At 42.4% G+C, this 72,089-nt stretch overlaps 2 protein-coding genes across 2 annotated transcripts; one reads left to right on the plus strand and one right to left on the minus strand.

Annotated features, from left to right (window-relative positions):
• Positions 1-29,891: 29,891 nt before the first annotated feature.
• Positions 29,892-32,678, minus strand: LOC311042686 (nardilysin-like; the record flags this gene model as incomplete). Its single annotated transcript, XM_084053580.1, has 1 exon — positions 29,892-32,678. The coding sequence occupies exon 1, from the start codon at positions 32,661-32,663 to the stop codon at positions 29,892-29,894; it is 2,772 nt and encodes a 923-aa protein (XP_083909706.1). The 5' UTR covers positions 32,664-32,678.
• A 19,624-nt stretch (positions 32,679-52,302) lies between these two features.
• Positions 52,303-52,632, plus strand: LOC311042692 (E3 ubiquitin-protein ligase PPP1R11-like; the record flags this gene model as incomplete). The annotated part of the gene is made up of 1 exon (XM_084053593.1): positions 52,303-52,632. The coding sequence occupies one exon, from the start codon at positions 52,303-52,305 to the stop codon at positions 52,630-52,632; it is 330 nt and encodes a 109-aa protein (XP_083909719.1).
• Positions 52,633-72,089: the final 19,457 nt, after the last annotated feature.

Genomic DNA, 72,089 nt, shown 5'->3' on the forward strand with positions numbered 1-72,089 from the left:
TTAATGCCAATACTTTTGTACATTTTTAATTCCGGACTTTTAAAATAGTTCTATATTGCAGTATTGATACTTGTACTTAAAGGGTAAGACCACTTTAGTATAGAGGTTTGGGTTGTGTAGTTACCTTGCCATGATGTAACTCCAAAGGTGGGCAAGAAATTAAAAAAAATTGCTCCATTGATTAGAAATTGATAATTCAAAATGTGCTCCTCATTGACTTACATTGTATGGTAAAACAGCTCTCAAAGTCACTCTTTTAGCACATAAATGAACCCAAACGTGGCTGATTCAGACAATATAGACTAGACTCTAGTCTATATTGTCTGAATCAACAGGAAGTCAACAGGAAGTTGACATTTTTATTAAAAAAAAAAACAGTACTGGGTTTGGTGATGCTCTAGTCACTAGAGCATCACCAAACCCAGTACTGTTTTTTTTTTTAATAAAAATGTCAACTTCCTGTTGATTTTACAATTTGAAGATCTGGATCCGGATCCGCCGATCCAGTCCGGGTTTTCTACTACTAAAAATGGCAAAATCAACAGGAAGTTGACATTTATATTAAAAAAAAAACAGTACTGGGTTTAGTGATGTTCTATATTGTCTGAATCAACTTTGTTTGCGTTCGTTTTTGTGCTAAAAGAGTGACTTTGAGAGCAGTTTTACCGTACAATGTAAGTCAATGAGGAGCATATTTTGAATTATCAATTTCTAATCAATGGAGCAATTATTTTTTTATTTCTTGCCCACCTTTGGAGTTACATTATGGCAAGGTAACTACACAACCCAAACCTCTACCAAAGTGGTCTTGCCCTTTAAGTAAAAAAAAAATGTAACTCATCATCACTGCCAGCACTGCTGTCTTCCTCACTACCTCTAAACATGACAAACCACAGCACTAACAAAGTAGTTAAAAACACTCAGAACATATGGATACTATTCAATAGACATTTCATCTACTGTTCACTCAACCTCCATCTACAACTAAACAGACAGACACTCCAACTTCCAGTGATGGAAAAAGTACTTGCATGTTTTAAGTAAAAGTATCAATACCACAATGTAGAAATACAAGTAAAAGCACTGTAGGCTATTAAAAACATACTTTAAAAAAGTACAAAAGTATTGGCATCAAAAATATACTCAAAGTGCCAAAGTAAGGGTACTCATTATGCAGAAATGTCTCTTTTAAAGTTTCCAAAATGTATACAAATATTGTGACAATAGCTCAGACCGTGCTCACGTTGTGAGCTTGTAGATCTGCTATTTTTGATATATATATATATATATATATATATATATATATATATATATATATATATATATATATATATATATAAAGTTTTCATATGATTGTAGTGGAGTAGAAGTAAAAGCATTGAAAATTGGAACTCCAGTTAAGTAAAAGTTCCTCAAACTTGTACTCAAGTACAGTACTTGAGTACATGTACTTAGTTACTTTACACCACTGACTAGGCCTACATGGACTGTCAGCATCACGACCGTCATGGAGTAACTTCAACCTGGTGTTTGCACTTTCTCTATTTACAACCCGTACATCTACATAAACGTTCATATTTATAATATAAAGTGATGACCTCATGGCCACGGATGTTATAATAATGTACGGGTCCTTATAAGTACCCGTATCTTCCGTGTGGTTCAATAAAAAGCATTTTAATCTGATCGGTGGCCATTTTCCTCATAGAGTTATATTGTAGCAGAGTGCAATACACCTCCCAACCGATAGGTTAGCGAGGTTTGAAGCACATGGCAAAAAGACGGAGAAAATGGCCACCGATCGGATTAAAATGCTTTTTATTGAACAATACGGAAGATACAGGTACTTCTGAGAACCCGTACATAATTATAACATCCGTGATCATGAGGTAAGCACTTTCTATTTGAAATCTGAACGGTTATGTAGATGTATAGACCGTAATAAAGAACGTGCAAACACCAGGTTGAAGTTCATCCATGACTGGTCATGATATGACGGTCATGTTTCAGGGCTAAAACAAACAGCTCATATTCACATCACACAACAATGCTTCATCCTGACCAGTTGCTGCTTTTTACCAAGTCAAATAAAAGTGAAATTACACGCAATTTCATCAATTCCTTAATACTGAGCAGTTAATTAGCTAAGTAGCTACAGTAACGCACAGTAGAAAACTCACCTGTCTGGTCTGGATGGGTGGAAATGTTTCCGCAGTGTGTTTTAGTAGCAGCTTGTTTCACCAGCCTGCTAAAACACTGAGAACTTAACGCCCATGTAGAGTAATGTTACATTATAAGTTGTTTATTTCACTATAAGACTGTTTATTTTTACACACAAACACACTGTCTGGACCACAAACATTTGTGTTTGCTGGTAGGGGTGTGAGAGAGGGGGAGGGGCGACAACTAGAGGACATAAATAGCCCCGCCCCTCCCTGCTTCCTAGGGCAGTGGTTCTCAACCTGTGGGTCGGGACCCCGAGGGGGGTCCCCACATGATTATTTATTTTTTAGGCGGGGGGGTCCCAGATGTCAGTGAAGTGACAATTTAAGGACTTTAAAGACCTTGTTAATACCAAACAAAGTAAGAAAGAAAATAAAAACACCATTATTACATCAAAAGTAATCAACAAACTATATAAACTAGTCAAACATATTATTGGCCAAATTGTCAAAGAATATAGAATAAAGACAGAGGCAAACTTTTTCAAAATAGCCGATCTACAAGCTCACAACGCCTCGCTTTGTGAGGTGTTGTGAGCTTGTAGATCTGCTATTTTCACAATATTTATCTGTGGAACCGAGTCAAACTAAATGTAATGCCTCAACTCCTACAATTCCAAGTGCTTGTCAGGGTGGGGGTCCCCAGTTTAAATATGATTATTGTGGGGGGTCCCCAGTCCAAATATGATTATTTCAGGGGGTCCCCAGTCCAAATATGATTATTTCCGGGGGTCGCGGCCTGAAAATGTTGAGAACCACTGTCCTAGGGAGTATGGAGCAATTCCAGAGCAGGGTTCCTTAAAGTAGTCGTCCCCCCCCCCCCTCCCCGTTGCACCCTAGGGTGCCGGGCCAAGGGTGCTGCAGAATACTTTGATAATACTTGGAATTCATCAATATCACTTCAGTTTCACCACTTCACCTCACTGCGTTCTTTTTCCATCTACTGTACAACAAATCTCTTTGACAAAAATAGCCGATCTACAAGCTCACAACGCGTCGCCTTGCGACGCGTTGTGAGCTTGTAGATTGTACATTTTTTGGCTAATGTTCCCCCCAGAAAATGCTGGGGTCTAAGTGGTTAAACGACGTTTAGAGTATGTTTAGTATAGAGTATATGATATGACATAAATGTAAGGTGCTTTAAAGTAACACTGTCATTCAGCTGGTACCTTATTTACAGCCTGGATGAAAACAGTACCTTCTTCTAGGGACCGTCTGACACGTTAAGCAAGCACACCTGTTGAGTAATAAATAACGACCGAGAGAAATACTTTTTGTTTTAATTGAACAAAGTTTAGTTCAGTTCTAGCAAACAAAGACAATTCAGTAAGTAAAATAAGACAAAATAAGCCACCGCACTATTATAGGCAAGTCAAAGTTAGATAGCTGTGACTTTGTTTCAACTGGATATTGTGTGCTGTACACAATAAAATAAAATAGAATAAGAATTAATGAATAAATAAATGAATGAATAATAGTTTCTTTCTTTGCTCCAATAAAGCTTCTTGGGTTCTGGAGCGCACGAGACAACAAGGTAACAGACCGGCTTTACCTTCTATACCAGGGGTCTTCAACGGGGGGTCCGGGACCCCTAGTGGGTCCTCATCAGAGTTACTAGAGGGGGGCCTCCAAATATTTGTGTGATAGGGAACTCTTTTATTTTGCATTAACTATTTGAACCCTAGCATCTCTATTCGGAGGGGGACATTAGCCAAAATAGCAGATCTACAAGCACACAACGCCTCGCGTTGCGTTGCGAGGCGTTGTGTGTTGGACCTATGGGGTGGGTGCTCCACAAGTGTGGAGAGGACATTGCTTTCTTTTAAAGTCTCTTTTACATTTTTAGAACTTTTTATCTTTTATTATAGAATTGAAGTACTTTGCTAGGTGTTTTAATTGTGGTGTTTATTTATGTATTGTCTTGTTGAATGTATGCATTGACCTGAGCAAAACAATTTTCCCTTGTGGACAATAAAGACATCTAATCTAATCTATGCTACTAGTCTTCTACTCCTGTTCCCAACACATTACATATCCACAGACCAATATGTAACAGACACACATTTACCATGAACTGTAGCAATATTATTCTCTCTCTCTGACGTTTCTCTTAAACATGACTCAGGAGGGTGAGACTAGCCGGCCACTGCCACCGGCTCGCCTGAGGACGACGTAGAGAGAGAGAGACCTCTCTGTGTCAACTCTGCTTGCTTCTGACTGTGATTGACAGCTTCACTCTGACCATGTGACTCTTTGCCCAATTACTGTAAATCCTCTCAGCAATGGGCACAGCATTTTTTGTAATATATAAACCTTTTAACATTATGTATTTTTTAATGCTATTTATTCAATAATTAAATTAACCATTTTAACCCAGAATGTACATGAGTTTCTACGTAAACAAAAAAAAAACATATATTTATGTATATATATATATTTATGTATATATATATATATATATATATATATATATATATATATATATATATATATATATATATATATATATATATATATATATATATATATATATATATATATATATATATATATATATATATGAACTAAATAAGACTCGTGCGAATCTTTGTAAGACCTCGACTGGAGGTGCAGGTCAGTGCAAGAGATGTATATAACTAAAAGGAAAAACCTTCAAAAGAAGGGACCGCACAACTCCAGGACTGAGTTTGCTTTCTTTATTTGCACAACGCGTTTCGCTTGTTTGCTTCTTCAGGGTGAAGAAGCAAACCCTGAAGAAGCAAACAAGCGAAACGCGTTGTGCAAATAAAGAAAGCAAAATCAGTCCTGGAGTTGTGCGGTCCCTTCTTTTGAAGGTTTTTCCTTTTAGTTATATATATACAGTACTACCAATCAACTCTAAATTGCCTGAAACGTACTCCTAACAGGTTTTTGGGGGGACGATTTTGGCCTCCACTCTTAGTGATTTTTTCGGATTTAACTTTCGTTTCGGTAGTGACAAACTTTCGTTTCGGTAGTGACACAATGGTGAAAAAACAAAAGTCACTACAAAGTACTACCAATCAACTCTAAATTGCCTGAAACGTACTCCTAACAGGTTTTTGGGGGGACGATTTTGGCCTCCACACTTAGTGATTTTTTCGGATTTAACTTTTGTTTCGGTAAAATACATTTTACCGAAACGAAAATTACCAATCAACTCTAAATTGCCTGAAACGTACTCCTAACAGGTTTTTGGGGGGACAATTTTGGCCTCCACACTTAGTGATTTTTTCGGATTTAACTTTCGTTTCGGTAGTGACAAACTTTCGTTTCGGTAGTGACACAATGGTGAAAAAAAAAAGTCACTACAAAGTACTACCAATCAACTCTAAATTGCCTGAAACGTACTCCTAACAGGTTTTTGGGGGGACGATTTTGGCCGATTTTGGCTAACAATCAACTCTAAATTGCCTGAAACGTACTCCTAACGGTTTTTGGGGGGACGATTTTGGCCTCCACACTTAGTGATTTTTTCGGATTTAACTTTCGTTTCGGTAGTGACAAACTTTCGTTTCGGTAGTGACACAATGGTGAAAAAAAAAGTCACTACAAAGTACTACCAATCAACTGTAAATTGCCTGAAACGTACTCCTAACAGGTTTTGGGGGGGAAGATTTTGGCCTCCACACTTTGTGATTTTTTCGGATTTAACTTTCGTTTCGGTAAAATAAATTTTACCGAAACGAAAATTACCAATCAACTCTAAATTGCCTGAAACGTACTCCTAACAGGTTTTTGGGGGGACAATTTTGGCCTCCACACTTAGTGATTTTTTCGGATTTAACTTTCGTTTCGGTAGTGACAAACTTTCGTTTCGGTAGTGACACAATGGTGAAAAAAAAAGTCACTACAAAGTACTACCAATCAACTCTAAATTGCCTGAAACATACTCCTAACAGGTTTTTGGGGGGACGATTTTGGCCTCCACACTTTGTGATTTTTTCGGATTTAACTTTCGTTTCGGTAAAATACATTTTACCGAAACGAAAATTACCAATCAACTCTAAATTGCCTGAAACGTACTCCTAACAGGTTTTTGGGGGGACAATTTTGGCCTCCACACTTAGTGATTTTTTCGGATTTAACTTTCGTTTCGGTAGTGACAAACTTTCGTTTCGGTAGTGACACAATGGTGAAAAAAAAAAGTCACTACAAAGTACTACCAATCAACTCTAAATTGCCTGAAACGTACTCCTAACAGGTTTTTGGGGGGACGATTTTGGCCTCCACAATTTGTGATTTTTTCGGATTTAACTTTCGTTTCGGTAAAATAAATTTTACCGTAACGAAAATTACCAATCAACTCTAAATTGCCTGAAACGTACTCCAAACAGGTTTTTGGGGGGACAATTTTGGCCTCCACACTTAGTGATTTTTTCGGATTTAACTTTCGTTTCGGTAAAATACATTTTACCGAAACGAAAATTACCAATCAACTCTAAATTGCCTGAAACGTACTCCTAACAGGTTTTTGGGGGGAAGATTTTGGCCTCCACACTTAGTGATTTTTTCGGATTTAACTTTCGTTTCGGTAGTGACAAACTTTCGTTTCGGTAGTGACACAATGGTGAAAAAAAAAGTCACTACAAAGTACAGTATATGCATCCACTATTTGAAAATAGCAGATTGTGACACGTTGTGAGTTTGTGATCTGCTTCTTTTTTTGGGTGTAGACAGAAAAAAAGAGTGTACGAATTACAGTTGAAACTGAAGTCCATTTTGTATAGAGGTTTTATTTCAAATATTTCACTCGATGTCTCGCTATGGGAGAGCGCCCTCCGGCGTGATCACACAGAAGTACACCTTCATAAACTTCCAGACAATTCTATTGGCTGGACTGACCTTCCTCTGACTGGAGGTCCCGCCCTCATCCTATATCAGTCAGTGGAGGGTCATTTTCCCTAATTCAGTTTCTCTTCTCGTTCGCGATCGAGGAAGCACCTTCTCAGTCCACCTTATGAAGTCAGTACGGCGAAAGTCTCAACAGGACAGGATAATATCCCGGACCGCGAGACGCTACTGATGGTAGGTGTTGACTTTCTTTACAAAACCTGCTAGGAACTTAATACGTTCCATAGCCAAGCTTAATAAGCTAAAAAGAAAGCATTGTCTGCTTACATAGTAATCGTGATTCGAAGGCCGAGATTAATACACTCTCCCTAGTCTCACCCTGATTACTAGCCACAGCTAGCCCTGAGCTAGCTGTAAAGAACAACACGCCAGTATAATACTCGGCCCCAGTGTTTGTTTCTTTCAAGCCTAGCAGCAGGTTGCCAGAGGGAGAGCCCTGAGCTCTCCTCAGCCCCACAGACTGCTAGCCACAGTTAGCCACGAGCTAGCTAGGGAAAAACAAACATGTGAGCATAGTCCGCTCAACCCCTGTGTTTTCGGTTTTTCCCTCCTCCCTGTTCTGTTCCCTAAAGCTTAAAACGCTTAACGTGAACGTGGCCTCCACAACTCTGAGGAGCAGGACCGGGTCCAAGAGCCCCGGTCCCGCAGAAAAGAGTGCGGGACGCCACCGGGTAGTATCATAATACTACCGGCTAGCGTAGCTTGCCGTCACCGAGAGCTTAACAAGCTCCCACTAGCGACACTTCTTGCAGGCTACCATGCTAACACAGGGTAAACACGACATCTTAACATCGTGTTTTTCTCCAGGGTGACTTCTCACCCACAAGCTGACACCGAGTAAACACACCAGCGTCGTCCGCTCTTAGTGTGCTTTCTCCGGGTCAGCTCTGCACGCCACCAGCTAGCGCCATAAGATACCAGCTAGTTTTTAGCATGTTGTCACCAGTGAGCTTAATAAACTCCCACTAACAACACGTTTGGCAAGCTATAGCAAACACGACAGCGTCCCTGCTTTACATTGTGGTTTTTCTCCAAGGTGGTTCTTAGCCAAGAGCTAAAACACTGAACAAACACACCAGCGTTTACACTCTTAAATGTGTCTTTTCTCTGACCAGCTTAATACGCTACCAGCTAGCTTAGTGCGTTGCCATCGGTGAAGCTTAACAAGCTCCTACCAGCAACACGTTACACACTGCGTGCTGACACAGAGTAAACACAACAGCATAACCTGCTTCACATCGTGTTTTCTCCCAGAGGTGGTTTTAGCCACGAGCTAAACACCGGGCAAACACCAGCGTAGTACGCTCCTACTGTATTCCTTCAGAGACAGCCCTGTACGCCGCCAGCTAGCATAATATGCTACCGGCTTGCTTAGCACGTTGCCATCGGTAAGCTTAGAGCTCCCACTAGCAACACGCTTTGCACACGACGTGCTATCACTGAGTAAAAACATGACAGCATCACTGCTCCACATCGTGTTTTCGTCTCTAAAGTGGCCTCGTAGCCACGAGCTAAAACCGAGCAAACACACTAGCGTTAAACGCTCCTAGTGTTTCTCTTTCAGCTCTGCAAGCCACCAGCTAGCATCATAAACTACCAGCTGGGCAGGCTACAGTTAGCTACACGCTAACACCGACATTGTGTTGTTTCTCTGGGACAATAAAAGCTTAGAAAGTTTTTTCTCCCATACACGACTCCCCTGTTTACAGACCTTGCCACAAACAGGCTCCACGCGTGTTGTGAACAATGACCGCTGCAGTCCAGCAACGAAGGGACCCCTGTCCCTCGAAAGAGTGCGGGGTCTGCGGGAATAGAATGTCGGGTCACGACGAACACAACTCATGTGTTATTTGCCTGGGACCAACCCACGCAGCCCGAGGGCCGTGTGAGGATGGTTCCTTCCGCATAAGCATGCGGACTAACCGAACCTAGGTTCGTCAGAAAAGCGGGCCAAACATTTCCAGTCCCTTCTACACCAAGTTAGGAAGAGGACACGGACAAGGCCCAAAAGTTACTCCGGGGTACAGAATATGTCCCCTATAACCAGGTCATTGAGCAGGCGACTGGCCAGTAAAACGAGCCTCTCCCCACGACTCATACTCGACCTCGAGTTGCCAGCGGCGTAGCCTATAGCCACAAGCCGCAGCCAGTATGAGAGAACGGTTTTAATGCCTACTCCTGTTGGCAACCAGCACTGGGGCAACAGTTGACGTGTCCTGGGCTGAGCCCTACTCTTCCGCTACCCGTGGAAGAAGGGGTTGCCACACACCTCACGTCAGAAGCCACGGCTCTGACACGAGAGCCCAAATCCATTGCGAAGCACGCGTCGCCTAAATGGCAGGCGTTCTTGCTTGCAGTTTACAGGCCAGGAGGAGCACCCTAGCCAGCCAGAGGCAGGCCTCGGGTAGCTACTCTACAAGAGTGAAATACAGAAAGGAGAGGGACATGGCTGGGACTATGTCAGGAGGAGACGGTGGACACCGCCTCCCCCTCTCTCTCTGGTGGTCCTGGAGTTCTGGTGACCGGGCGGGGCGAACACGCTCCACCGCCCGATGGAAAGGAGAATGACTTTACACACTATACATTATGTGGATAATGTTGTGTAAGTATAAACATGAGTTACGACTGTAACCCAGGTTCGCTGATACTATGACCAAGATGTCTCCTTGGCAAGACATCGGAGTGGTTATTAGAAATTGAACCCTCTCTACCTGTTTCTCCAATAAAATTCAAACCGTTACAGCCTGAATTAGTCAGGGGCACGGCAAAAAGAAATGAAACAGGACAAAACCAGAACATAAGGGACACACGCTCGCTACCACAGAGGTCTCACAGACACTTCAGGGTAGCGGGGCGAATACTCGCCATGAAGAGAGGACGATTACGCCCTGTCCCCAAGGGAACGGCTCACGGTCGACTCTGTTCAACCACTATATGGCGCCACGGCACCACAATCGAGCCTAACCAGTGTTGTAGGAACCCCACTGTATGATATCGGAATGGATAAGGTGCAACACACCACAGTAGGTGCTGCACTCTATATCCAGGGATGTATACTACAGTTCGCCTCGAGACCTCCCCAGGCTAGTGGAAGCGATCTTCTCTTAAGCAGGGGACAGGCGGGCGATTTTCTACAGGAAGATAATTCTCCCCGTTAAGAAAACGGACTGTACAGGAAATACCCAGAGACCAAGCTAACAGCGGCTCTACTCGTGCTATTCCTGGTCAAAAAGAAGGGGGGGGGGGCTGCGTCCGATACTGGACCTAAGAGCCCTCAATCAGTATCTAATGGCGTTCAAATTCAGGATGTTATCAAATCCGTCTCTCCGCATGGTGCGTCAGAGAGACTGGTTCACATCGATAGACGCTGAAAGACGCCTATTTTTATGCTCTTTTTTACCCACCACACAGAAATCTCTGTTGTTAGGGTTCTGAGGTTAGAATTACGAATACACGGTGCTACCGTTTGTAACATCCTCAGCCCAGAGTATTTGTCGAATTCACGCAGGTTGCGATTGGCCCTCTGAGGAGAGAAGGCACTCGCATAGCGTCTTACATAAGATGATGGGCTGCTACAAGCCGACTCAAGGATCAGCGGCAAGGCAGCATACTCAGAAAGTGGTGTCTCACCTACTGAAATCAAGTTTTCAGGATCAACTGCGTGTTGGTGCCTGCACAAACAGCGAATTTCACAGGCAGGACTCTGAACTCACTATTGTTCAAAGCCAGCCCGCCACTGAAAAGGATCAGTCCTTTTTGTCCTGCCTGGCACAATTTTGCACGGGCCGGAGGGTCTCCTTCAAAATGTGCATGAGAATGACAGGTATGATGGCCTCAGCCGTATCGCTAAGACGGCTGGGCAGTTGCGGTCGTGTGTTGGTCACAAAGGAATGTGTGACAGCGCTGTGTCGCTGGAGGAATCTGTGATTCCTCTTAAGACGACTGGTCTCTGCACCCGGAGATACCAGGACGGATCTGGGATCGTTTGATCGCCCCCTTGTGGATCTTTTGCCTCACTGGAAGACACGGGATGTCCGTTGTTCTTCTCAGTGGAGGGTGCGGTGCCTCTGGGTCGAAATGCACTAGTGCACAAATGGCTCGGATCTCTTTTTACGTTTTCCTCCGCTGTCCCTGTTGGCTCCCACACTCATGAGAGTGAGGGACCAGGGGCTGATGGTGATACTGGTGGCCCCAGAATGGGGTCACTGGGTGTCAGTCGAACCTGTCCTGTACGACCGCTCGTGGCTACTTCCGTTACGCAGAAACATGCTAACGCTAGTAGGGGACGAGTTAATTTGTCCATGACCAGAACATCTGACTCTCTGGGCTCAGCCCATGAGGGGATGAATCTGAGTACAGAGGGGTTACTCCAGAACGGTTTGAGATGAGGTGCGAGAAATCGCACCCTATATAGGCGTCTCGCACTGTGCCGTTCCAAACCCATGTCCATTAAGTCCTTCTGCAGGACTTAGTGGATAAGGGCAGAGCCTTTTCCACAATAAAAGTCTACTTGGAGGCTATCTCAGCCTGCCGTATTGCTTGAGGCCGAGACGGTGGGTCAGCACTGCCTGATTTGTCGGTTCATGAAGGGACCAAACGTCTCTTCCCGAGCCTCTGTGTCAGATTGACAGAACAACTGTCAATCAAGACTGTGTTACTGATGGCTTCAGTGACTACTGTAGAGCTCAGTGATCTTCATGTACTGTCAGTACACGGGGAGTGTACACAGTTCAAGGAAGGGACTACAAGGGTGGTTGTCAGACCCAGACCTGGGTGTGGGCTAAAGAACCCCTTGGTACCAAGTGTCCTTGTGACCTTTTAATGCGTTTTCATCCGCCTCCTTTCGCCTCATGAGAGGATGAAGGGTTACATTGCCTTTGTCCGGTTCGGGCTTTGGAAATGTGCATTGGCAGATCTAAGGCTTTGAGAAAGTCAGATCAGCTATTTGTGTCATGGGCTCCACGGATAGTGGACTAGCCCATTGCATAACAGACACTTTCCCACTGGATTTTAGAGGCTATTCAGTTAGCCTATTACAGTGGTGGGATGCTGCCCCAGTGGGACTGTGGGCACATTCTACAAGGGAAATAGCGACATCATGGGCCCTCTTCGGGGGACCCTCCATCTGAGATGTCTGCAGTGTGGCATGTTGGGTTAGGCCTTGACATTTGCCAGGTTCTACAGTTTGGACGTAACTGCAGCCCCTGTGGCGCATACAGTACGGTCCTTAGTGTAGCCTCCAGACACGGGGATCAAGCCCCATGGCTGGTTACTCTGGACTTCGAGATAACAATCAGGGAGTGTATTATATCTCCCATAGCGAGACATCGAGTGAAATATTTGAAATAAAACTATAGGTTACTGGACGTAACCCCGGTTTTATGATAATATAAGCGAGATGTCTCGAAAGACACCCTTCTTGTTTACGAACGAGAAGAGAAAGGTTATCTTGAATTAGGGAAAATGACCCTCCACTGACTGATATAGGATGAGGGCGGGACCTCCAGTCAGAGGAAGGTCAGTCCAGCCAATAGAATTGTCTGGAAGTTTATGAAGGTGTACTTCTGTGTGATCACGCCGGAGGGCGCTCTCCCATAGCGAGACATCTCGCTTATATTATCATAAAACCGGGGTTACGTCCAGTAACCTATAGGTTTAATTGGTTAAACGTATAGTTATGATGGCGCTACTGGAGTCAGTGTAAAGAAAAGCATCAAATACATGAGAATGACACACAAATGCACTTTGAGAATTACTTGTTTTTTTGAATGATCAAATGTCTCCAACACAGAGCAACTAACAGTGAACAGCAGGTCAACAGAAGACAACACAATTTAATCCAATAGAATGTAATAGAGGAGTCGATTAATATATCAGTTAGAAGCTTTCATCAGATGCTTGTTGAAAATGCTCTGTGAATCTCCTGTATCCCAATTGTTTCGGATTATGGTAACCAATGACAATTTATTGTATTACAATAAAACATGTATTCCTTAAAACATGTATTCCTTAACTCAGATTATGGTAAATGTTAGATGAGAGGCTGTGATAGCACTATGTTGGGAACGTCACCAAAAATCATATAATTAAAAATATAATTAAAAACATTTTTGAATTCACGTCTCTTTCATGTTTTCCTCAGTTGTAACAGTTGTTGTTACAATGAGAGAGAGGAACTCACTCTCAGAGGACAAGCTATGATCAAAAACATTGATGCGATAAACACAGTTTCCTTTGTGGGTGTGGTCTGCTGCAGGAAACAGGAAGTTGGTAGAGTGATTGACAGCAGGCGGAGCAGCTGATGGTGAAGTTGGAACCCTAAAACACCTGCAGCCCCCTGCTGCTGGACCTCAGGAACCCCGTTTATGGCGGAGAAGAGGGTAATGCTGGGCTTAAACAGCAGATAGGCCTATAAGCAAACATCGTAGACAACATTAAACAGACATCGAAAATAAATAAATTAGAAAGAATTGGTCCTGAACAGACAATACATGGTTGAATAATTTGCTTTTCTTATTAACTCATTCAGTGCCAAACTTATTTATTAATGTTAATGGAATTTTGGTTCTGAGTGCCACAGCCAAAATTCATTGTAAAAAAAAAGTGCTTAGGAAGCGAGATACAGCCTTTTTAAGTTATAGGTTAAACAAGGAGTGGATGGAGCAGCAAATCTTCAAATCATCATATCTTGGGTTCTGAACATGTTTTTCCCAAAAAAAAAAAAAAAAATAAAAAAACTTTTATTTTGAATTTTTTTTTTTTTTCGAATTTTTTTTTATGACGGATTTGACGGATCGTGGCGCTCTGGGCGTCAGGCCACGTGACGGATTTGACGGATTGTGGCACTCAATAAGTGCCAGTCACATTTCTTGCTGACCAGATAGGACACTATCCACATTGATCAAACTAAATAACAATATGTAGACATCATATCTGTATACTGTACATACAAATTGCATCTGTGTTCGGTAGTAACAAGTTACTAAGTAATAGATTACTGTAAGATGACTTTACATGAGTAACGAGTAGCACAACTTATTGTAGTTATTATAGTATTACAGTTATTCATCCAACACTGTGTTACTGCTCTACACTGAATTAACATGATGTGGGTCCACATAGATCTGCATAGAGAATGCCAGTCAAGCGACATACTGTAGTCACACGCGAAAACAAAGAAGATCTACAAGCTATCAACATGTTGCAACACAATGGGTTGTTAGCTTGTAGATTTGTTCTTTTTTTAAGAATGCCTCATGCAAAATATGTACGCGCAGATGAGGACAGATTTGTTGGTCAAAAAGTTGAAGGAGGATGGCGGATCAGATTATTGTCATCGTTGAAGAGATTTTTGGTTACCTGAACAGATCACCTCCAGTGTGTCGGAGTGTGTACCAGAGGCCTTTATTACACATTCCTTCAGAGATGATTCAGATCCCAAACAGGAAGTCATAAACCACCATATAGGTCGTTTTGCAGAAACAGAAGTACTTTTTATTGAAACAGAAGATCCACAGTCCAGGTGTCTACACACAACGGACAATAACTTCTTGTTAAAGTATGAATCAACCGCTGGTCTCCACTCTCCCTGGTGTTTCATCTCCAGTATACCAGAACAATGATTGGTTCCTCCCACCAACCTGACATTATCAGGTCCTGTATATGGATAATGAAATCAGTTAAAACATAGATTATTTAATTGTACAACAATAATCCAAAGGTGCAGCTTGTCTTTTACTTGAACAGGTGAGTCCAACAGTCTTGTCAGGTGAGCAGGTGTTTCCAATTGAATCTGACGTTCCACAGTCCAGGAGGACAGACTCACTACCGTCACACTGGAACTCTTTTGTCCACATTGGAGCCGCCACTTCTCCAAAGAGCGCCCCCTGGAGGACTGAAGGAGCCCCACAGCCAAGCTCCCTACAGAGCACCTGTGCGTCCTTCTGGTCAAAGTCACCTTCACACACTGAGACCCATGACTGATTAGACTTCACCTCCACTCTGCCTGAACATGAACTAGTCCCATTCACCAACCTCACATACTCTGAAGAGAAAGAGTGAGGGAGAGAGAGATACCTTTCTAGATACAATTATGCTATACTAAAATTAAAAGACAAAGTAAAAGACGAAAACAATTAATACAACAATACATTTTTTGCCCAAAAGGCATTCTCCAATCATATTCTCTCGCACGCACGCACGCACGCACGCACGCACGCACACACACACACACACACACACACACACACACACACACACACACACACACACACACACACACACACACACACACACACACACACACACACACACACACACACACACACACACACACACACACACACACATATTTGTGTCCTCCCCACACATGCACATACATAAGGACATTTGAGGATGGATGTACAGTATGGATGGGTGGGTGGGTTGGTTGGTTGGTTGGTTGGTTGGTTGGTTGTTTGGTTGATTGATTGTTACCTGAACAGCTCACCCCAAATCTGGTGCCGGCTCTATCAGACTCCTTTTCTCCACACTTCCTGAATGAAGATTCAGATCCAGAGCAGGATTTTCTAATCAACCACATAGGTTGATATGGGGAACTATAATTCCAATGTGTTGAAACAGCAGAGCCACAATTTAGCTGTCTACACACTAAAGATGATGTCTTCACGTTCCAGCCGTAACTTCGCACTGGTCTCCACTCTCTGTGGTGTTTCATCTCCACTCTACCAGTACAGTGACTTGTTCCTCCCACCAACCTGATATCTGCACCAATAGGTTAAGCGGTAACAATTTACGTAAAGTATGTAAAAAAGTATGTAAATTAAATCATTTGTCATTATTTGCTACTATATATGTCTATGAAATTAATGCAAGGACCCCAACAGAAACAAGTCCGCAAGGACTTTTTTGGTCGGACCTTTTAGACAAAATATATATAACTGTAACTGTGTTGTTTTACATTCTTTTGCCTAATAAAAATTTCAATCAATCAATCAATCAATTTGTTTTTAAAACAACACATTCTCACTCCCAAGACAGCAACAATAACGGATGACTTCCTCTCAACGGCACATGTTGACGAGGGAGGATATGAGTTACGATGCTGCCCCTATCGGAACATGCACACCACCATCAGGTTAATATAATGGTTTCAGTGCCTTCAGTGCAGAGAAAATACTGCTTGTTTTTCATGAATTTTAAACAGAATTTTATTATATTTAAAAAAAAACCTGTCTCATTCAAATATGGCTGGGTGGTTCCTAACTTATGAACCACTTTACTCGGTGGTGTGACAAATTGAGAATACATGTATTACTGCTTAGGCCTGGGGCAGTGAGGATGTATTGGAATTATTGGTGAATCTCCCCCTCCCCCCACCAAAGAAAATAACAAAAGAAAAACGTGGTCAATATAGTGCGTAGCAACAAAACATCTAGCGCGGACGTCTTGGTGGGGTATAAACAGGTTGACTTAACATTGACTCCCACCAGTATGTCTGCAGCTACTATGCCACGCGGTGACGACACGTTGCCAAGCACTATAGCTTCATGGACTCGATCTGCGGTCTAATACTGCTGCATCTACCGTACCTGCAGCTGCTTGTATGTCCCCCCCCCCCCCAATCTAGCACCAAAATGGAAAACATTATTGGACTTCATTAAGTCTAGAAACAGTTAGACTTTTTCTCAAAGGAGGTTTAGACTATTGGAATGATATCCAGGGGTGTACTCGAGGTGGGGTGTTGTTGTTTGAGCTGCACAAGCATGGACACTAGTAGTTTGTAATAATCCAATCCTAAAGTGTATTTGTCTTTTACCTGAGCAGGTGAGTCCAACAGTCTTGTCAGGTGAGCAGGTGTTTTTATTTGAGCCTGATGTTCTACAGTCCAGGAGAGCAGACTCGTTGCCTTGGCACTGAAACTCTTTGGTCCACATTGGAGCCTTCACTTCTCCATAGAGCACCCCCTGGAGGACTGAAGTATCCCCACAGTCAAGCTCCCTACAGAGCACCTCTGCATCCTGTTGGTCAAAGGCACCTTCACACACTGGGACCCACGACTGATTAGACTTCACCTCCACTCTGCCTGAACACAAACTACTCCCATTCACCAACCTCACATACTCTGGAGAGAGAGAGAGAGAGAGAGAGAATGTTGTATTGGCTGAAATAGTGTGAGCAACGTGTTTGTGATCCGAAATGTCTTGCAACTTTTTGTTTGGTTGGACAAGTTGAATCACTTGCGACTAGGGTTGTCCGATATTGGCTTTTTTACCGATAACCGATATACCGATATTGTCCAACTCTTAATTACCGATACCGATATCAAAAAAATATCATTTTTTTTTTCTTTTTTTTTTTTTCAAAAACCGATACCGATATTTTCCCGATATCAATTTTTATGCTAATATCGGCCGATAATATCGGGAGGCCGATAATATCGGACATCCCTACTTGCGACAAAATGAGTCGGCAATGAGTTGACCTGCAACAGGGTAATTCAGACCGCTGCAACGTTTCTCTGCAATATGTCTATATAACCTATGGCTTTATCATATCACTACAGAGGATACATGAAAATCAAATCAAACATGACCGACCTACCAACCGACTGACTGACCAATAGACAGACAGACAGATAGATAGATGGATAGATCAAATAAAATAATATATATTACTGCCATTGCTGAAGTAATGGTTTGCTACCTGAACAAATCAGCTCCAGCTTCATCCGGGTACTTTCAGTCGTTATTGTTACACACTCCCTCAGTGAAGACTCTGATCCATCACAGGTTGATATAGGCCACCATACAGATTGATGAAGAGAATGATACATTCCTGCTGAAACAACAGAGCCACAGCCCAACTGTCTACACACTACAGATGATAACTTCAGGTTCCAGTATGTATGCCCCTCAACCACTGGTTTCCACTCTCCCAGGTGTCTCATCTCCAGTGTACCAGTACATTGACTGGTTCCTCCCACCAACCTGATATCTGTGCAGAGACAATTCAATAAGCTGCTATTTAGACAGCTCTTTATGGAGAACTTAACAATAGTACAACACATAACTGCTACAGAGTATGCAATGCAGTCCTTCCCCATGCAGCTTTTGAATCGGCATGGTACAAATAATAAAATGCTTCATAATGTATTACACAACATGAGCACGAGTACTTAAAATATGTGTTCATATAGCTGTAATTATACAGTGTTATGAGAAAATGATTACACATTATAAGTATTTTTATAATGTGTTACATACATGGGCCTTTTAAGTAACTTATTACAAAATAAGCCACAAAGAAGTAATACTAATGTAATCATAAAATAATAATCCAAACCTAAATTGTTGTTTGTCTTTTACCTGAGCAGGTGAGTCCAACAGTCTTGTCAGGTGAGCAGGTGTTTCTTGTTGAGTCTGAGGTTCTACAGTCCAGCAGAACGGACTCATTGCCTTCACACTGAAACTCTTTGGTCCATATTGGAGCTTTCACTTCTCCATAGAACACCCCCTGGTGAACCGAAGGAGACCCACAGCCAAGCTCCCTACAAACAACCTCTGCATCCTGCCGGTCAAAGTCACCTTCACACACTGAGAACCACGACTGATTAGACTTCACCTCCACTCTGCCTGAACACAAACTAGTCCCATTCACCAACCTCACAGACTCTGAAGAGAGAGAGAGAGAGAGAGAGAGAGAGAGAGAGAGAGAGAGAGAGAGAGAGAGAGAGAGAGAGAGAGAGAGAGAAAGAGAGAGTACAAACAACAATGTTTAGTAAATCATTACAGAATATGAACTAATTGGATGCATATGGAACTCTAAACACATTAGGAACATGTTATTTTACTGTACACCAACATACAGAGAGAGATAAATAACATTGGAATCCACACAAAAACTAAACGAAAGAAAATGTCACTTATAATTAAGGTTTTTGGGGATTTCACTAATTGTGGGGGAAAAAAGAAAAGAAAAAAAGCAGACATGCTAAAAGCCATGACTGTTTTTTAGGCAGTCCAATAATACAAGTTTGTTACCTGAACAGTTCACCTCGAATCTGTAGGCGGATCTATCATTCCAAATTTTTACACACTCCTTCAGTGAAGATTCGGATCCAACACAGGAATATACAATATTCCAAACAGGTTGACGGGTATAACCAAATTTAAATTGTGTTGAAAGAGCAGAGCCACAATCCAGCATTCTACACACTACAGCTGCTGACTGTTCCAGATTCCAAACAGACAAACCATCCACCGGTTTCCACTCATCCTCATGTTTCATTTCCAGTATACCATTACAATGACTGGTTCCTCCCACCAACCTGACATCATCAGACTCTGTACAGAGACAATTGAATAAGCAGCAAAACAAATAATTAAAGGTATATATTACTTTGATTAAAATAAGACCTTTTAGGCTATACAATGTTTAGTTGTGTGTTCATCTTTGTTTACCTGCTGTCTGATGTGTTGGTTGAATCTGGAGAGCTGAAGAGAAACATAATCAAATAAACAAGTTTCACTGTAACGTAATATGGTAGCAGGTTGGTTTATCAGCTTAAATACAGGAGATGATGTCCTTTGTTTTTCCTGTTTGCTGCTATTTATTTGATCTTCACAGAGTGGGAATGAATAACTATCTGATATCTATCAGAACATACAAACTAATACAAAAAAGTAATTCAGAAATAAATGTAAGAGAAGCAATGTTTTTTTTGTAAACAAACAGGTTGGTAGTCGTGGTGATTTGGTCACACTGTGTCCTTCACTACCACGGGTGTATACAACCATTTAGGACAGAGGTCATGACCTCTCGTGCTTGCGTGTGTGTGTGTGTGTGTGTGTGTGTGTGTGTGTGTGTGTGTGTGTGTGTGTGTGTGTGTGTGTGTGTGTGTGTGTGTGTGTGTGTGTGTGTGTGATTAATGATTAATCTAGGACCTGAAAGGGGTCAATAAAATGTCATCATCACTGCTGACTTTGTGCTTTGCTTCTGACACAATGTCTACAACATATATATGAACACAGAAGATAAACGAACAAAACTGAAAAAAGGCATGGTGAGGATAACAGTTCACTATGTGACACTAACTGTTTTAAAGCTATTGTCACATCACAGGTTTACATGGGTAAAGAAGTGAGTTCAGCTCCATAATTTTTAGTTTTCAGAAAGAAAATGTGTGTGTGTGAGTGTGTGTGTGTGTGTGTGTGTGTGTGTGTGTGTGTGTGTGTGTGTGTGTGTGTGTGTGTGTGTGTGTGTGTGTGTGTGTGTGTGTGTGTGTGTGTGTGTGTGTGTGTGTGTGTGTGTGTGTGTGTGTGTGTGTGTGTGTGTGTGTGTGTGTGTGTGTGTGTGTGTGTGTGTGTGTGTGTGCGTGTGTGTGCGTGTGTGTGCATGTGAATGCTTGTGTCACTCTCTCTAAAACATGTCATCATTGTGAGATCATCCAGTCTCACACAGTATCAGGAGGAGGTGGATGATCAGATCTACTTACAATGCAGCTCTGTCGTTAGGGAGGAAAGGAGCAGAGCGGTCACACTCAGCCACAGCACAGTCTTCATCCTGCTACCTGCTCCTGTGTCTGCTGAAGCTGCACAGATACCTTCACCCACTGTCTGCTCCTGTGTCTGCTGAAGCTCCACTGATACCTTCACCCACTGTCTGCTCCTGTGTCTGCTGAAGCTCCACTGATACCTTCACCCACTGTCTGCTCCTGTGTCTGCTGAAGCTCCACTGATAGTTTGTACCTTCACCCGCTGTGTTCTGACACTGCGTCCTGAAATGCCCCTTCTAGTGCCTCTCCAAATACCCCTCCCCCCAACACCACCCACCAGGGCTCATTGCCAGGGCCGGGCAGTGAAGGACATTTTCGTCGAACATTTTTGCCACGGACATACACAATGAGCTGCCAATAACATTTACTGAAACAAATACCGGGAGGCCTACAGCCCTAAATGTATACTACTGGACTCCTAATGTGCCATAGTGCCCATGCCAATGTGCTACACATGTTACAATGATAGTATTTCTCAGTGGTATTTAAAGCACTTGAAAGCCATACTTGAGGAAAAGTAAAGATTATGTTCTTTGAAAGTTATATGATTACTAGAAAATCATATTTCAATAAAGGAGAGATCAAATTGATGCGAATGAAATGTTTAAATTGAATAAAATATTTAACATTTTGGCCATTGGACTCGGTTAACATTTAACGTATAAGATTAGCTTAGGGATAAGATATATATATATATATATATATTTGGAAATATGGAGATAAAGTTTCTGCCCAGCAGCGATGACAATGTTATTAACCTTAAGAAAGCGATAGCCTGAACTCCGAAGTCCTTCTGGTATTTTTTTACCAGAAAGACCTCGGAGTGCAGACTATTACTTTCTTACTGTGAATCTTTGTGAGCCGTGCACCTGGCGAACTGCATTATATATATACAGACTGAGAGTGCTGTTTTTTTCTTTTCTAATGCTATTAACCTACCAACTGTTTTTTATACAGTGTACAAAAATAGCCGATCTAGAAGGTCAAAACAAATCACAAAGCAATAACGGGAAGGAGATGATACCACTGGGCCACACGTCATATTTAATTGACGTGGCTTTAACATGACAGCTGTGAAAGCAACTACTATGCTGCATGTCCCCTCGTGTCTCTTCCTTGCCTCCTCACGTCTCAGGTGCAGGGAGGGACTGAGACAGGCGAGGAAAGGAATGGAGAGAATGTACCAAACTGAGAAATGAGAAGAGCTGAGAGGAGAGACAGATGTGGCAGGAGAAGAGAAACAAGCCAAATAGATCACCAGCGGCTCCCAATTTTTTTTTTTAAGGTACTTTATTGTAGGAACGCACAGGCAGCACACAGCGGGGGTGTTTCGGCAGAGCCTTCCTCAGCGTGTAAAATACATGGTGTGTCACATATTAAGCCCCTTTCTTTATTTGAACACTGGAAAATGTCAGAGGAATCAGGTCCTTTCACTCATGCAACAGTTTGTCCCGTTTCAGATGTGTTCACACATTAACCCAGGAACGCATCCAGGAACGCATCTCTGTTATATCTTTGGCTATTCAAAAATAGCAGATCTACAAGCTCATAGCGCGATTTTAACTTGAATATCTGCTTCTGGGGGTCCTTGGAACAACATATTTCCAGATGGGGGTACGCGGACAAATGCATAATCATTATGGAGGTCCTTGACATAAAAAAGTTTGAGAACCGAGGATATTATAGCAACATAAGTTTAAAAAAAAATAAAAACTGTTAGGATTTAGAAGACATTTAATTAGAATCCCCAGAAGCAAAGATTTGAATTACAAATGTTTGCTTTAAATATATATTTTTTCAAAGATTTGCACAAATCTTCATGACTTTTAAAAAAGAATTGCAGATCTACAAGCTCACGGCACTTGTGAGCTAGTATATCTGCTATTTTTTAATATCCAAAGTAAAATCCGGTCTTAATGGTTTAAGGACAAACACAAGGAGGCTAACGTCCTGTGACAACTTTAAGGATTGTCCAGTAACGAGATCTGATCCACTCACGGCAAGATCACAAACAAATCAGTATGCAACGTGCCTGTCTGATGCTGCTAGGGCTATTATAAAAGTCAACTCTTCCATGTTCATTCCTGCCTGAAGCTTCCAGAGGCAGTGGCTCGCAATTATTGACTGCAGTTGAAGAGTTCAACATATACGTGTGTGCCAAGTTAATCGTTTTTATAATGGCTTTTGCCAGCAGGCAAGGAAAAAGTAATGTATTACTATGTATGACAATATACATATTCAATATAGACACTATCTCTTCTTTTAAGTTATGGCTTCCCATTTCCATGTGGTAATATTGATGCGCTCACAGAACAACACATACAGTAGATGCCAACAATATCCTTGATGTCAGGGTGAAGGGTTTGTGTGCAAGTCATTTCACATTATTCAGAATGCATTAGAAGCTGCTTTGATTAAAACGTATTTACTCAGCAGAGCCCTCTTTACTTCCCCGCCTATCTACAGTAATCCATTATAAACGCTGAGTGATTTTTATGTTTTAGACTAGTCTAAAGACTTTGCTACAAATTAGCTTTTTAACTGTGAATTCAAAGTGTCTGAATATACCATCAAAACAAAGATAGACCCGCCTATAGTAATCCATTATAAACGCTGAGTGATTTTTATGTTTTAGACTATAGTCTAAAGACTTTGCTACAAATTAGCTTTTTAACTGTGAATTCAAAGTGTCTGAATATACCATCAAAACAAAGATAGACAGCTTCAACAGAGTATGCCTTGAATAAGGTTATCAAGAAGACTGGTTTGAAACAGCAGTACTGTACAACATACGGTAAAGCCATCCCCAGAGATAGTGGGGCAAAATAAATGGTGTCAGAATTCAGAATCAATTTAGATTTGCAGAGGTGGAAACATTACTCAAAACGCTTTAGTTATGTAAAAGTACCAATACTGCAATATAGAAATACTCTGTTACAGTCCAGAATAAAAAAAATTCTTGAGTAAAAGTAAAAGTAAGTAAAAGTATTGCCATCAAAATGTACTTAAAGTACCAAAAGTAAAAGTACAAAAATGTTTGAAAATAGCTCTACAAGCTCACAACACGCCACGATGTGATGCGTTGTAATATAACAATATTTGCCTCTGAGATGTAGTGGAGTAGAGGTAAAAGTACAGAAAATGGGAAATACTCCAGTAAAGTAAAAATACCTCAAAAGTGTACTTAAGTACAGTACTTGAGTAAATGTAATTAGTTACTTTACACCACTGTACTATCTCCCAGAGTGAAGATCACCAGCTTTACACTACACCGGTGTCTCATAACGGTGCTCCATTCTAAAGGGATGATAACTTGGGTATCGAGTGGTTGAGGCATACTGATGTGCCTTTAGATAAGGTTAGGTGTGCCTTGGGATTTTGTGACAACCACACATTATTATGCCATACATATATATTGTAGTGAACCTGGGTTATGGGTGCCTTCGGAGGCAATGACAAGTGTCATTCACAGGCTGATTGTGACCGACAAACGGAGCATGATTGTTTGGGGAAAGGGACACTACAGTACTAAACTGTGTGCTGAGTAAGAGACATTCGTGTCTGGAGAGCGGAGCTCAGACAACATTACGGGGCGAAGCCCAGCTGAGCTATCTGTCTTGGCCTCTGTTATTAATGTTAACAGTAGACATGTCCTGTGGGCAGGCTCTTTACATTTCTCCTATCTGAGACAAGGATTATTACAATATGTTACAGTACATGTGGAAAATCAGTCAGATTGAAAAAGGAGCGTTCATTTTTTCCAACAGAGTCCCTTGAGATTTTGACTTGCCCATCCGAGTGAATTGGAGCACCATGAAGTAGGACATTACGCCACTGCACTACAGCATACCGTCACTGATGGGCAGGAACCTCATATCTCCATATTCTAACTTTTTGTGTTTTTTCGTAAATTAACGCCTTACTTGATCATACTACAGCGTCACATAACAAGCTCGAAACGCTGTGCAAAGCGACGTGTTTTGACCTTGTAGATCGGCTACTTTTGATTATTTTTAGAATTTGATATCCATAGTTCAACTTTTAGTGTTTAACGTTCGTCACCTTACTCTGTCGTACAAGAGGCCAGGGTCAAGCAAACGTATTGAAATAGCAAATCCGCCCGGACCACTGGCGTAGCGGTCAAAGTAACCCAACAGCCTGTGCCGCGGGTTCGAGTCCCGATCCCGACGGCCTTTGCTGTATGTCCCTCCCCATCTCTCTCTCCCCATTTCCTGTCAACCTACTGTACTGTATCAGTAAAGGCATAGAAAGCCCCAAAACAAAATCTTTACAAAAAAAAGAAAAAACTACATCAGCTATTTTCACTATTTCTGGACATTTCGAGTCCATTTCCTGAAAAGCATAACGGTTTCGAGTAACAAGGTTTCCACCCCGACAGAGACCATACACTGAAAGTCAACAGACAACAATACTACCAGTGCTGAAAAAGCCCTAATTGGCTCTAGGACAACATACTGTATACAAGCAACCCGGCCTATTAGAGGCTGGGAGCCGTACCCTCCCAGCATGCCCCGGGCCGCGCTGTGCTCTGCGTGTGCTTTTACGGTTGTTTAATTGACTTATACTGTTTACAATCGGAACGTGTTGGGGGGAGAAGTTACGTTGCTTTATGTTGTGTCAATTATGTGTGTGTTTGAGTGACAGGGGTAAATGGAGGGAGCACCAACCCCCACCCCCCTCTCTCCTTGTGATGCCATGTGTTGGAGCTGGTTGGAGCCTGGTGGTGTTATAATAAAAGTAGTGTTCCTATCCAATACCGTTGCCATGTGTTGGAGCTGGTTGGAGCCTGGTGGTGCTATAATAAAAGTAGTGTTCCTATCCAAAACCGTTGCCATGTGTTGGAGCTGGTTGGAGCCCGGTGGTGCTATAATAAAAGTAGTGTTCCTATCCAAAACCGTTGCCATGTGTTGGAAGCTGGTTTTGGGCCATGGTAGTGTTGTAATAAAAGTAGTGTTCCTATCCAAAGCTGTTGTCATGGCTCTTCCTTCATCATTCAGGGAATCCACTCCAATTATTGCATCGATTTGATATTGAAAAAATATAAATCATTATCCTACCTTATTCTCCTGTATTAACATTGCGTAATGGGTGGACGGTACAGGTCACAAACGTAACATCCGGACCTGTGCAAGGCGCACTGTTGCTCCAGGATTGTGCCAAACTTGGCACAAACGCGGGTCAGGGGTCTGCCATGAGAACATTCACACCCCCAGGGGCCATGTCAGGTGTGCACTGTTGTTCCGATCCATACCAAACTTGGCACAAACCACGTTCAGCAAAACGTTAAAAAAAATGACAATAGTCACACCAGGGGCCATGTGTGACCCCCATTAATCCAATACGGCATAAGAATAGAGACACCACATTTCTTTTAACTACATTTCAAACATATGGTGTACTACCGTACTGTTAATAGTATACTAAAATTGTCTTGTGGGTGGATGGTGGGCTTCCCAAATGTTCATTACATTATAATTAGTATTATTAGGTATTATCTAATTCTTACATTAGATTATTCCGACACACAGACTGATATTTAAATGGCTGATGGCTCGTGTTCTCCTCACAAACTTAACACGCCTTAACATGCAGTATGAAGACCTCTTTAAACTCGCTATTTTAAAAGTGCGCTTTTCTATTAATCTGAATAGTAGCTGATAGAATAATCTCTAAGTAGTTGCAGCCCTTCAAAGATCCCTTCTGGACAGCTTCAATGGAAAAAGATCAGGAGTGTAAAGAGCTCCTATAATGGTGTCAGAACATTTTGCACAGAGAGGCTGTGAAGCAAAAAGCTCAGTTCCACTATGACACTACATGTGAAATCTTTAACCCATTAAAACCTCTGTGTTACCACTTTAACCATTATTTTATACTTTGGCTATTCAAAAATAGCAGATCTAGGACCCCTATGGAAACAAGGCCGCAAGGACTTTTTTTGGTGTTATCCTTTTAGACACACAGAAGTGTTTGACTGTAGCCTACTCGTGCTGTTTTTACATTTCTGTCTAACACAATATTCATTCAATCAATCGTCTACAAGCTCATAGCTCACAAATGTTCACAATTTTGCATTTGCACAAATTTTCATTTTCATTTTCAATTGAGTGCCGCGGCACTCAATTGATATTTTGATGAGGGTCCGCGGATGAGGGTCCGCGGCCAAATTCATTTTGGGGGTCCTTGACATGAAAACGTTTGAGAACGACTGATTATAGCAACTTACACTTTTTTTTTAAACTGTTAGGATTTAGACGACTTTTGTAGAATCCCCAGAAGCAAAGATTTGAGTTACAAATGTTTGTTTTAAAAATATATATATAATCAAAGATTTGCACAAATGTTCATGATTTAAAAAAACAATAAAGCAGATCTACAGGATCATAGCGCGGCACAGAGTGCCGCACTATGAGCTTGCATATCTGCTATTTTTCAACAACCAAAGTGTAAGATAATGGTTAAAGTGGTTCAAATCTAAAATGCTTTCCCGGTCTTAATGGGTTATGAAGAAAAGAACATCCTCAGGACAGAGCAGGGTCACTTTGTTAGAGCATAATAACTGCTCTTTAGCAAATCCCATAAGAAGGATAATACATGCAGACTGGAATCTCATTAAAAGTGACCCTTTTCTCCTCCGTTTCTCCTGCCCCTCCTAAGATGGATTTTAAAGGGACTAAGCTACACAAACCATTAAAAAAGAACAATCAGTGTGTGTGTGTGTGTGTGTGTGTGTGTGTGTGTGTGTGTGTGTGTGTGTGTGTGTGTGTGTGTGTGTGTGTGTGTGTGTGTGTGTGTGTGTGTGTGCCTAATCTCGTAAACTACTTGGGCGATAAGCGCATCATTTCTTGTGCACGCTGCCAGTGGGAAGTAAATCCCTGAATATGTGTTCACATATTGACGCTCTTTGTGTGTGAAAATAGCAGATCTACAAGCTCACAATGCATCGCATCGCGACGCATTGTGAGCTTGTAGATCGGCTATTTTCAAATGGCCGAAATGTATATAGGGCTGAAGTGGTTAATGTATGTCTTGATATAACAATCAAAATCTACAGAGTAACTGGTAACTAAAGTTTTCAAGTAATTGTAGTGGAGTAAAAGTGCAATATTTGCCTCTGAGATGTAATGGAGTAGAAGTAAAAGTATTGGAAATTGGAAAAAATCAAGTAAAGTACAAATACCTCAAAATTGTACTGAAGTACATTACTTAAGTAAATGTACTTAGTTACTTTCCAACACTGGTTCTGCTATTGTGAAGATCAAATTTTCGCTGTATTTTCCTTGTGTATTGTAGTGTTCTGAGTTTGCCTGTGTTTGCCTCTCTGAGTGCTGTACCCAAGTGTGTGATTACAGTAAATAGTCGTCTGTTTGCCTACATCTTTGTTTTGAGTATATTCTCTGCGTTTTGGGTCCAACCTTTCATCCCCAGGTGTGTGAGTGTGCCTAGGGATCCACAGGGGAAGCCACACCATCATTAGACGGCAACTTTTTCTCCCAAATGTAGTCATTATGCCAATACCTGGTGTATTCTCGATGTATTCTAGTCCCTATAATAACCCCTACAGTTGGTGCTACCGATAGCACAGACATTCCCTTGTGTCTCCTCTGATACGTGTGACGTCAAAGGTCACGTTATACCTGACAGTGAGGAGTTTCACCGGGAGGACGCAACGGGTGCGGAGGAAGCATAGACTGTAAAAAAGAATGGACAGCGTTACCCATAGATTCTATAGACCGTAAATGAAGCCTATTTTTCAGCAATTTCAAAATCCGCCATCTTTCTATATGGCGTCGTGTCATATCCTATGTACACGGAAATGAAGGCTATTGGTTGGGACCAGAGCGGGGGTGGGGAATGAGTGCTATTGGTTGTGTAGCTTGTCATCACAAGGTAGCTACGCCCCTCCTACAGCATACCCTACTTTATCATCAATTTTAAAATAAATGGGACTGGAAGGATATAGTACTTATGACAATGTTTATTAAGGTAATAGAATTAAGTCTAAAGTTCGACAAAAACCCATCCGCATGAATGGAGAGACATTTTTTCTGTCACCAGCAGGGGTAAAACAGCGAGACTACAGGCCCTTCATATGAACTGTCATTTCCTACAGTATATAGACTCAATTTACAACTGAAGCTGGCCCCTCCCAGTTCTACATCCCACTGAACAGGCGAGTATTAGTGAATAACAAATTGTGAACAATTGTGAACATTAGGAAAGTATGTGGATCTCAGAAATGTGTTCATGTTGACCAGCCTGTTAACAGTCGTCCGTCTTTTTTTGCAATCAAAATGTATTCACACTGTTTCATTTCACTGTGTGAGTATGTTAGCTAGCAAACATTCATACACACAGAACACACACATTAGGAGTTTAGTCTAAGGTTTCAGCTGACAGGAAGGGAGGTTTTGTTTGTTGTTACTAGCCTAGCTCTGAGAGCTAAACGCAGTCGGGCTGCAGCATCCATATCAGCATAGAGCACCATTCATTCATTCCATGTCTGGCAGAGCAAAACAATGTGTTCAATTTAAGGAATGAGGCCTTGTCTGTTTGGAGGTAGTCCACAAGTCTAAACCCATTATCACAAAGCGAGTTTCTGCTTTTGTCAGATATACTCTGAGGGGGAAAAAAACAGATGTAACCACTGAAAAAAACGGTTTGAAAATGCCCCAAAATATATACGGTAAAGACTCTCTGTGTCTGATGGTGTTGAAAAAAGAAAACACACACACATATCAGCGAAGAGGAGGACAAAATACAGGTATAGCTTAGCTAGTCTATAGGGAATAGTAAGGTCTCCGTTCTACATATGAGTGGTTCCCATTTTAGCTCGAGACCTAAAAGAGAAATTTGACATCTCTCCGGGTCCCAAACTAGTGAAAATAGCCGATCTATGATGCGTTTTGAAATACTAATAAAAAACAGAATGTAGGAAACAAAACAAAAAGGTACATTTATTCGCAACCCTGAAAAATATCTTGACTATGAAATATCCACTGTTTGGGAAACAGTGCTATCTATAACCGAGTGGAGTTGTTCCTAGGAACAGAAAGAAGCAGCAGGGAGGAGTCAAGGCTTTTCAACCACCCATCATCTCTTCTGATGCTTAACATAATGGGAGAACATCGTCGACCCAGAAGTTATAACGCAGAAGGCTGCGTGTCTGTCCGTCTAGTCGGACTGTGAGGCTGTGTGTCTGTCCGTCTAGTCGGACTGTGAGTTTATTTGATTTTGTGGTAGGGGAAGAGGGACAGGTTCTGAGTGAAAGCAGGAATGTCCATGACGGGCGTGGCGTCGGGCATCTTGGCCGAAGCAGGGAGGAAGGTGAGCTCTGACACCTCGCCATACGTGGAGCTGCAGACCTCTTCTTCCTCATCTCTTTTTGAACATTTTTTCTTTTTGCCGGCGTCTCCGCCATTCTCCTCCGGACCGAATCCCACCACGTGAACGCTGAGTCTGCGGCTGGTCGGCCCTCTGTGTTCCTGGAACCAGGAGACCAGCTCAGCCCTGGTCATCTGCTTCAGAGCGTCGGACTCTTTGTTGAGCCTGTCGAAGACGTACCGCTGGGTGACCACCTCGAGCCAGTTCCTGTCCACCTCCTCCCCCAGGTTTGTGTCCTCGCTCAGCTTCTGCTTCCTCAAGGCAGTGACCTGCATATCGAAGGCCTCCTCGGTAAGTGCGCCCAGCAGCTCCCCAAAGGAAACCAAAAAGTCTTCGATCTTCAACTCCACCGCCTCTGTATTGAACTTAGTGGCCTGGGTCCCCACTGTGACAGAGAAACCCAGAACCCCTGAAGTGTTTCTGCACAAGGGGTAGACGAGGTACCCCAGAGTCTCCTTGGTTCTCAGGAAGTCAAAGCAAGGCTCCTCCATGTGCATCACCAGTAGCTCCATGAGAGCGTGTTCCCTCAGGTTCTTAGGTCCAGACTGGTAGTAAACCGTGACCTCAGAATTGGCATCGCCCTTGTTGAGTGATTTGACCTTGCACAGGTGATGTTTGGGAGGCAGCTCCACCACTCTGTACCCCAGTGGCACCTCTACTGTCAGCTTGGAGAACTGCAATTTGTCTGTGACATATTGCAGGAACTGCACTGACTCTGTGCCATTGAAGTTGCCTTGCACCAGTCCCTCAGCATACAGCTGAGCCTTGAAGGCCTTGCTGAAGACCATCAGTTCCTCTACCGTCAGTCCAGCTGTCAGAGCCTGGTATGTCTCCACCATGGACCAGCGAGAGCGTTCCAAGATCCCCAGACGTACGTCCCTGCCGAGCTTCTGAGGTTTGATGAGGACGTTGTAGTAGGTTTTCGCCAGCTGCTCGGAGAACATGCTAAAGACATCGGGGGAGGCAGAGAACTCCGCCAGGTGGTCGATTATCAGGTGTAGAAGCAAAGGCAGCTTGTGGTTGAATCCTTCAACCTCGATGACCAGGCCCTGTTCCCCGGCCTCCAGTACATACTCTAGATAGGCCACATCAGCCTCGTAGGCTGGCTCAGCAAGGTTATGAGCCAGGATATTTACCAGCAGGTCAAACAACACCACATTCTTGGCAGATTGCTGGATTACAGGCGAGATGAGATGAAATATGATGTAGGCCTTAGGGAGCTTGAACTTGTTATCTTTCTTGTACCAGAGGCAGCCCTTGTCGCAATTGGTTATTCTGACAGGGAACTCTGTGGCCGGGTTGTCAGAGGGCTTCAGGGTGAAGTCAGTGGCAATGAACTTGTTCTCTGCAGGGAGGTGCAGTTCACTGCTGAGCTCCATGTCTGCTGTCCACCGCTCCCTCCATTGCTGTGGGATATCCTCCACACTGTAATGTGTGCCAAACCACTTCTCTCGGAGGGGACATTTTCCCTTGTGTTCTGGGGACAGCAGCATCAGATTGGCTTTCTCTGGAGTGAGAAGTGAGAGAGCTGCACTGATCACTTCTGGTTTGAACTCGAACATCAGCTGATCTCCTGTCAGGAAGTCCTCTTTAGGGAACAGCTGCATGTACTCACAGATATCCTCTACATATTCTATAGCTTCAGCCTGCTCCTCATAGTAGAACTCATTGGCTAATATCTTCTGCATCTCCTCATATATCCTTTTCTGTGGGCCCAGTGTCTGCAGCATCCTCACATACTGAAACACAAGGTGAGCCACCCGGTAGAAGTTCTGAAAGCCCTCGTCAGTGAGGGTGATGGAAATGGAGAAGATACAAGACGTGGTGTTATTGTCGAATCCAGACTCACTGTCTCCTCCAGACAGATCGATAGCCCAGCACTTCTTCCTGAGCGCTGAGAGGATGCTGCCTGCGCCCTCGTGACCAATCAGCCATGAGATATAATAGAGAGGCTTCACCCTGTACTCCGTCTCCTCCTGAGGGGGGAGGGCCCATGTGATGTTCAAAGCATGAACCTTTTTCACCGGAACCACTCTATACAACTGGTTAAAGGCTGACGTGTCAAATGGATCCAGTAGGTCTGAGAATTCTGGCTTGGGCTCATTATTGTTGGGCACCTTACTGAAGATGCCTCGCACCCATTCCTCCAGAGTGTCTAGTTTATGATGGGACTGAATGGCCAGTGTCATGTAATGGGCAGAGTAGTGCCTCTTCCGGAAGGCATGGAGACGTTCATACACATTGACGTTCTTCTTCCTCGGCTTTTTCTTCAACGTCTGGGCATTTCCGAAGCAGAATTTACCCATGGGGTGTCCAGGTTTGGCCAGACTGCCAAACAGCATCTCCTGTCTTTGGGAGTCTGATGGTTTGGCCAGCTGGTACTCGCTGTCCACAGCTTCCACTTCCCTATCGATGGCGTCGCTTCTCATCAGGGGAGAGATGAAGAACTGAGCCCATCTGTCCAGAGCCTCTCTGAAGTGCATCTTCTGGACATCAAACTGGAAGACGGTCCTCTCAGAGTCTGTGGAGGCGTTGTCGCTCCCGCCGTATTTCTTCAGGAAAGCATCAAATCCATTCTCAGACGGGTACTTTTCGCTACCCATGAACACCATGTGTTCTACGAAGTGGGCGAGGCCAGGTAGGTCGGTGGGGTCACTGAAGCTGCCCACACCAACACATAACGCAGCCGCAGAGAGTTCTACCGAACGCCCTTTCTTCTTCTTCTTCTTCTTCCTCTTCCCTGTGTGGGCTGTATCGTCCTTAAAGTCATCCTCATCATCGCCCGAGGCCACTGGACCATCCTCATCATCTCCTGATGATGAGGATGAGGATCCTGGACCATCTTCATCATCTCCTGATGCCACCGGAACATTCTCATCTCCTAATGCCAATGGACCATCCTCATCTCCCGATGCCAAAGGGCCAGTGTAGGTGGATATGAGCAGAGCTCTCAGTCCGTTCTCCAGCTCAACGTACCTGTACTGTTTGGGGTCACTGGGTGACTTGATGATGTCGCTGTCACTGATATTGTCCTCTCCACCTCCTCCTCCTCCAGCACCTCCTGCTGCTGCTGCTTCTGCCTCTCGGGTGTCCTCCCAGGCCGTGGGTTTGGTGTTGTCTGAGCCACTTCCTTGCACCGAGACTGCAGGTTCTGTATCATCTGAGAGACTTAATCGCTGCATGACAAGACATGGGGAGACTGCGGGTTCTGTATCGTCTGAGAGACTTAATCGCTGCATAAAAAGACACTGGAGCTTCTCTGCATCCTCAGCAGAGACGAGGCACTTCTCCTTTTTCTTCCTCACAGCTGACATCAGAGAGGTCTTAACTATGACATATCTCTGACGTATGACTCAACATTTTGGGAAGGGTTTCAGATTGACTTTCATTATAAACTTCATTAAAGAACACATACTGTATGTGGAAACAAAACGAGTTGGTGTGCACAGACATTTGACACTGACTGGTCCAGCGGTTTGTGAGATTAGCTCCGGAGACACACGCAAGTTGAGAAATATTGGGACACTGTGTGCTGAGGGCTATGGCCTGTTCTGTTCTGTTTGCATCTATTGACTTTGTTTTTTAACCACTTGAACCCTACGGTCCCTATTCGTGGGTGAACATTAGGCAATAGCAGAGCTACAAGTTCACAGTGAACTTGCAGATATATTATTTATGGCAAAGATCTTTGGTCCTACTCCTCCCACACAACACACCATGCTGACAGCCACCCACCTCAGCCTGTAGGAAAACAGTACAGTGACAATTATCACCCTTCCCGGCCGGCTTCCCTCCCCCGAACACGGGCCAAAGCCGAATGAACCGCGGTGGATTCGAACCCATAACCACCAGGCAGGTACTTTTACCACTGCACCACCCGAGTGCAATGCAATTGTAGACTGTTAGCCTCCTAGGAGTGACTCAGTAAAATAATAAGCTGAACTGTGCTAAGCTGCTAAATTGTAGTGACATCACACATTATTCTGTCCATTGTAGTGACATTGTAGTGACATCACACATTAATCTTAATTTTACTGTACTGTTGAAAAATCATGGAATATTCTCTGTGACCTCCGTCCTCATGGAGATCAGCTAAGGATAATTGCTTTTAACAGGTCGTCCATGAAAGTCCTTGCGGTCTTGTTTCCAATGAGAACCTGTGAGCAATTAGGGGTTATGAGTCTTGCTCAGGGACAAATTTCCTTTCATCGTAATGTCTTCTAAATCTAAAGGTTTTCTGAAGAAAAAAAAACGTATGTTGCTATATCAGTGGTTCTCAAAATGTTTCATGTCAAGGACCGCCAAAATTATATGTATCTGTCCATGGACCCCCATCTGAAAATATTTTGTTCCAGGGACCCCCCAGAAGCAAATATTTGCGTCAAAATGTTCCCTTTAAAATATATATTTAAAGGGAAGGGGATACATTTGCAACCAAAATAAATCGTGATTTTAGATTTTCAAAAGGCCGATCATCAAGCTCATATGAGCTTGTAGATCTGCCATTTTTTAATAGCCAAAGTATGAAATAATGGTTATAGCTAAAATCTAAAATGACACAGACGCGTTCCCGGATTGAATGGGTTAAAATGTGTATTGCAGTGGGAATGAAAAGAAAGTGTTTTGTGAGTTTTCTCCTTTTTGGCCGGAGCGGCTGAGCGGAGACGTGTACTGAAAGGAGCTGTGAAGAGGGGGTTGGAGGTGGAAGGGCTCTTCAAGGTTCTCTCATAATGGAGTCTGCCTTTTCCTTTTTACTGCAGGACCGTACAGGTCCGACAGACGCGGGTCTGAGTGGTGCCAGACTGCCGGTCATTTTGTTTGCTTGCTTGAAGAATTTGTGTGAGTTCTTTCATGCTTTTCTCTGCGAGGAAAGAACAGAACACTGAATGTGAAGACAGATTCAATGAGTGGCTTGTACACTGTGGTTAGAATGTCCTGTCTGACATTAAAACCCTTCAGCCTGCAGCACTCAGGGGTCGGTTCTTTTTTCATAGAAACATTATTTACAACCATTACAACCAGTGGCGGAGCGTCCGGGGAGGCAAGGGAGGCGGCCGCCTCCCGGCCCGCGACCCTGGAGGGCCCGGCCGCCGGGCCCTCCAGGGTCGCGGCCCCGACCCGGTCGCCGCGACCGGGCCGCGGCCGCGACCTCTCCGCGGCGCCTCTCCGCCTCTCATTTAATTAAAGCAACAACATAACCCTAACCTAACCCTATCCTAACCCTAAAACCGAAATAAAGTGACAAAAAGCCCCCCAAAAGGTGACCCGACCCGACCCAAACCCGCAAAATTTTCCGCGCGGGATGTGCGCGCATGCGTGGTGGCACGGGGGGGGGGCCTGATCACTGTGCTCTGCCTCCCGGCCCGGCTTTCAGTTGTTCCGCCACTGATTACAACCTAACCCCAGCTCCCTTGTGTCCACCATTTATTCATCACCACGACAACACTCTTATGTAACTAAGTTAATTTACTCAAGTACTGTACTTAAGTACATTTTTGAGGAATTCTTACTTTACTCGAGTATTTCCCATTTTCAACACTTTTACTTCTACTCCACTACATCTCAGAGGCAAATATTGTACATCTCCACTACAATTAGTTACTAGCTTTAGTTACTAGTTACTTTACAGATTTAGATTATTATTACAAAACATACATTAACCACTTCAGCCCTATATACATTTCGGCCATTTGAAAATAGCTGATCTATAGCCGATCTACAAGCCGATCTACAAGCTCGCGATGCGACGCATTGTGAGTACAGTATGTAGATCTGCCATTTTCAAAAGATTTGTATACATTATGATGAACTTGTGAAATGGGACATTCTGCACGATGAGTACTTTTACTTTTGGTACTTTATGTACATTTTGATGCCAATACTTTTGTACTTTTACTCAAGTGCATTTTGAGTACTGGACTTTTAATGGGAGTTTTTATAACGACAGTTCAACAGAGAGACTGAACGAACTGTCACTCATAACATTCCTCTCCCATCAACCAATTTCCCTATTTGGCTCTGTTCCAATCAGATCAGTTCAGCTCATGACAGTGTCCCTTTAAAACATGCCTCCTCCTTCCCTAACTCTCTCATGCTATCTGTTCAGATCAGGTAGCACCGCTGAGATGTCAGACGCTGACTCCCATGTCTCCACCACGCCTAGCCGCCGCAGCAACCGGCTCGCTACAGCAGAGATTTCTTCTTGGCCCGACGATAAGTTAATAGCTACCTTATCCAATGATCACGGCATTCTCGCTGAACCGGGCTTGACCCATCCTCAACTGGTCGACCTCCTTTTAAATACACTGGAGATAGCTCAGCCTGATGTAGCGCCTGATGCCTCGCCTGGACACAAAGGCAAGGCTAAGGCTAAAAAGAAACATGCTGCCCAGCAAAGCGCAGCCGGGCGCAGTCGTAACGTTTCGGGGGGTTCAGGTGGCTCACCAACCCGATCTGACACGGATCCCAGCGTCTCTCGTCCTACAACACCCAGCACTACCGCTCTGTTGATGACGGCCATGACTTCTTTGCTGAACGCAGTGGGGGCGCTGGATTCCAGGATGAACCTCATGGGGTCCACACCTTCTACTTCAGCTAGTCCTGCACTCGCACCTCCTCTTTTAGCTTCTACTCTCGCAGCAGGAGTAGCGGCTACTGCTAACAACAACAACACTGTGTTTCCTCCTGATCCTAGCCCTGCGTTCACTCTGTCCTCCGCTCAACCTGTCACTCTTTCTGGTAATCATTTCATTTCTCCTTTCGCCTGTGTTTCACCAAAGTTAAAGTTGAAAATTATTCAAGGAAAAGATGTCAACCTGGCCTCTCTTATCCTCCCTAATCCTGAATGTGATAAACAGTTAATTGGGAATGACCAGTTTTCCGCTGTGTTTAGAGCCTCGGATCCCCGTGTTAATCGCACTCTTGATTTCCCTGATTTTGTCATAGCCTTTGGAATCTTTAGAGATACACTCTGTGATATTTTTCCTAACCGTAGAACCGAGCTCGACTCTTACCTCGCTCTCATTAGCGAACTGAAACGCAGGTACGACGGGTCACTGTTTTATGACTATCACAAAGCATTTTCAGCTAAAGCAGCATTGTTCATCACTCGATTTAACATCATCTTAGATTGGTCTTGCCTCGACACAGAATTGCTAATTTTACATACGGGCGGCCACCGCGCTCTTACCTGTAATATATGCAGTCAAGTAGGTCATTCAGCCGAGGTTTGCCCCAAATCAGTGTTTCTCTCACTGCCAAAAGTGAATACGGAACTCCACCCGAGCGCTGCATTGCCCGGTCCAAACTTTAATCCAACTGCCTTCAGTCCACAGGCTGAGAGCCCCCAGAGAGACGTCCGCGGGAGAGAGGTGCTTTTCTTTAATAATGTTCCAATATGCAATAATTTCAACGAGAATGTTTGCACTTTTTCTAAATGTCAATTCTCTCATGTTTGTAGCTTTTGCAAGGACCCTCACCCAAAGTCGGTGTGTCCACGGCGATTCCGACCTCCGAGAGCCGGAGAAAGAGGGGGGCCTCGAGCCAAAGCCCCTCGCCTATCGAAACCATTCTAAAAGATCACCCCTCGACTCCCATTAATATCCAGGCGCTGTCTTCTGCTTTATCCACACATCCCGACTCGGTATTTTCAGATCAACTTCTTACAGGACTGTCACAAGGTTTCCGTGTTGGTGTTTTTTCTCATTTAACTTCCATCCACGTGTCACCTAACTTACAATCTGCTTTAAAAGAACCAGACGTCGTCGTCTCACTTTTAGAGAAGGAAGTGTCAAAAGGCTATATGGTCGGTCCATTCTTCGTTCCACCATTTAAACCTTTCCGCATTAATCCCATAGGGATCGCAACTCGTAAATATTCTGGTAAAAAGCGTTTAATCATTGACATGTCTGCACCTCGTAACGGCCCCTGTCCTAGTGTTAATTCAATGATTCCGCTCGAGAACTTTTCTCTGCATTACGCTTCTATCGACGACGCAATTAAACTAATCAAGATCGCAGGCAAAGGCGCTTGGCTGGCCAAGGCAGATATAATCGACGCTTTTAAAGTAATGCCAATCCACCCGTCACAGTGGTCTTTATTCGGAGTTAAATGGGATGACGCATTTTACTTTGCTGTCCGGCTTACTTTTGGTTGCAGAAGCAGTCCTCACATATTTAATTCTTTGTCAGAGGCCCTCTGCTGGATTTTGTATAATTTATGCCGCCTGCCGTTTGTAGTTCACCTACTAGACGATTTTCTTTTGATTGATTTTCCTCATTCAGTTCCCAACAGCAGCCTGGTCAAACTCAAAGCAATGTTCAAAGAATTAGGGGTCCCCCTGTCAGCGGAAAAAACAGTCGGCCCTGCTAAGTCCATAGAATTTCTCGGTATTACTTTAGATTCTGTTAAAATGGAAGCTTCTCTTCCACTGGAGAAGCTGATGCGCACCAGGGAGTTGATTACCAGCGCTGGTTTACCCTTATCAAAGCGTCAGCTGTTGTCCCTGCTGGGCCATCTTAATTACGCAATCAGAATAATTCCCCAGGGCAGATCTTTTATTGCTCGGCTGTTAGATGCGGCCAGCAAAGTAGATTCTTTAAGTGACCAATTAACACTAGATGCAGGTTGTCACTCCGACCTTGCGTTTTGGTCTAAATTACTACAAGAGTGGAATGGAATTTCCTTCTTTTATAATGATTTTGATACACCAGCTAACGAGATGCACCTTTTTACTGATGCTGCGCCCTCCACAGGTTTTGGGGGAATCTTCCAGGGAGAATGGTTCGCTGCTAGCTGGCCACCAGAATTGATCCATTCTGACTGTCTGTGTCAGCCTTTATCAATTGCTCTTCATGAGTTGTATCCCATAGCAGTAGCCTGCAAACTCTGGGGATCTCAGTGGTCTCGCAGGCGTATAGTGTTTCACTGCGATAATGAAGCCACAGTGAACATTATAAATAAAGGTCGCTCTTCATCCCCTCAAATTATGCCCTTCATGAGATTCATCACCTGGTCTTCCGTCCTGCAAAATTTCATAATTAAAGCAGCACATGTCCCAGGTCGTCTTAATAATAATGCAGACTGTCTCTCCCGCTTCAAATTTCAGGAGTTCCATCAGCGCTGCCCTTCAGCCAATCCATTCTCCCTGGTCTGCCCCGATTACCAAGATCTGGTCCTGAATTGATCCCTTTACATAGCCTTCATTCTCTCTCTCGCAGTTATATCAGAGCAGCTCTTTCTCCTGCCACAGTAAGCTCCTACGACTCAGCATGGCGGAAATTTGGTCTATTCTGCTCCGATTATTCTATCCCTTTAATTCCTGTGTTGGTTTCCTCTGTTTCTGCTTTTCTTACTTTCAACTTTCAAGTAAACAAGCTCCGGTTTGGTTCTATCCATAGCTTAGTGGCAGGGGTCCAGTTCCATGCTCGTCTCAATGATCCTTTCTTCCCTAGTTTATTCTCTAACTCTCATATTAGTCTCCTCCTTAAAGGCTTTCGTAGATCTGCACCTCCTACCCCGGATAAACGCCTTCCCATAACGCTAAATATTCTTCACACCCTCATTACATGTCTTAGGAATGGAATCTTCACCCCTTATCTAGATTGTCTATTTGAAGCCGTTATCCTACTTTCCTTTTACGGTTTTCTTAGGGTAGGAGAGTTCACCACAAAGTCTACAGCTTTCAATGTCTCCAGAGATATTTGCTTCTCAGATCTCTCTTTTGTTCACCTTGGTTATAAACTGTTTTTAAAACACTCTAAATCAGATAAAAAGCTTAAAGGCTGTTTTATTTCAGTCGCTAGAGTTTCCGGTAGCTGTTGCCCCTATTCATCTATGCTTAGGTTCCTCTCTGCCCGGAAACGCACTAATAGTCATGCTCCCTTGTTTCTCCTTCCTAATGGTCTTCCTCTCTACCAAAGCTTTTTCTCCTGTCACTTCCATCTTCTCATAAAAAAATGCGGACTACCTCCTGACCGATTCTCAAGTCACTCACTGAGAATCGGCGCTGCTACTACTGCTGCCGCTAGTGGCATCCCGGTTCATACGCTGAAGTCAATGGGAAGATGGTCTTCATCAGCCTACTCTGATTACATTAGACCAGAAGCTTCATCAGTACTCGACGCCCAGCGAGTCATGGCTGCTAGTTCGGTACTTACATTTACTGGTGGTTGTGTCAGGTGGCTGGGTTCAGCACTCTAGTTTATTTCTTTTCACCATCTTCTCTCTGTCTTTCTGCCCATTTACTTTGTATTTAATTATCTAGTGTACTTTCACTCAGTGGGTTCCCAAGGTCTGCCTTCTCTCAATTTCTGACCCCAGTAGCTTCACTATCGGTGTAGTGCCCTTATGGTTAAATCTCTCCTCATTATCCCGTCACGAGCTCTTTAATCTCCTTTCTCTCGCACAGGATTCGCATACATCCTGCTCACATCATCCTTCATCATGCCGTCTCTCCTTCACACAGGAGATCTCCGCCGGGAGCTCACCTACAGCAATAGGTGACATTCTCATTTCAAACATGCTTCAGCTAATTTGAATCCTCTATCGTGAGGACGCCTCTCAAATTTAATCTCTCATCTCTAATTAGATTCTGCCGGCAAAAGCTTCCCTGCTAGCCGTTCACCGACTACTCAAAAGCACCAGGTCATTATCTTATTTCTCATAATTTCTGTTAAATACTAATCTCCTGCGAGCCTCAATCGTGAGGGCTCCTCTATCAGTAGGAGCAACCATTATCTCCTGCGACCCTTCAAATCGTGAAGGGTCCCATAACGGCAGGAGCATAAACCTACTGCGAGCCTTCAGTCGTGATGGCTCCAATAAGCAGCAGGAGGATTTTATCATTTGCGAACCTTCAGTCGTGAAGGTTCAACCACAGCAGGTGTCAGTCTTTTTTTTTTCTCCCTCTAGAACCCTCGGTGCTGAAGGTCAGATGTCCTGTCTCTTTCTGGAAACCTCTACAGATCCATGTTTGTATTAATCATTCTCAGGTATGTATTTCATTTCACCTTCTCCTTTGGGGCGGGCTCCAGAGCCCCCTGCCTCATCAGGCAGGATCTGATGTGAGACCACACATCTGATTCTCCTTCGATGGGGCCCGCGCCAAATGATAATTCTTATTACTGTTCATGCTTACCAAATTACTTTTGTAATAAACATCATTGCATTCATTCTGTGTGGTGTGAAGTCTCTCTTAGGTTGAAATGGGAGTTTTTATAACGACAGTTCAACAGAGAGACTGAACGAACTGTCACTCATAACATTCCTCTCCCATCAACCAATTTCCCTATTTGGCTCTGTTCCAATCAGATCAGTTCAGCTCATGACAGTGTCCCTTTAAAACATGCCTCCTCCTTCCCTAACTCTCTCATGCTATCTGTTCAGATCACCCGCCACCTCCCTGACACCGCCCAGCAGCAGGAACCACCAGGAGGCCCTATCTACGGGGGCGGGCTCCAGAGCCCCCTGCCTCATCAGGCAGGATCTGATGTGAGACCACACATCTGATTCTCCTTCGATGGGGCCCGCGCCAAATGATAATTCTTATTACTGTTCATGCTTACCAAATTACTTTTGTAATAAACATCATTGCATTCATTCTGTGTGGTGTGAAGTCTCTCTTAGGTTGAACTTGTAACAGAGTATTTCTACACTGCAGAATTGATACTTTTACTTAAGTAAAACTTTACTGTATGTGCTTGCACAAAGGAACATCTACATCTTATCCTATGTTTCATAAACTACGTATACCTGCATGGTTTGAATGGCTAAATACCTGTTCCGGAAATATGCGATTATTGCATTGATCATACACCCTTTTTGAAAAAAAGATTTACCCCCCGCATAATGTGCACTATTTGGCTAATTATGAATGAACTGAATTGAATGTGATTTATTTTCTGTAGGGACTAACTGAGTCATAATAAATTGGTTTGGTCTTGGATGCAGTGGTGGAAAGTAACTAAGTACATTTACTTAAGTACTGTACTTAAGTAACATTTTGAGGTATTTGTACTTTACTTGAGTATTTCCAATTTCCAATACATTTACTTCTACTCCACTACATCTCAGAGGCAAATATTGTACTTTTACTCCACTACAATGACTTGAAAACTTTAGTTACTAGTTACTTTTCAGATATAAATTATGATATAATGAAACATAAATTAACCACTTTAGCTCTATTTTATACATAGGCTATTTGAAAATAGCAGATCTGCAAGCTCACAACGCGTCGCTTTGCGAAGCGTTGTGAGCTTGTAGATCGGCTATTTTCAAACAGCATTTTTGTACTTTTACTTTCGGTACTTTAAGTACATTTTGATGCCAATACTTCTGTACTTTTACTCAAGTACATTTAGAATTTCTGACTTTTACCTGTAACAGAGTACTTCTACAGTGCAGTATTGATACTTTTACTCAAGTAAAACATTTGAGTACTTTTCCCACCACTGCTTGGATGTGACTGATACTGTGTAGGCCTATACAACCTAGTGGATTAGACAATCAATGTAAATACAAAATAATAATCACATTCAAGGCTCACAGATTTTCAGCACAGGTATTTCCACATGCCATCATTAATCACATCATTCTGCAGCACTGATTAATGCAGCGTTGGATCAAGACAGCCATCGGTCACAAGAGACTGTCATAATAATAATGTATATGACAGTCTTGTATCAAGGCTTTGATTAATGTAATGAATGTATTCATAGGAGTGCAAAGTATTTGCATTTGTCTCTGGGTGTATTACTGTAATGGGTAGGCCTAGTATCGTGCAAAGATTAAGTTCAACAGTCAACAGTTCAACAGTATAAAGCCAGTATAGTCGGACCACATTGGAAACAAGTGTCTCCTTATGCTTTAATGTGTTATACTGCGTTTAAGTTATAGTGTGAATGAAAACCAACTTTATGTGTGTGTGTTGAAAAGCAGCATAGCAGCAGCATCAGCAGACAATACAGTCAAAGACTATAACTAACTTATGTACATAGTTCTTTGCACGCTTAATTGGGTAGCCTATATGCACTTGAGCACCAAGCACTAACGTTAGTTTTTCATTTACACATCCTTGTGACACAGATTAAGGCTAAGTTCACCAGTTTTGGTGGGTCAAACTGCACAACCAATGTGTTGAATTTGTTGCTATGATTCCCTGCTTTCATATGACATGGGGGAAAAAAAACGCAACGACTAGAAGTTTGCCGTGCTTGATCACATATATCACAAATGAATGCCCTATTTTATACTTCATTCTAATGACAGTGTTCTGTAATAGTAGCAACAACAAAACAAAATGCAGATCCACAAGCTCGCAATGTGCTGTGATTGTGAACTTGTTTAGCATTTGACAATATTTCCAAAATTATATAGGGACGCCAGGTTGAAAGTGCTTAAGTCTGTGACTGTTACAGAGTCGAGGTGCCAGAAGAGTTTCGGCTGGCATCCGCAACTCTCCCCATTTGGGCAAACTGGAGTGGGTCCAGTCTCTCGCCCAGCATGGTGGTAAGCCATGCTGGGCCATGGTGGTCCACAGTTAAAACAGCCTCTCCATGTGTTCGCAGAGGATGGAGGTGAGTGCCACAGTCCTGGCTTTGTCACTTTTCAGGATTCAAATTCAGCTAAATTTGCCGATATTCAAGCTCTAAATGCTCGAAACACTTCACTTCCTCAATTATCCTCTGTAAAAGTCAAGGATCTGGGCTACGGTGGTTCTCTCCGCTCGGAATTCATTTTGGTTTTCCCTGAGGTGGGGATCAACAGCGCTGTGTATCCTGTTGAAAATTGTAGGAGGCAACAGTCTGGCTTGCGTGACTATATGATCTTGGCAACCTCGAATAAACGAGGATCGGTTCTCCTCATCCACCATTCAGTTCCTTTCCTTTTGAGCTATAGCTGGACTCTCCATCTGTGTGCCTGCTGGTGACTGTGGAGGCCAAGATGTGAGTGGAAAAGAATGGAAAAGTCAGGGACAGGCTGTCTGGGCACGGAACGACTTTAAATCTGGCGTCTCTTTTTTTTTCAATTAAAATACCACAAATATAGGGCTTACGTGGTTAATTGCAAATTATACTCCATGAGTCACATTATGACACATGTTACTGTCAACCTGTTTCTGTTCCAGTTTGACCAAGTAAAAGCCAACATTCTATATTTGTTATTGACAAGTTATTTTGTCAAGAACACAAGAGAAAAATCAAAATCCCATTGGGAAATGAATCCCTGAAGACCTAACTAAGACCCATATTCACTCACATGTCAGTATGATGCACTGTTTCAATATGGTAAACAATGTAGTTATTTATACATTGCATTTCCATAAGTCTATACCGCATTTCTATCATTCATTCTGCAAGTAAACACAGGTAATGTGTTGCCAAATTTACTCCACAATGGGATTCACATGGATAAGAAAAATATTTTTTATTCATATATTCAAGTCGAGTGGAACCTCAAGGCACGGTTTATGCCAGAGGCACCTCTCTGCACCCCACCGGAAATGTTTTCCGACTCAAATCATATGTTTTAATAATAAGAGAGCAGAGCACAAAATAACTGCTACAATCCAGATGAGATGTTGGTCCGTCATAAATAAATACTTTCAATGTCACCCTGGGCAAAAACTAAATAGAGTCTTTACTTTGAAAGACATGCTGTTAATGGAAGTCAGCGAGGGATCAGTGGTGGAAGTACAATTTTGAGGTACTTTTGTCAATTTTTCAATACTTTATATCAGGGGTCTTCAACAGGGGGGCCACCAAATGTGTGTGATGGGGTTTTCTTTTCTTTTTTTGGTATATTGTGAGTAAGTATATTTTGATGTCAATACTTTTGCACTTTTACTCAAGTGCGATTTTGAATGCAGGGCAAAAAAGAACAATCTGAGTATTAAGTAAATTCATAATTAACTAGAAAAAGTGCTCCTCGGAGCACAAGTCTCCGCCACCAACTTGTGTTGGGAATGTTAGAACATGTTACTGTGTCATAGTAACATGACACAAGTGTCCTATCCGTCTGTATAACTGTCCTATCCGTCCTGTCTGTATAAGTGTCCTATCCGTCCTGTCTGTATAAGTGTCCTATCCGTCCTGTCTGTATAAGTGTCCTATCCGTCCTGTCTGTATAAGTGTCCTATCCGTCCTGTCTGTATAAGTGTCCTATCCGTCCTGTCTGTGTAAGTGTCCTATCCGTCCTGTCTGTGTAAGTGTCATATCCCTCCTGTCTGTGTAAGTGTCCTATCTGTCCTATCTGTCCAATTATGTATCCTATCTAATTGTTACAGTATCCGCCATTTCTCAGCCATTTCGTGATTGTTCCTGTCTTACCTCACTTTGAAAGAGCACAGACTCTTTCAAAGTGACACATGTATTTATAGGCCGCTATACGTCACTAGCCAATCAGATCACACTATTTCACCGTATTGTCACGTGTCACGTGAGGCTTGACAAATCTGTGTGTCATATTTAGAAAGTGAAAACAAAGTCTCCTGGCGGAGACAATAAGTAAATTAAACATAGGTAAATAAATAAATAATACTAGAAAATGTGCTCCTCGGAGCACAGGTCTCCGCCAGTACTGTTCCTGATTAATCCTGTCTTCCTGTCTTCCTGTCTGACCAATGTTAGCTTGATCCCGTTAGCTTGACCAATGTTACCTCACTTCCAAAAACATAAATGTTTTTTGGAAGTGACACACCTATTTATTTATAATTTATAGGATTTTATTTCGTCATGCGTCTCGCTAGCCAATCAAAAGCATTGGTGACAACATATTGTGACGTGTCACGTGAATCTTGACCAATGTTAGCTTGGCTAGGGGGGGGGGGGGGACACACAGCGTGACGGGAACGAAAACATACTCTCCACCATGCCTTCGGCCCGGCGGAGACAATAAATAATAATAAAAGATTAAAAGTCTGTGTATAGATTGTACAGACAGCCTACAGAGTAAACTCTTAATTAATTCCATTTAGTACAACGCCAGCGACACCCTTGCGCCACAGAGTATAAATTAAGCTTTGTGAGCTCTCAGGTAAACGCAGCCAATTAGCAACCTAATGAATACCACTCAGCTCCTGAGAACAAGAACAATCTGAGTACTTTTTCCACCATTGCTCTGCAAGACATCATTAATGGAGGCCAAGGGTACAGGTCAAAGTGGTCCTTAAGTTCCCCACCTCCACTAAACCCCACCTGACTTCCTCTGTTCTCATGTCAGGAGCGTGTGAGGTGAGATCTGTCTGTAATGAGGCCTAGAAGGACTTACATGTTGCAGAGCTGGAGGCAAGAACAAAAATAAAGTTTGTTTTCACTGCTACATGTACAGCCCAGTGGTGGAAAAAGTACTCAAATTCTTTACTTAAGTAAAAGTACCAATACTGCATTATAGAAATATTCTGTTACAAGTAGAAGTCCATAATGAAAATTTAACTTGAGTAAAAGTACAAAAGTATTGGCATCAAAATGTACTTAAAGTACCAAAAGTTAAAAGTACTACTAAAAGTACTACTATTTTCAAATAGCCTAGGTATAAAATAGGTCTAAAGTGGTTAATGTATGTCATATAATATCATAATTTATATCTGCAAAGTAACTAGTAACTAAAATTTTCAAATAATTGTAGTGGAGTAAAAGTACAATATTTGCCTCTGAGATGTAGTGGAATAGAAGTAAAATTATTGGAAATTGGAAATACTCAAGTAAAGTACAAATACCTCAAAATAGTACTTACAGTAAGTACAGTATTTAAATGTAAATGTACTTATTTTACACCACTGGTAGCCTACAGCCTCATCTATACTCTAGTCTACAGTATGATGGTGCTGCTTGGCAGAAACAACAGATCTACAAGATAATAACAGAATGTTGTGAAATCCTTAATCCTCTCACACAGCTTCCTCAATATTTAAACACAATGCCAAGCAGGTGCAGCACATCAGTCTGACGCCCCATTATTCCGACGTCCCAATAGTCAGACACATGTTTGATTTAGTGCGAGGTTAGGGTTTGGGTTAGGTTTAGTTACAGTATAATGTGCGCCGTCGGACCAATGCTACTTCGGAACAATGGACCTAATGGCATGGCACCGCCCATTTGTCTGATTGATTGATTGCATACTGTATTAACAGTTTACAAAAAAAGCACAGAGGAACAAAATGATGCATGCAATGAAGGACAAAACCCAAGAAAGCACTATGGCTTGTTTCCATTGGGGTCCTGTGTATTCAATCCATTGAAACATTTAAAGACAAACAATAATATACAATAACGCAAAAAACATCATATAAACGAGTACTAATCAAAAAAAAAAAAAAGTAAATCAAACAGTTGGGGGGTGCAGGGTGTTAAGCTTAGACTTAGACTGACACTACATACTGTATTAAGACATATGCACACAGTAAATGTAGGCTACTTACTACTATACATATTATACACATGGATATGTGAAAGACATACAATCTCGGCATAATCCCATCCTACGCATCCTCTCCAGCCTTTAGACATATCCATCCATGGCAACTCGGTTGAACAGGTTCCCAGATTTCGCTACCTCGGGTCTTCGATCAACAACACCAACGATCCCAGCGAGGACATGAATAGCAGGATCCGCTCTGCCCATCAAGCCTGCGGCAAGCTCTACCCCCGTGTCTTTTCACAACTTGGCTTGGCTGCACAAACGTGATTCCAACCCTTCTCTACGGGTCAGAGAGCTGGACTCTCTACCGAAAGAACATCAGGTCCCTGGAGAGGTTTCACCAGCAAAAGTTGTGGGTCATCCTGGGAATCAGCTGTGAACGCATCACTATAACAACATTCTAACCCACGCCGGCCTCCCAAGCGTGAAAGCACTCATCGCCAAGAACCAGGCCTGCGCTTCCTTGGTCATTTATGTTGCAGGAAAGACTCATCCCTCCCCAAACAGACTCTGTTTTGTGAACTGGCTCATGCATGGCTCTTAAGTCCCTATAGGCGGGTACCCAAGAGACTGGCTGAAAGAACTACTCAAAGAGGACAACTGGGAGGCCCTGGCAGCGGATCGATCATCCTTGCGCGGCAAAATCGCCTTCAAAAGTGAAGCGTCAACAATGACACCAACGTCTTCTGTTACCTTGTCCACCTTCGGCACTTTTTCTCACATCTTGGCCTCCAGTCCACAGTCACCAGCAGGCACACAGACGGAGAGTTCAGCTAGTTCAGCTGGAACTCAAAAGGAGAGCAAATGAATGGAGGAGGAGAACGGATCCTTGTTTTCTAGGCTGCCATGATGATGACATACTGTACATATTGATATGTACACATATGCATGTACACATACCAGATATGTACACATGGAGTCCACGGACCCCCAGGGGTCCTTGAGTGGGTTCCCAGCTAAATTAGAAACAGTTTAAAAATGTAAGCCCTTTTTTTGACAATTCAAAACTTGCCAATCTACAAGCTCACAACGCGCCACGATTCAATGTGGTGTGAACTTATAGATCAGCTATTTAAAAAGAAAATCATGAGAAATACATACCTTCTCCTAAGGGGGTTCCTGGCACAAAATCTTGTCAAATGGGGGGAAAATACATATGAATTTGGAGGTCATTGATCAAGCCACCTTTTTAGGAAGACATCATTGATTTAAATGATATTTGATACTTTCTAGTGGTTTTCATTAGTGATCCAAATAATAATCACAAAATAATGTAATCAAATATGACTACAGTGAAGGTATCATATAGTCTACTGGTATATTATTATTAATTGATAGTGGCATGCAAGGGGTATTTGTTGGGGTGAAGAATGGGGCGATCTGATTGGCCCCAGTGGGAGTAGAAGTACCAGTTTAACATCTTGCCTGAGGCACCAATTGTTTCAGTGAAGACCTGGACTTGGCACCGAGCACTAGAACTATATAACTGTAACTACATTATAAATATATACTGTAGTTTTAAAAGTTCTTCCAACTCCAGTGGAGTCCACAGTCCACACCACAACTATATTGAGGACAAAGGTGAACACTATAGTTATCCTAGTGGTGGAAGAAGTACTCACATTTGTTTTACTTAAGTAAAAGTATCAATACCACAATGTAAAAATACTCTGTGGCAAGCATGTGAATGTTTGCTATTCACAATGTACTTGAGTAAAAGTATAAAAATAGATATTGCCATTAAAATGTACTTAAAGACAGACAGACAGACAGACAGACAGACAGACAGACAGACAGACAGACAGACAGGCAGGCAGACAGACAGACAGACAGACAGACAGACAGACAGGCAGGCAGGCAGGCAGACAGACAGACAGACAGACAGACAGACAGACAGACAGACAGACAGACAGACAGACAGAGAGGCAGGCAGGCAGGCAGGCAGGCAGGCAGGCAGACAGACAGACAGACAGACAGACAGACATACCTACCTTAATTCAGTGGTTATGGCAGTACCACAGACAGTTATGGGACACAGGGCAGATAAAGCATAAGAAACGGAATAAATAAGTAAATGAAACATAGGTAAACAAATACATATCTATTGTAAGCATAGAATAAAAGTCTTTGTATACATTGTACAGGGCGGCCTAAAGAATATAAACTCTTAATTTACACCATTTAGTACCACGCCAGCGACACCGTCTCCGCTACGGAGTATAAATTAAGCTTAACGAGCTCTCAGGCAAACACAGCCAATTAGCAACCTAATGAATCCCACTCAGCTCCTGTACTGAGGGCTCTCTGGAAGGTCCCTTCACTGAATCACTTCACATGGTGCTGCTGCCTCAAGTCAGCTCCGCAAGCATCCTCATCGTCACGGCAACCCCTCCTTATGTTCCTACGCCCCCCCCACCCCCGGTGTTACCATGGAAACAAGGAGAGCAGTGTTCTCGCATCCTCTCTGTGTGTGGTGCAGTGTGGACTGTAAGCAACACTCTTAACAAACCAACCAAACACAACTTGTTGTTTTCATGAAGGGGTGCAACAGTTCATGTAAAGTATTTAAAAAAAAATGATAATACGTGATTTAATCAAAATAAACTGTCATTGGCGAAAAGTTTCAACGTGACGTGTTGTGAGTTTATGCATCGGCTATTTTTTTAATATCTTAACCCATAAAGACCTGTAGGCGATTCTACAAATGTCTTCTATCCTAACAGTTTTCTGAAAAACGTATGTTTCTATATCAGTGGTTCTCTAACATTTTCATGTCAAGGACCCCCAAAATGATCCCCATCTCAAAATATGTTGTTCCAGGGACCCCCAGAAGCAAAGATTTGAGTTAAAAATGTTCGCTTTAAAATAATATAAATATATTAATTTGCACACATTTTCTATATTTTTCAAAAATAGCAGATCTACAAGTTCGTAGTGCGGCACTCGGTGCCGCGCTATGAGCTTGTATATCTGCTATTTTTGAATAGCCAAAGTGTAAAATAATGCTTTTTAGCTCAAATCAAAAAAATACTTTTGAATTTGAATCCTGAAAAGTAACTGTTTTGGACATAATGAGGTTTCCACCCCGATAGAGACAATATATTATACAAATCAAATCATGTAGATCCTGGGATCCACAAGGGAATGTTGTGACTCCAGTGTGTGGGTCTCGAACTCCATGTGACCAGCCTGTCACCTCACCTGTATGATGTGACTCCAAATGAAGTTCTGCAGAGCCACGGCATAAAACAGAAACAGGGTATAATACTAGAAAATGTGCTCCTCGGAGCACAAGTCTCCGCCTGCAGCAGGATTTTTGGTAAGGAATTTATTCCAAGATTGGAACTTCTTCTGCTAATATCTCCTGACTAAATGTTAGCTTGGCTGATGGCACTGATGTCACTTCGAAACATGCAATAATGCAATGTTTCGAAGTGACTCACCTATTTATAGGTATGTATTTCGTAATGCGTCTCGCTAGCCAATCAAAGCACACCCTTTCAACATATTGTCACGTGTCACGTGAAGCTTGACAAATGTTAGCTTGGTCACACAGCGAAAAACGGAACGAAAACATACTCTCCACCATGCCTTCGGCCTGGCGGAGACAATTACAAGTAGATTGGCTGCTCACAGACAGACAGACAGATAGTGGTAGAAGGAGAGTGATCACAGACAGTGTTGCCAGATTTTGTGAGAGAAACAAGCAACCAGGTCTAGGAAAACCAGCCCAAAAGAAGCGACTATGAGCCACATGTGCACTTTAACATATACATCAGCTATTTGAAAATAGCAGATGTACAAGCTCACAACGCGTCGCGATGCGACGCGTTGTGAGCTTGTAGATCGGCTATTTTCAAATCAAATCTTGCGGGGAAATTATAATAAGCAGATCTGGCCACGCTGACCACGGACTGGCAATATCATTTATTCAAGAATTTGGAATTGCACCTTCCCTGTGTTATGGGATCTGTCACAGGGTTAGGTGGGAGGACCCTGACACTGGAAGCTAAGCTCCTTACCAAAGAATCCCACGTTGAAGAAACAGAAACCCAGAGCAGGAGAGTAGAAAGTCACTGGTAAACATAAGTGATTACACTGGGATAGGTTCTATTTTTTTTACCAGAAGTTATCAATTGGAAAATGGTTTGTACTGGCGAGCGATGACTTCTATAATTCCCTCTGCTGTGAGCCTGTTAATATTAATGTGGCTTGTTTTCTACTGCAACAGGAGAATTACAGAAGAACTGTCAGAGAACGTTGACACTTAGAATTAGGCTTAGAATAGTTTTTAAGTGGTAAACAGATTAAATTGAGGATGATTCATGGCACGCCCATACGATGTGAAAATGATTACATGCAGGAGCAGGACATTCTAGCCACGGCATTTAACGGCTTTAACTAATTTCATAATTTCAATTTAAAATATTTAATGTAACTGTACCTGTACAGTCGCTGTAAATGTTAGGCTACAACTTCTCCCCAGACCCCAAACCCCAGTCCTATGGAGTCATATGTCAGATACGTCATAGACGTCTGACGTCACATGCTGGTCATAAGGTCCAAGGTCGTCATTGGAGTCATGCCATTTCTTTGTGGACCCCAAGACCCACGTATATAAGGTAAGGGGAAGTGGTTATTTTTTACACCACATGTTTATATACGTGGAATTTCTCCTCTATGATTAACCCACATAGTTTCCTAGTTTTATTACATTTTTCAGCACGATATTTCACAACAGAGAAGATTTTACGAAACACAGCTAAAGGCAGTATAGCCCCCCATCCCACCCAAGCTGAGGAGCCACCCTGCAGCCGCCTATAGCCATTAGGGATGGCGAACGTTCCCGGGGCTTCAAGTGGGACGATAACAGAGACGGTAGAAGCCAAAGCACCGCCACTGCCCCTGCCCCCCCACCCCGCCCTCACACTCACCCTGAGAAAGTCCAAGACCGAGAAGAAGGTACAGTTCTCCAGCGACACCATCGACAACGAGAACCTGGGAAGGAGGTCCTCCAAATGTTGCTGTGTCTATGTGAAGCCCAGACAGTTCAGACAGTCGTCTTCTGAAAGCGAGGGGGATGATGATGATGATGATGATGGGTGTGGAGGATCAGGTGCACCCAACTGCATCTTGGGACATGGCAGAGGAGGGCATGTATGAAGCTATATATGGAAATATATACCCGTCGGTGGGGGCGTTGTCACATTCTAATACAGCCAGAAAACCCCATCACAGCACCTGCCTCGATGGCGTGCCACGCTAATCATTAAACTGCCAACCCCAACCTCCTGGGATCCATTGCCATTGCTGCCACTATTTGGCCAACAACCGCAGACAATTGTTTCCGCCGATAAAGTATAGCTTTTGACCGCGACGGCGGCTCGCCGTCTCAAGCGAACTTGAGCCACGAAAGGCACCGGCGAGCCAGCTCAACGGCAAGCCAGCTTGAGCCGACTCAGCGCTGTGCGAGTTACGCACCGATAGGCACTGAATTGTAAATCATGTGTTGGGATGAGTGTTTTCCCCAACTGCCACTGGGGACCACCAGGGGTCCAAATGGATCTTTTTTTTTATGGTCTAGCAACTCTTGAGAGTCTACACACATTCACTCTCAGAGATACCGTGTGCATTGGGGTCTCTCAGATGAAAATTGCATCAAATGGGGGTCCGTGGCCTAATGCATATACAATTGGGAGGTCTTTGAAATGAAAACAAGTTTAGAATCACTGGATAAAGGATGTGATGGGACAACAGCGTCCCGGAAGTCTGGAGGATCAAATGCCCACTAATGTTCACTGCTACCATACCGGGTCAAGGGATTTATCTTGATGTTGCAACACATTGTAAAACTGCACTCACTTTTGTTTAATTCCGTCACTGAGGTCCTGGGAGGCAGGCCTAGAGCTGTGAAAAGTCTGGGATAGAGAGAGGGCACAGAAAATAACTAAAAATGTTACATTTCTTCCTTTTAGCCAATTTAACACAATACAGCAGTTTACCTTATTTTTTATGATTACCCTACACTTTTGTCTGTTTTAAAGGGATAGTTCACCCCCAAAATGACTTTTTTTCTATCGATTACTCAATACTCACCCCATGGAGCCTTGAATTCATAGAGATTTTGTTGTGTTTGTCGCATTCCTAAGCCAATAATTTGATGACTGGCGGTCTCTCCGGTAGGACACTCCAAAGAGACTCTTTTGAGTGTCCTACCGGAGAGACCGCCGGTCATCAAATTATCGGCTTAGGAATGCGACAAAAACAAAAAAATCTCTATGAATTCAAGTCTGCATGGGAATAATGAAAATATGTAATAAGTCATGTTTTGGGTGAACTACTCCTTTAATGCTTGAGCTGGTAATACTTGATCAGCAGTTGGTTGTTTGTGTGGTAATATGGCAACTGCAAAGCGATTGTGTAAGCGTTGAGTTTTTATCATAATGTTCATTTACTGTACGTGCTGGGTTTGATCCCGGGCACCACCAACTCAGCATAATGAGTGTCATGGCTTGTGTAACTAAGACATGCAGTAAGCCATTGGTTCTCAAATTGAGGTCCAGGGGTCCTTGAGGGTGGGGGTCCCCAGCTAAATGTGTTAATATAGCATCTCAATCATTTTAACCACTTTAACCTTTTATACTTTGGATATTCAAACATAGCAGATCTACAAGCTCATTGCGCGGCACCGAGTGGGGGTCCCTGGATAAAAATGTTTTGAGATGGGGATCCGTGGCCAAATACATATCATTTTGGGGGTCCTTGACATGAAAAGGTTTGAGAACCACTGCAGTAAGCAATGGGAGCTGATGGTAGGTGTTGCTCTCCGCCTAAGCAGTCCATCTCTCAGGGGTCTAACACATTGTAAATGGGACTGACACCCTCTTTCTCAGCTGATACCGACAGCTACTTCATTGCATACAGTACATGTATTATACCCATGTAATACCACGTGTGACTGGAACCAATATTTATTGAGCACGAATTATAAACTACCCGTTATCAGAGTATACCTGTTTTACCCGTTGTGAGTAGCCTACTTGCAGTATAGTTAGTGTAGGACAGTCTATGACCTCAGTATCATATTGTCATATTGATGACATCAGGGATCTCCATACTGTATTTGAACAAAAAAGGGACACAGAGACGGACGGACATAGAGACAAGTTGTCATCATCAAGTTTTCTCCAATACCTTAATAACATTAAGCTTTTACACAAGTGCTTCCCATGCTGTACCCATATACCGTATACATCACTTTTTTACCTAGCTGTAAAAAGCTAACAACACTGCAGAGCCTATAAGACCCTGATGCTAGACAGCAGGGTGTGGAGGGCAGCTATTCCTGAGTCCCGAGTTCCACACTCACACATCACATTACCTATGTAAAAACTAAAAAGTATTTTTGTATGGGTTAATTGTTATTGTTAATTGTTATTTAAATATGTTGACATATTCATCAATGCATCAATGAGCGATCTGATATAAAATCCTTGGTCCCCTCCTTGTTCCCCTCTACACCAAATCTCTTCACCACAAATAGATGATCTACAAGCTCTTTTGTGTTGTGGCATGTTGTGAGCTTGTAGATCAGCTATTTTCACAATTCCCTATGTCAAGAATAGGGATGCTAGGGGCTTAAACACGGCACCAAAAGGACAATAATAAATACGGACATTGATTATTAATAAACTATACTATAAGGTACAGGTACCAGAAACTTCACTGCTTCACTGACTTCCTTAATGTGTTAGCCAACATACACTGTCTGAACCCATAACAGGCTCCATAATGCACTGTACCGTAGCACGGCCTTCTTCAACAGGGGGTCCGGGACCCCTAGGGGGTCCTCATATTTACTACATGTTTCTCTCTCTCCCCCCCCCCCCCCCCCCCCCCCACATGGTCAAAGGCAGATGGCCTCCCACCCTAGAGCCTGCATGGTTCTTCCCATTAGAGGGGAGCTTTTCCTCGCCATCGTTGCCAAATTCTTGCTCAGGGGGGTAAACAAGGGTCTCTGCTCTCTATGTAAAATCTCTTGAGACACATTTATTGTGATTTGGTACTATAATAACATTTAATTGGATTGTTTTGTTTTTTTAATCATTTTAGTTGCATGAATGGTGGTTGTATTTTCATTTTTTTCCACATCATTGTTTGAAGAAAGTCTCACTTGCACACAATTTCACAGACAAGTAATTACTTATTTTCGTGTGGCCCTTGTTGCCATGGCAATTAACACGGCTCTGTAGCATGAAGGACCCAAGTGACAACATTGCAACGTGAAGCTCCATAAAAGCCACTGCATGAAGACAAACTAAGGAAAAACAACTAACAAGAACACATCTTGTGATATGGAAATCCTGCCACCCATAGCCTATCATGTGGGTGGATCTGTGCATGTGTGCAGAAACATCTACTCTGATCTTGTCAGAAAGAAAAGGCTGTGGCCTAACATGCAGTGGTGGAAAAAGTCTCTTTACTTAAGCAAAAGTATCAATACTGCAATGTAGAAATACTCTGTTACAAGTAAAAGTCCGAAATTAAAAATTGACTTGAGTAAAAGTACAAAAGTATTGGTATCAAAATGTACTTAACCCTGCAAGGCCCAGTGTGATCGCACGATCACATGTATGTTTTTAGTCTTACAATGCCATTGGCCAGGATATTTGCATATAAATACCCCCCACAGAGCCAGGAATCATCACAACTTGAAAAGAATCTGGGCCTTGCAGGGTTAAAGTACCGAAAGTAGAAAGTACTCATTGTGCAGAATGTCCCGTTTCATACAGTAAGTGTATATAGTGTTGAAGTTGTTAATGTATGTTTTGTAATAATAATCAAAATATATAAAGTAACTAGTAACTAAGGTTTTCAAATAATTGTAGTGGAGTAAAAGTACAATATTTGCCTCTAAGATGTAGTGGAGTAAAAGTACAATATTTGCCTCTAAGATGTAGTGGAGTAGAAGTAAAAGTACTGAAAACTGGAAATAATCCAGTAAAGTAAAAATACCTCAAAATTGTTCTTAAGTACAGTACTTGAGTAAATGTACTTACTTACTTTACTCCATTGCCTATATGGGGAGCTGTGTCACCATACAAGGAATACGGTTCCAGAGTTATAGGGGAAAAACGTGAAGCAGGCTGTTATAGCGCCACCATGAGGCTGATTTGAAAACTTTTCACGCCGATTGGTCCAACGGTGCCCGAGATTATAGCTGCTCACAGACGGACATACACGCCCACTGGAGGTAAACTTAATCATAAAGAAATAAGAACACTCCTGTTGTTTACATAAGGTTTATGTTGGTCAAATATATTAATGCATATATTCACTATTCATTTATAATTATCATTCAGATCCAGTGCCGATATCTAGGGGCCAGCACCTCAGTATTATAATTGATCTGTATTTGTATTTTCTTTTTTATATTGTTTTGGTCTTTACTTATACTGTTACCTCTCGTTTCATTCTCACTGCTGTTACTGTTATGACACCTGAATGTACCTCTGGGGCTCAATAAAGGTGTATGTGATCTTATCTTATTATCTTGTAAAGAGCCAATTGTCGTTATCGTGAAATAGAGCCCAATGCGTTCAAAGACTACTTTAAGTCAGCAAAATACAGTGAAGCAAGGCATCTGCAAAAACCTTTGGAATGATGACATTAGAGCACAGGTGTTGATTCTAGTTTTGGAAAGTCATCTGCCGGTTTTGAATGAGACATGTAACATAATCAATTTATATGTGGATGATATTACATAGCAATTCCTGAAATGCTTTTGTGCTTAACACAGTTTCCAGTGAAAACCATATTGTACTGTGAGTGTAGAAGGGCTGATAGTCGGAGAAAGTACACTTATTCTTTACACCATTAAGAACGGGAACGCATCTGTGTCATTTTAAGATTTCTTTGACATTTTTTTTTACAAATCTTTGAATACATATTCTACAAACAGTTTTTTTAAAATACTTTTATGTTGCTATATCAGTGGTGCTCCAACTTCTCCATGCCAAGGACCCCCAAAATGATATGTATTTGGCCGCGGATCCCCATCTTGAAATATGTTGTTCCATTGACCCCCCAGAAGCACAGATCGGAGTTAAAAATGTTGCTTTAAAACGTATATATAATATACATTCAAAGATTTGCACACATTTTCAAGATTTTTCAAAAAATTGCAGATCTACAAGCTCGTAGCGCGGCACTCACAAGCTTGTATGTCTGCTATTTTTGAATAGCCAAAGTATAAAATAATTGTTAAAGTGGTTACACAGATGCGTTCCCGGTCTTAATGGGTTAAGTACATCAGTGTCTGGGATTTATTGAACTGCGTATTCGGCTGCTTCATTATCTAACTTCAGGCACATCATTTATATACTATATTAATCATTGATGAAAAGAAATTAACCTGCAGACCAAGTAGTGGACTGGAAAGTCATACTATTCTATTTTATGTTACATAATGAAATGAATTATGCGATGATTACTCATTCACATAATCGCAGCACATGGCCTCTGTGAATACAATTGGCCCCAAATTTATTGATAAGAGCTTATTAAAACATTTATATCTGTTTTAATATTTTCATATCCGTCTATCTATCACGGCGATTCCCAACCTGTGGGCTGGGGCCCACTCGTGGACCGTGAGGGTACTGCGAGTAAGGCCAGGTCGGGTTGCCTACCCAGGGCTGTGTCAGTCGTGGGGTGCAGCCGTCAGGGCATGGGGAAGCTGCGATGGGGAATTTTGGTGAACAGGAAACACATTTTCAGGTCGGGATACCAATTATATCCAATCAGGAGAGAGCACCCCACAAAGATCATTAACCCATTGAGACCTGAAGCCGATTCTACATGTCTCCTGAATCCCAACAGTTTTCTGAAAAACGTATGTTTCTATATCAGTGGTGCTCAATCTTTTTCATGTCAAGGACCCCCAAAATGATATGTATTTGGCCGCGGACCCCCATCAAAATATTTTGTTCCAGGGAGCTCCAGAAGTAAAGATTTGAGTTAAAAATGTTCGCTTTAAAAATATATATATTCAAAGATTTGCACAAAGATTTGCACACACATATACAAGCTCACAAAGATTTGCACACACATATACAAAAAAAAATGGCCCAAAGTGCAAAATAATGCTTTTTAGCTCAAATCTAAAAATGACACAGTGCCAGGTCTTACCAGCTTCAATTTGAGTCTTGTAGTGTTTCAGTTTAAATGTTTTCTTATGTTCTTTTCTTTTCTTTTTTTCCATCACTTCCAATTTGCCTTGTTTATCCTGTATCCCGTATGAGTTCTCTTGGACCGAAAATAGTAACAAATAGCAGATCTGACAATAGCAGATCTACAAGCTCACAACGCGTTGAGCCCCTGTATAGATCTGCTATTTTCACTATATGCGACACTGGCACGCCAAGTGGCATAAATCATTGTAGAACACAATGTTGGTTGAAAAGGACAAACGAGTCAACACACATGAACCGTGTGCGTTTTAACACGATGCACACACGGCAGGAAATACAATTATGCTCCAACGCACCACTGTCCGTGTGGACATAACTCCTCCATCTTTCACACTATCAGGAGGTGAAGGTATATAGGAACATCTCGCATTCCTCCTGTCTCCCGTCTTTGGGCTGACCTCTGTGCCGCGTGGGAATTCTCAGAGGCATTGAGAAACTCGCTGCACTGCATCTCCGGCACGCTATAGTATCGCTATACCTTCATCTAATTATATGACAGCTGCAGGGGAGTGACTTAACGCTCCACACATCTCTTCATGGGGCCTGATATACAATTCCTTTTCATACTGAACTTCTTTTCTTTTTTCTCTTTGTATTATTCAAAGCAGTTCTTTAATCCAGTAAGACCGGGAAACGCATCTGTGTCATTTTAAGATATTTTTTAAAGCGAACATTTGAACTCAAATCATTGCTTCTGGCTGATTCTACAAATGTCTTCTAAATCTTAATTTTTTTTTGAAAAAATGTTGCCATATCAGTGGTTCTCGAACCTTTTGTCATGTCAAGGACCCCAAAAATTGTATGTATTTGGCCCCGGACCACTATCTCAAAATATGCCCCCCCCCCCCCCCAGAAGCAAAGATTTGAATTAAAAATGGTTGCCTTTAAAAAAAAGATTTGCACACATTTTCACGATTTTTTTTTTAATGTATAGCCAAATAAATCTTGAAATGACACAGATGCGTTCCCGGATTGAATGGGTTAACACTTGCTGCGTGCCATTGGTGCAGGCCAAGCTCAGGGATTGGAGGAGGGAAGAAGGAGGCAGCAACAAGGTGCTGTGGAGAAGGAAAAACAAGACTGCCGATCTGCAGTCACGTCGTTTGAAGCATTGCGTCACTCTATTACAGGGGCAGGCAAATAGGCACGGGTGCCAAGTCTGCCAACATTGGCACAGGGGAGGGTGATCACTGGCACACTGCCGTACGTGTGAGAGAGAGGTTTTTTCTTTTGAAATAAAATATATATTTTTTAATTTAGTCAATTCAATTAAGTCCCCTCACATCTGTATGCAAATTACATCCTGCACATAATTCTACACCCATTCAAACTCCTAACTCTGACTGGGGAAGGAGTCTGGTAGATGGGTGGGTTATTGAGTCTAATGATCATTACATCCTGATGTGAAAGAAAATATTTCTAAAAAGAAGAAGCACAAATAAATAAAGGTTATGTACCGTATATGGACAATCAAAATGTGCTAGAAATATTTCATTTTGATGTGGTGTCATAATTAAACTTAATGTTGATATGGCACACTGACTATCAAGAAAATAAAAACATGGCACTTCATGTCAAAAAGGTTGCAGACCCCTGCTCTATTATGATGTCTTTCTCAAATGGGGGAACGTGTCGTGTACCCCCTAGGGGTAGGCGGAGGGAGGTATACTGTGGGGGTGCGTGAAAGAAAGTGGAAGAAAAAATGAAACAAAAAATATACGTTTAATGATAAAACATTGACAAGCTTTGCATGAAACTTCTGATATGTAAAGTGTTACATTAAATTGAAAGCAAATGACTAGCACAACTAGACTAGTTGAATAGAAAGTGATAGTTGCTGCCTTGCTCTTTTTCGATTTGTGACAGAAGGGAACCAACGAGAGTGGAATGGAAGGTGTATAAGAGGGTAGTTGAACCAGCCACGCTGTACGGCCTGGAAAAGCGGTGGCAATGATGAAAAGGAGGAGGCAGAATTGAAGATGTTCTCATTAGCAGTGACGAGGATGGACGAGATCATGAACGAGGACATCAGAGGGACAGCCCAGTTCAGAATAAAGTACGAGAGGCGAGGTTGAGACGGTTTGAAAGCATTATCATCATCATACCCTCAACTACTTTCATCTGATGTAGTTCGCAGAGCGCAAGGCTCATCAAGTCCCCTTCAAATAGTGGTGAGTAGGCCTATAGCAATTGAATTTGTACTTGTACTTGTACTTGAACTAATGGGCCGCTGTGCCAATTTTTACCATTCTAACTATTGATAATTTAGCTACAGTGTTGCTCATTAGTTGAAGTGGGTTCCAAAAAGTCATGGTCGCTGCATTTTCCGGCAGCGGCAGCTAGTGTTTAGTGGAAAAATACACTCACCCCTTCTGGTCTCTGGTGCTGAACTCAAATGCTTGCAAGCCCCCCCAGTTGTGGGAATGTTATTATAAGTGATGTAATTTATAATAATTTTTAATTGAAAGGTAACTTCTAGCTTTAATTCAAGCTTTGATTTATGATGTAGCCTAGCACCATAATGTAACAGTGGGGGAGGGGGGGGGGGGCTTTGACTTGTTCCACCACTGTGCAGGGATCAGGGACAGACCATAGACTGTATGGGACAGACAGAGGATCCGCTGTAGCGACCGATTAGCCGAAACAAGGGGAAGAATATGCTATTTTATTTTTGAACATATTGACATAAGAACTGGACTGAAATGTAAATGGCCACAGTTCATAATAAATCTGCTCAGGAGGTAATCATTCATTAATTCATTCACAGCATCATTGGTTTTCTCTTTCCGTTTCTTTTAACCCTTTAAGACCTGAAGCCTTTTCTACATGTCTCCCAAATCTCAACAGTATTCTTAAAAAATTATGTTTCTATATCAGTGGTGCTCAATCTTTGTCATGTCAAGAACCCCCAAAATGATATGTATTTGGTGAGGGGCCCCCATCAAAACATTTTGTTCCAGGGACCCCCAGAAACAAAGAATTTAGTTAAAAATGTTCGCTTTAAAATAATATATATTCAAAGATTTGCACACATTTTCACAATCTTTCAAAAATAGCAGATCTACAAGCTCATAGCGCGGCACTCGGTGCCGCGCTATGAGCTTGTATATCTGCTATTTTTGAATAGCCAAAGTGTATAATAATGCTTTTAGCTCAAATCTAAAAATGACACAGTTCCTTAAGCAAAATGTAGTCAACGGGGGGGGGTACTTGGATTCAGAATTCAGGGAGAGGAGGCACTGAAGCCTCAACCGTTTGAGCACCTCTGCTCAAATATTCCTGCGAGGAACTGAACCTCAGGCCTGATTTATATTTAGCCCTGTGCCGTTGTTGTGCACCTAAAATAGTGGATCTATACATGCACAACCACATCGCGTCGCACTGTGACGCATTGTGGTTCAAAAATAGCATTGTATAAAGATACTCACAAAAAAAGGCAGAAATGGTCTACCTTGTGCAGGTACAGCAGCATATCCAGCAGATGTGAATAGCAGCAGGTATAAATCACTTTTACATGTGCGTGGTTAAAGTGGCATTTTTGTTTTTAACACACGACAACAAGAAGCTCAGCACATCAGTCTGCATAATCGGCATAAAATAAACAGGGACACATATATACGTATGCACATAAATATATGCAAATTATAATAATGTAAATAAATAAATGACAAATAAGAGGTGCATGTAATAACTAGATAAAGTGCTCCTCGGAGCACAGGTCTCCGCCAGGTCAGATACGTTATTGTGGCCTCCTGGTGGCGCTATAATAGGCCAATGTGAAAAGGGTGCCATTTATTCTTAGGTCGTTCACGGCAATCGGACACTGCATTCATGATTTGAAGCATTTTGTTCCAAAAATGTGTTTTGCTAAATTAGACCTGCTGGTGGCGCTATAACAGGCCAATGTGAAAAGGGTGGCATTTCTTCCTCGGCCTAGTGGGAATGTGCGTGTGAAATTTCACGGAAATCGCACGCTGCGTTCATGGTTTGAGGCAGTTTGTTCAAAACGGACCAATCCTGCAACCTTAACCAATAAGGATGGAATATGGGAAATCGGACAGATCAGGGTTGATCACATGACTATGGAGATACTGTGTACCGATTTGCATGACGTTTGGTTAAAAACTGTAGGAATAATGTGAAAAAAATGGGTTTTGCACAAATCGGCCTCCTGGTGGCGCTATAACAGGCCCATGTGAAAAATTTGAGGCAGAGGTTCTGAATTGGCATCCAGGGAGTGTGTGTGCACAGTTTCGCAGCGACCGGGCCAACGGTGCCGGTGCCGGAGATTTGGTGGTAACACACGGACGGACGGACGGACACACGGACACACGGACGGACACACGGACGGAGGGTAAAACATACTCTCTCGCCATGCCTTACGGCCTGGCGGAGACAATTACATGCACCTGAGGCATAGCAATTGCAATGTCACAGGCAAGGCACAAGAAGTGGGATTCACAATCAGTCAAAGAAAACACTTAGTGTGAGCAATAAAGCCTCTGTGGAAACTAGCTTAGTTTAGTCATGTTTATTGTCTCCGCCAGGCCGAAGGCAGGGCGAGAGAGTATGTTTTAACCTCCGTCCGTCCGTGTGTGTGTGTGTGTGTGTGTGTGTGTGTGTGTGTGTGTCCGTGTGTGTGTCCGTCCGTGTGTCCGTCTGTGAACAGCTAATCTCCGACACCGTTGGCCCGCTCGCTCCGAAACTGTGCGCACACACTCCCTGGATGCCAATTCAGAACCTCTGCCCCAAATTTTTCACATAGCCCTGTTATAGCGCCACCAGGAGGCCGATTTCTGCAAAACCCATTTACTCCTACAGATTTTTCAGTCATGCAAATCGGTACACATTATCTCTAGTCATGTGATCAACACGGATCTGTCCGATTTTCCATATTCTATCCTCATTGGCTAAGGTTTGCTTCCAAAGTTTGCAGGATTGGTCCGTTTTGAACAAAATGCCTCAAATCATGCACGCTGCTTGCGATTTCCATGAAATTTCACACGCACATTCCCACTAGGCCCAGGAAGAAATGGCACACTTTTCACATTGGCCTGTTATAGCGCCACCAGCAGGTCTAATCTTAGCAAAACACATTTTTGGAACAAAAGTCTAATCATGAATGCAGTGTCTGATTGCCATGAAAAGCCTAAGAAGAAATGACACCCCTTTCACATTGGCCTATTATAGCGCCACCAGGAGGCCACAACAACGTACCGGACCTGGCGGAGACCTGTGCTCCGAGGAGCACTTTTTCTAGTTTTGAATATGTTTTTTTGCGCTTTCGAAATCACAAGAAAAACACTGGATATCAGATTAAAATGTGGAGAAAAAAAAGAAAAAAAGTAGAGAAAGTATTCTAAACATCCGAAAAGGAGTGAGATGACGTAAAACATATAAACTCCCAACCCTTTTATCTGTAATTAAATCATTACTCGCTGACTTCCGTGCTTCAAAACTTCAAAAACGATTGCGTAGTAGTTAAGTAGTAGTAAGTCTGTCTGCGGATTTTATAAATATTTAACTGACCGTGAGGCTATGCAAGGATGCAGTCTACCAGTACTAGCAACAAGAGTTGCATTTTAATTCGGATGACCCAGTAGAAGAAGAGGGTTTAAACTCAAAACCACATTCAATATATTTTGCAAGATATCCATCCAATATGGCTGTATTTTTAATCATGACCAAACACAGCCGGCCTCTTTCACGAAGCGTGCGCACACTCAGATTTGATACTAAAGTGCACATACAGTACAAGTGTTTCCACGAGCATAGTATGATTCAGCATTCTTATTCCCAGGGGGATGTGTTCCTTAGGTAAGCTACACAGAAACCAACGTCTGCTCTGAGGCACTCGTACTGTATGTGGCAAAATCCATGCGTGGCTGTTATTAGAAGGCCTTATTCCCCATGCAAAATCAGTTGCAAAAGTGCCAAACGTCATACAAAATATTTTTTATTCCAAAACATTCCAAAAGAAAAGGAAAATATGTCTTTTAAAGGGATAGTTCACCCCCAAAATGACTTGAAACACCCCCATGGAGACTTGAATTCATGGATATTTTTTGTTTTTTTTGTCGCATTCCTAAGCCAATAATTTGATGGCCGGCAGCGGTTCCGGTAGGAGACACAAAGAGTCTCCTTAGTGTCTCCTATTACCGGAACCGCTGCGTACCGATCCGCTGATCATCAAACGATTAGCTTAGGAATGCGACAAAAACTAAAAAATATCCATGAGTTCAAGTCTCCATGGGGGGACTAATCGATAGGAAAAAAAAGTTATGTTTTGGGTGAACTATTCCTTAAATAATCTATTGCTTGTTTTTGAATTGAGGATGCACACAGACAGAAACAAATTCAAACTGATTTGTAATTATTTTTCTGCTGACACATTTAGAGCTGAACAAAATGATCTTATCCTCCGAGGAAGATGCAGTCTGAATGAAATCTAGCTGTGTCCACTCCATTCACAATCCCCCATGCAGGACAGCGGATAGGATATGTTCATCCAAAAGACGTATTTCCCCTCAGTGATCAATAAAGCTCTGATCCGTAATGTATAATGGATAGAGGCATTCCAGTATGTCCTGGATTCTAGCATATCATTTCTTTCCTTCTGCACCTCAGCAAAGGTGAGCAATTGTTCAGTAGAATAGCCTCATATAATATCCTGCCAATGCTTTATTAGCCTATTATTTGGTCCTGTGACTTCAAACTTTGTTGGCTAACTTTCTTCTTCTCATTTAAACATGATGGGCGATATACTTCATTCGCGTTCAGCTCCAGTTGATGCATCGCGCGAGAGACTCGCGTGATGAAACTGATCTACAAGCTGTCAAGGCGCTGCAATATGAAGCGTTGTAAGCTTTTAGATCTGATCTTTTAACAAGTGACCCCGTTGAACTTGTCACTGCGGTGACGTTGGTTTCGGGTGGGATACTGCGGTTGCCTTTTATGGTGTTAAATGGGGCGTGGAACAGATGATGCACACGTTAACTCTTTAACTGCCAGAGTAATAGTGTAATAGTGGGACGCTATTGGCAGCAAAAATGAGCGATTTTACTGACCTTTGAAAAATCAGGGAATATTATTCGTGATCGCCGTCCTCATGGAGATTGCCTCATTACAAGCACGTAAAAAAAATATCCGCTCGCGGTAATGCGTTGCATAGCTGTGGCAAGTTCAATGTGAAGTGTGAAATGTGAAGTATGAAATGTGAAGTAAATGAACCGTTAAAAAAAAAACCCGTCAGATCCGGATCTGTCGTCATCTGGCAGTGAAAGCATCATTCATAGGGTAGCGAACAGCGCCATCTGGTGGAAAGACACTGAAAACACAAATCTCGTCAAGTTGTGCCTTGGCAGAATCTGACAAGAAATCTTGTTGGTGGCAGGCAAAGAGTTAATGTATTCATTTGATTTATGAACAGATGGAATTCCCCATCTGATACACCTGTGATCGGCACAAATCAAGGCTCTACACGCACACTTTCATGAGTCCCTCGTCGGTCTTACAAAACTACACAAAGACATAGCAGAAATGTCCTTATATTGAGATCATACATTGTAGGCTTAAAGTGGAATTTTGTCCCACGGTTTTCTTACCTTTTCTATGATGTTATGATATCCTAGGATGAATGGTACAGTAGAAACATGTCATAACTCATTTAATATTATTCAATTCAATTTTCAAGATTTCAATTTTCAAGATTTCAATTTCGAGATTTCAATTTCGAGATTTCAATCTCGTCTGAGACTTCCTGTGGGGCGCATTCAAGACAATCACGTTGCATAGTGTCAGTGGTGGAAAGTAAGTACATTTACTTAAGTACTGTTCTTAAGTAAAATGTTGCGGTATTTGTACTTTACTTGAGTATTTCCAATTACCAATACTTTTACTTGTACTCCACTACAGTACATCTCAGAGGCAAATATTGCACTTTTACTCCACTACAATTACTTGAAAACTTTAGTAACTAGTTACTTTTTAGATTTTGATTATTATATCAAGACGTACATACCGCTTCAGCCTTATATACATTTGGGACATTTGAAAATAGCCGATCTACAAGCTCACAATGCGTCGCAATGCAACGCATTGTGAGCTTGTAGATTTTCAAAAGATTAGTCTACCTTTTATACATTTAAAAACTTGTGAAATGGGACGTTCTGCGTAATGAGTACTTCTACTTTTGGTACTTTAAGTACATTTTGAAACCAATACTTTTGTACTTTTACTCAAGTCAATTTTGAATTCCGGACCTTTACTTGTAAACAGAGTGTTTCTGCATTGCCATATTGATACTTTTACTTAAGTAACAAATGTGAGTACTTTTTCTACCACTGCATAGTGTTCTGTCACTATGAATGTCAGATCTCACCAATTAAAAAAAATAAAATAAAAGCTATTAAAATACGCGATCTAGCGCAAGGCCCATAGGCGCACGTTTTTAGCTGTGGCGGACCCGGGATGGAGTTATGACATTTTTATACTGTACCTAGGATATATCAACATCATAGAAAAGGTAAGAAAACCGTGGGGCAAAATTCCCCTTTAAAAGGTGAATGCTGGGGGTTCATCTTATGTCATTTCCTGGAGATCTGCAATCGGGGCGGGATGTTTTTAAACTGCTGTATTGTACTTAAGTACAATTTTGAGGTATTTTTACTTGAGTGTTTCCATACTTACTTCTACTCCACTACAATTATTTGAAAACTTTAGTTACTTCGTAGATTTTGATTCTTATTGCAAAACATACATTAACCACTTCAGCCCTTTATACATTTCAGCTATTTGAAAATTGCCGATCTACAAGCTCACAATGCGTCGCATCGCGACGCATTGTAAGCTTGTAGATCTGCTCAAAAGCTTTGTATACATTTTATACATTTGAAAACTTGTGAAATGGGACATTCTTCATAATGAGTACTTTCTACTTTTGGTACTTTAAGTACATTTTGATACCAATACTTTTGTACTTTTACTCAAGTAAATTTTGAGTTCCGGACTTTTACTTGTAACAGAGTATTTCTACACTGCAGTACTGATACTTTTACTTAAGCAAACAATGTGAGTACTTTTTCCACCACTACATTCCATATTCAGCACATCATTCTGGCAGAGCACATTATAGAAGCAGCTTATGGATTTAGTTTGGTCAAACCTAGAAGGAGCTTGGGCTCTAACCGTGTGGTGACGATATCTCAGGAACACCTTGAGGGAATTTCATGACATTTGGCACAAACGTCCACTTGGACTCAACGATGGATGAACTGCTTAGAAGGTCTTCAGAGGTCAAGGTCACTGACTTCAGAAAAGACGCTCAATAAATTCCATCTTCATTCACTATACTATTTTTAGCCTTGGATCAAGACATCCCAAGATGTTCGTTAGGATCTTGGTCTCTATCGGCCTATAATACTAGCCATGCTTTGTATGGAGAATATAGGTTGCTGCCTTCAGGAAGGAGATACAGTGTTCCTACATACAATAAGGTCAAACTGAAGAGGTCCTTTGTCCATCAGACGACATTGAGGCTTAATCAGGAGTTATAAGCCAGGGGTAGGCTGAGTGGTGGACATTGCTCTTGTCTTTGCATGTCTTTATGTATGTACTTGTATTTTGTTGTTTTCTTGTGTCATGTCAAATGTGTGTACTGTTATATGTTGCATACATGGCTGTTTCTGGGTCGCAAGACAAATTTCAGTGCAAACTGACAATAAAGTATTATCGTATCGTATAGTCACTGGAAATATGCGCGCAAAGCCCGTACTTCTCCGTACATGTACTAAACCCTTGGTTCTCAAAGTGGGGTCCGGGGACCCCCAGGGGTATTTGAGCGGGTTCCAGGAGGTACCCAGCAAAATGTGTAAATATATCATCAGAATAATTTTAACCATTTATACTTTGGCTATTCAAAAATAGCAGATATACAAGCTCATAGCGCGGCACCGAGTGCCGCGCTATGAGCTTGTAGATCTGCTATTTTTTTTAAATCTTGAACATTTGTGCAAATCTTTGAAAATATATATATTTTTAAGCGAGCATTCATAACTCAAATCTTTGCTTCCGGGGGGTCCCTGGAACAAAATATTTGAGAAGGGGGTCCGCGGCCAAATACATATCATTGTGGGGGTCCTTGACATGAAAAAGTTTGAGAACCACTGTACTAAACAACATAGACATTTCTGACCCTGTAGCCCCGGATGTTAACTCGACATTAGGAACCTGTGTGCACTGTATTAGTCCGAATTTATCAATAGATGGTGTGTTTTAATCCCGTGCCTCAACAGAATCCCACACACAGGCGTGATTAAAAGTAAAACATATTTATTGAAAAACACGGACCCATATAGACCCCTTGACAGACGACGTCACACTGATAAGAACCAGGCCGGCACCAAATGAAACCCATTCTGTCACGTCTCGCTAGGACGCGCCTCACTAGCCAACACACAAGAGGAGATTGAATGAACTGAAAACCAGCGCCACCCCGAAACAATTATGTTGTGAATTGATTGCATGAAACAATCACCTGTGCGTCCAGTCTCAATGTTGGTAAACAAATAATTGGTCTATACGGCACACAGGTTCCTATTGTCGAGTTACAGGGTACAGGGCCAGCATTTTATATGTTTTTTTTTGGTACATGTACGGAGAAGTTGATTTCCAGTGACTGTATCATAGATACGACAGCAAAAGTCAGACTCGATAAAATATATCTATGATAGTCTTGATCCAAGGCAAATACTATCTGAGTCGGCAAAGACAATGATTTATTTGGCAACTGGTTGGTGGAGGATTACAACGATGCAGTATTTATAGTTGTATTAAAACGAGGGGGCTTTGACTTTTTTTTTTTAATGGGGGCTTTAAGATTATGTAATGCAATAAAGTGATGAATGGACCGTTACATTTAGGCTCAGAAGCTGTCAAATCGAAAGCGTTCATATATTTTTGTCAAAATGAAGGCATTAAACGTCTGGGCATTAAGCCCCCCAAAAAAAAGAAATAGCCAATTTGCAAACTCACAACGTGTTGTGAGCTTGTAGATCTGCTATTGTCGGGGTGCAACACTGTCATATGATGGGCCATAAGGGCTGCTGACAGAGCCTCATTTCGCGGGTTCTGACATCGCGTCATCGCGGGTTTTTACGTCTGTTATTGTGTCTCACACAAAGTTTGGCTGGCAGGACTTACAGCAGCCAAAAAGACAGTCAAAAACAGTCAAATGCTGGAAACCCCCACATTGGCTTCGGAGCTTTTTGGACATTGCTTACCAACTATCTTCAGCTAGAATCAACGAGGCACAATTTTAGTGTGGACAAATGCAATATGAGATCTGAAAGAGCTTCCGACTTAAAGACGGGGTGCCGTGATTTTCAGTGACCCCCCCCCCCCCCCCTAAAACATAATCATCAGGTATTATGGTTATATTAGGAGGAAGATTTTTTTCAAGAAAGTGTACAGAAATTGTTAAAATTATGTTTTTATGTGGACACGCCTCCAGTTCATTAAGTATACCTGGTTCTCACCTTAGCACCTCCTCCACCACCTTAGCACCACCCACCTGTCCTAGTCCATCCTCCTCCTCATGCCCACACCTGTTGTGTTATGATAATGAGGGGGAGGGTATGTTTTTACTGTGTCACTAAAGCGCTGTTTCTCTATTGGCACGTTTGACCCTCAAGGTTTCAGCCTCCAGGTAGAAACTCAAAATAGTCAGAGGAGACATAAAACACCATAAAAACACCACCAGGGGGCTTAATGAAGTTCTATCAACCTCATAGACACATGAAAAACAGAACAAGTGCAAAATCATGGCACCACCTCTTTAATGATGCAATGAATATGTTGTGATGTTCAAATTAATAGGATGGTGGAGGGAGGAAGGGTTGGGAAGGGTTGGGATGGGATGGGATGGGGGAAGGTGCGGGATACTGATACAACTATGCTGATTTTGCACTGTCTGGAATGTGTATTTGGTATTTTGTGAAAAGTCAACACAAATTGAATGAGGAAAAAACAAATGAGCTTGTAAACACATGTCTGTCTTTTGGTTTGTTTTGTGTGTCTTCTGGGGGCTGAGACGCATATTAAGCCAACATTTGGTTTGTGTTGGCCAATAAGGTCCCTTTTTGGATGAAGGGAGGCATTAATACGTTTTCGGCATGGAAAACACGCGCCTCTATGTCCCAGCATGCACCCGCCCCAACAAATTAAAGTAAGCAAACCCCCGGCCAAAATCCCCAGGATTAAGACGTTGTTCTCGACTAAACAACAGATGGGCGTTTTAACTTCAGCAGATGCGAGCCTTGAAGTAAAAGTGTTTAATAACACAAACATTGGCGCTGGTTCCTGGCGCTGGTCAGACCCCCTCCTGCGGCCCACAGCCTAGGATGTCTTTTCTTCTTTTAGTACAACAAGCTGGTGAGAAAACTTCTTAAAAAATGATCCTTCAAAGTGCCTGGGCTTTGATGAAGTGTGGAGACACAGGGTAGGGAACAACTTCAGATCCTTAATTATGTTAGGATAGGCTGGACAACAAACTGAACAAAACATATAGTCTGTTATATATAATATTATATAGAAAACACGTCATTATGTTAGGTATGTTCTGGCCAACTCGTCAGTATTTTGTGCTCCTGCATACTTCCTTGAGTACATTATGTTAACCCATTCAATCCGGGAACGCATCCGTGTCATTTTAGATTTCTTTATTTGGCTATTCAATAATAGCGCTATACAGTATGCAAGCTCATAGAGCTATGAGCTTGTAGATCTGCTATTTTTGAAAAATATTTGCAAACCTTTGATTGTAATTTTTTTAAAAGCGAACATTTGTAACTCAAATCTTTGCTTCTTGGGGGTCCCTGGAACCATTTTTTTTTAGATGGGGGTCCGCGGCCAAATGCATATCAAAAAATGTTTCTAAATCCTAACATTATGTTGCTATAATCAGTGGTGCTCCAACTTCTCCATGTCGAGGACCCCCAAAATGATATGTATTTGCCCGTGAAACCCCATCTCAAAATATGTCGTTCCAGGGACCCCCCAGAAGCACATATTATGTATTTTAAAAAATGTGCAAAATTTTCCAAGATTTTTCAAAAGATAGCAGATCTACAAGCTCATACCGCGTCACCGAGTGCCACGCTGTGAGCTTGTAGATCTGCTATTTTTGAATAGCCAAAGAAATCTTAAAATGACACAGATGCGTTCCCGGTCTTAATGGATTAATGTGCAACTTCCTCGTGATCGATGCCCGTGTGTTGGTTCCCACAGCACCAGTTTGCTGGCTGGCAGCTTTTGATGTCTTTGGCAGTGTCCTGCATGTTAGTCTCATTCTCCTGGCTGCTATTGCCTCCG

Source organism: Gymnoscopelus microlampas (genome assembly GCF_963454915.1).
Source record: "Gymnoscopelus microlampas genome assembly, chromosome: 1".
In the NCBI taxonomy this organism is placed as follows: domain Eukaryota; kingdom Metazoa; phylum Chordata; class Actinopteri; order Myctophiformes; family Myctophidae; genus Gymnoscopelus; species Gymnoscopelus microlampas.